The sequence below is a fragment of the Meleagris gallopavo genome, chromosome 1, assembly GCF_905368555.1.
Source record: "Meleagris gallopavo chromosome 1, MGAL_WU_HG_1.1, whole genome shotgun sequence".
NCBI lineage: Eukaryota > Metazoa > Chordata > Aves > Galliformes > Phasianidae > Meleagris > Meleagris gallopavo.
The window spans coordinates 147,518,862-147,590,950 of record NC_139404.1 but is presented as its reverse complement, the minus strand read 5'-3'; the positions used below and the strand labels follow the sequence as shown (position 1 = coordinate 147,590,950).

The 72,089-nt window shown below is 36.7% G+C and overlaps 1 protein-coding gene across 1 annotated transcript; it reads right to left on the bottom strand.

Annotated features, from left to right (window-relative positions):
* Positions 1-14,848: 14,848 nt before the first annotated feature.
* LOC146545686 (uncharacterized) lies at positions 14,849-39,899 on the bottom strand. The gene is made up of 2 exons (XM_085226955.1): positions 39,738-39,899; positions 14,849-15,687 (listed from the first exon to the last, which is right to left on the bottom strand). Exons 1-2 carry the CDS (start codon positions 39,897-39,899, stop codon positions 14,854-14,856), a joined length of 996 nt encoding a protein of 331 aa, XP_085083081.1. The 3' UTR covers positions 14,849-14,853.
* Positions 39,900-72,089: the final 32,190 nt, after the last annotated feature.

Genomic DNA, 72,089 nt, shown 5'->3' with positions numbered 1-72,089 from the left:
TATTTTAACAAACTAAAATGGTATTCTTGGAAACAACAAAATAACATTTCCATTTGATAATACTGGCAATCATATAAATAAGAAATATTTGTAAAAAAATATGTTTTAATGCTGTATAGGCATTCAGAATCTTAGATTAATTGGCAGTGAATCCAATTTAACTTTTAAAATGTCATTTTGCCAAAATTCTTGAGCAGTTTTTACTGATGAATGGACATGAAGCAAAGTTATGAAATGAACATCTCAAGAAACAAGACATTGTTTAGGAACTTGCATGCACTTCATCCTGACTACAATCAATGTATATGTGCTTGAGAAAATAATTAGATTACGTTACCGGAAGATATTTTTCCTTGTAAGTTTAACAAATAATAGAACTGTAAATAAATAGAACAGACAAATGTAGTAGACAATACTAAGCATATTTCAAAGCCCTTTCGGGGGAAAAAAAAAAAAAAAAAGTGAAAAGAGTATACAATAAGAGCAAGTATCTTTCAACAAGGATCGTTAAGCTTCAATCTCATTCACATTAATTGTGAAAAACTTTGTACATTATTTAGTTACTTATTTTTATGGACGATGGAATGGTATTCAACAGCATCTGAAAAATACCTAATTATTCCTTACTGAATGAAAGTTTTCATTATTTACCTATTTTTATATCTGTTGATTTTAAAAAAATATATATCATAATCAATATACTGTATATTGTGCCATACTTTCATTGAAATTTCTTTTGATGATTTGTTTTGAAGTTTCTGTGAAATACATCTATGTTATTTTGCATAGTGCCCTTCAGGATCAGAGGATCCTTAAGATTGATGACTGAGTCTATGGGTCTTCTGAGATTAATGAAATATGAAAAAAAATCTTTATTCTGCTTTGAAAGTTCCCATCAAAAACTTCAGTTTGTCTTTTATTTTTACTTTATTTTGTAGGTGGTTGTTTCAGGGTATGTTTGGATCCGAGAGACAGGATTTCTCTTGAGCAGAAGTAATCAACTATGCACTCAGGGCAGCACAGAGGGTTATCAGCTTTTATTCAACACATACACAGGCATACACCCAGATAACCCTAGTAAGCAGCAAGCAGAAACTCCCTAAGTGCCATATGAACCCTAGTAAGCTAAAATAGAGACTCCCTTAAGCAAGCATGATATTTCTTTCCTACCCTTGAGAGACAGACAAAATACTGAGTAGGAGAAGAAGGAGAAAACATGACAGTGGTGAATTTGATAGGTAGTGTCAGTGGGGTATCTTCTGTTTCAAAGTACATTTCTTCCTCTCGAACCCACTACAGCCTCCCTCCTGCTTCTAGTCTCTTCAGAGTCTGCAGGGTTTGTTCCACTTGCATACCGCATCCACGTGGCCAGGGCATGATGCAGAGCCTAGTGGAACACCTGCCTGCAAGCAATCTCATCTCTCTGCAAAACAAGATAACTGGCAAGGCTGACTCCTTACCAAGGCAAGATTAAAAGCTCTTGCCACAAATACAGCTTTCCTTAAAATTGTCACGTGGCCCATGGTTCTTGTCATGTAGCCATCGAGTTACATTCTCTCCCAGAATCCTTTGTTTCAATGCAGGATAGGTTTTCTGATCAGAATCTTAAAGTCTGACACAGTGATCATTCAGCTCACTATCAGTGAGGATTCTCAGCTTTCTCTTATGTTATGGTAACTCTGCCAAGTCTAACTTAATGACAGCTAATTTGAAACAGTGAAAAAGAATATCTTGTCTGACATATCAGTCATCAACACAGTACCTACTGAATACATAAAGATTTCACTGAAATCTTTATATACAACAGTCTGTAGTGAATTATCTAATGTGGAATGATAACAACTTTCAAGATCTAACATGATCAAAAGCTAGGAAAACTTGAAAACTACATTCCATAAAGACTCTTCATGTTATCTTCTTTTGTTGTTATGTATGTAGTTTATAGTGCTCTAGTACTGAGCCCTCATTTCCTGTCCAAACATCTTTCATTTAGTACTGACTAAGGATACTGTCCAGTCAAAAGTCAGAACAGTTAAACAAGCAAACAAATAAAAAACAACTAAGCACCCTGAATGCCATGAACCGTGTAGAATGGGTTAAAGCAAAATTCATTCTAGAACAATTAATTGAATAGCTAACTGCGATAGCATACTATGAAGATCTACTGTTTGAATGACTCAGCTGAGAAGCAGAGATGTGGACACTCATAGTATTTAACAGGGCTCTTCAAGGAGTAATGCATCCTGTTTTATGATGTTGGTCCACAATGTCAGCAGTGGATACTGGTGTTATGACACTTGAGGGTGAATGAACATTCCCGCTGATGTGGGAAAAGGCAGCTAAAGGGCAATTTGACAGTGGCATGTAACATGGGAATGGTGTATGCAGGAAAGGAGTGTAATTGAATTCCTCTGTGCAGAAAAAAATTGTACTCATTGAAATTCAACAATGCTTGCTGAACATTTATGGAGACCAAACAGTGAATGTTAGCACAGTGTGGTGGTGAGTGGTGTGTTTCAGCAGTCGTGGCAGCAACATGAAAGACAAACCACATTCTGGAAGGCCCTCTAGATTTTTACATGTGTGGCATGTAGACTCTTGCTCATCTCTGATGGAAATGAATAGATAGTGGTGGTGACTATGTAAAAAAACAGTGTTCTGTAGCTGAGAATTTTCTCTATGAAACACTATTACTGTGTTCTTTCCCCAAGGAGGTCGTGGATGCCCCATCTCTGGAGGCATTCAAGGCCAGGCTGGATGTGGCTCTGGGCAGCCTGGACCAGTGGTTGGTGACCCCGCACATAGCAGAGAGATTGAAACTAGATGATCATTGTGGTCCTTTTCAACCCAGGACATTCTATGATTCTATGATTCTATGATTCTTGGTACCTGTTGTAGTTCCCATAGAAATAAATAGGCATTACTTTTGGAGTGACATGCATATGTATGTGCATATGTCTGTCCGAGATTCAATTTGAATCCAAGGGCCCAACTTCTTGTGGTACCCTTCTCTTTTCTACAGCATCATCTCAGCAAATAGTGGTTGGTATCATTTTTGTTACTTTATGAAGTAGAAGGAGTGGAAGAGGATTTACAGGGATATGTATTGTGTACTCTGATGTATCTCAGTTAAATGTTATGGTTATGACTGCTAGACACTTAAAATTTGGGAATAAAATAAACATTCCAAAATCTAGAACACCAAGATTGTATTCCAAATATATATTTTCTTTTTTTTTTTTTTTTAAGTAGAATACTGTGTATCTTATTATAGAAATGAAACTCTGTTCATGATTTATAAGCCCAAATTTCAGAGATTTGAAATTCCCATTTTGAAAGGGAATTGAAAATTAGTTTCATAATTATGCCTAATGTTTGGAATTTTTTCCCTTACTCTTTCCTCATCCTTTTCTGTACTATTTATATAATGTTCATTAATATTGTATTCACAACGTTCCTTAGAATTTTGAACTTTCATTGTACAGTTGATTACTTATTTATTCAATAGTCCCTTTGAAAGAAGCATAAGTCTATTATATATTACATGAACATAAAAAGGTAAAAAGAACTGCCTGGACCTTCCACTTGTTCTACATGTGAAAAATAATTAAATATATTTGGAAATATCAGACGTCTTACCTGTCTTCCTTATTATATCTTGTCTGTAATTATGTGTTTTCTTCTGTGGGAAATTGTGACAAAAGAGAAGCTAACTTTTTCTAATTATCTTTTCAAATACATAGGCATGGTAATCAGTCTGTAGCAAACAAGTCATACTGCAGTAAAAACATGAGTTACATAAGATGTTATTTCAACATGGGAAAAATGTATAATGAAGTAGAGATATCCAGTAGAATAGTGAAATCCTAAGTACAGCAAATTGCATGGAAATTATCAGTGAATGGGGAATAAAGAGAAGAAGATAGAGAAGTCATTGGTATATCACAGTTCTCAGACAAAATTACTGTGCTTGAATTGATGAAAAATTATGGTTAGAATGCAGTCCTGCAAATTATGTCTCAAGTAATCTCCACTATAGGCAGCAGATGAATTAAGAAGGGTGTGATTCATGTATAAAAGAAAGAAATTCTGTTGTGCTAGTGAACAGTTGAGAAAATTAGCATGCATGCTAAAGATGATAGGAATAGGAAAGCAAAATGAGGATTTATCAATGTGCACAGAATATGAAGGAACTGCACTCTTCAAGGCTTGTAGATTTCCCTGTCTTTTTGTTCTGTTTTTGTTTGTTTTTTTTTTTTGTTTGTTTGTTTTTAATTTTTATTATTATTATTGTTCCTACTTCTTCCTCCTTGAAATCTGCTGAACTCTCACAGAATACAGAAAGCACAAAAAGTACTTGGGAGGAAAACCTGACATTGTATTTGTGACTTCCTTTAGAATTACTTTTGCAGATGACATTAATATTTAATTGTCAGAAAGTATTGAGTTGTTTGACTTTCATAAGTATTCAAAGAGACCAGGGAAACAATGACTGAATTCCTACAGAATCTATAACTCTTCCCTGTGCCTCAATATGAAAGAGTATAGAAACACTTTGTTAGAAAATATATAGGGAAGATTATAGAAATAAATACATATGAAGGTGAATGTTGTAGCATTAAGGAGCAGCATGAGTTGCCAGGAAGAACTACGAAGAGGCAAAGCAGGTTGAAGAGGATCAGAAATACAGAATGCAGTTGTTGGTGGCTTCCAGAGTGGACCCATGATATCATGGAGAGCAATCACATAGAATCAGAGAATCACAGAATTGTATGTGTTGGAAGAAACCTCTGGAGGTCATCTAGTCCACACTCCCTAAAGTGTGTGCTAAAGCAGATTCCATATAATAGGTTGCACAGGAAAGCATCCAGGTAGGTTTTGAATATCTCCAGAGAAAGAGATTCCACAATCTTTCTGTGCAGTCTGTTCCAATGCTCCGTTACATTCACTTATTTTTTTCTTTTTCACATTCATGTGGAATTTCCTGTGTTCCAGTTTATACCCATTGTCCCTTGTTCTGTTGCTGGGCTTCACTGAAAAGAGCCTGACCTCATCCTCTTTACTCTTACCCATTAGATATATGTAAGCATTGATAAGATTCCTCCTCAATCTCTTCTCTGGGCTAAATAGTCCCAAATCTGTCAGCTTTTCCTTCTAACTAACATGTTCCATGACTCTAGTCATTTTTGTTTCCCTCTGCTGGACTGTACCTAGAAGTCCCCTGTCTTTCTTGAGCCAGGGTGCTCAGAACTGGATACATACTCCAGATGTGGCCTCAAGAAGGCAAAGTAGAGAGGGAAGATCACTTCTCTCAACTGCTGGTCATGCTCTTTTTAAGGTACTCCAGGATACCATTGGCTTTCTTGGATGCAGGGGCACACTGCTGGCTCATGGTCCACCTGTTGCCCACTAGGACACTTAGGTTCTTCTCCACAGATCTCCTTTTCATCAGACCAGCCCTTAACCTCTGGTGGAAGACTTCAATCTTGCCCTTGTTGAACCTCCAGACAGACCGCATTTCACTGAATGACAACTCAGCCTTCTGATGTGTCAGCCACTCCTCCCAGCTCTTTATCATCAGCAAATTTGAAGATGTTGAACAAATCTGAATCCCTGGGGAACTAGTTACTAGTCTCCAACGGGATTCTGTGTTACTGATCACAACCCTCTGAGCTCTGTCAGTTCTCAGTCCATCTCACTATCCACTCACCTATCCCACATTGCCTAAGTTTACTTATGAAAATGTTATGGAATATAGTATCAAAAGCCTTGCTGAAGTAAAGGCACACAACATCCACTGCCTCTCCCTCACCTGCCCAGTGTCGATGACATCATAGAAGGCCACCTGATAGTTCATATATGATTTCACCTTGGTGAATCTGTGTTGACTACTCTTGATAATTTTCCTTTCTTTCACTCATTTGGAGATGACATCCAGAATAAGTTGCTCCATCACCTTCCAGAGATGGAGGAATTCATTAATTTATCCTTTTTTTAACACATTCATACATTTGGGCTCTACAATATTTGGTGGTAATGATTTTTACACTTTAAATGTACAGTGTATCAAAAGTGATTCCTTTTGTTTATTTAAAGCAGCATTTCTGAACATTGTCTCAGAAGGTTTTATATTATGAGAAAAAAAGTTATACAATGTTATCCTATTGATTTTCTTTATGTTCATATTTGTATGGGCCTGTATTATAATTCTATTTATACAGCTTCTCAAGCTGAGAGCTTGGTTTCTTCAAAATTTCTTACTCCCAATTATGGAAATTAAATGCTAACAGCTAAACATTTTATTTTTTCTATAAGTACTGTTATATTTTTTTTATTATTTTTTATTATTCAATAATTTGTAAATAGCACCATTGAATGTCATCATTTGTTTTGTTACATGGATATTCAAAACCATGGTATCTTTTAGTACTGTACTTTTTTTTTTTTCTTTTGACTAACTTGAATAATTTTATATGAAGTACAACTTTTTTTTTTTTTTTTTCATATTTGAATACTCCACTGAGCAGCTTGAGCTTTTATTTATGTTATTTATTTCCTAGAACTTTCTCTTTTCTTTTGTGAGAATTTGTTTGGAAAATCTGATGCCACTTTGACTGCATAACTGTAATTAGCATACTTCTTGACTCCTTCAAAAAAATTGTTTTCCTGCTCAGACCACACCCTAAAACAATCAATCAAGCAATAAAACAACAAAGCCAGTCAAAATAAACAATCAAAAAACAAAAACAAACAAAAAAACTACGTAGTCCTGATAACAGCCTATATTTCATTGTCTATTAATTTTATGAGAAAAATTTAAGTAAAGATTTTCTATAAGCAGAACAGTGAGTCTACTTGAAGTTTTTTGTTCACCCGAAACAGAAAAATTTAAATCAGTGTTGTCTCTCACTCTTCTGAGATGGAGACTATTTTAAAGAATTGATAAGTACTTACTCAATATTTTCTCATTTTATGTTCTTACTGGATAGCATGAATACCATCTCATTGCAGTGATTTAGACTATTCTTTTTAGCACAAATAAAATCCTTGAGAAATGCCACAAGAGTGGCAGAGCTTTTTCTGTTGGATGGAAAGCTAAAGGAATGGAATTGTGACTTTTAGCACCAAAAAAAGAAGAAAAAAAAAAAAGTAATGAAAGCATTATTCTATTTCCAGTTGCATTGGGAATGGCATTATATTATTTATTTATTTATTTTTCTCAACATGATGGTATTTAAAAATAAGGACACATATGGTTAATAGATCTCTGAACTGAAATCATAGAAACATAAGAAAATGTATTTGGGGTGATACAACTGTAAAATTTTAAAATTGTTCTGATCACAGCAGAAAAGGGAATACTTTATTTGTTCCAGTTATTTATTGCTGATATCAATTAAAATTATTATAATTCATGCATAATAATAATAATAATAATAATAATAATAATAAATAACTACTGCTGTATCTAAGGATATCTCAAATGAAGTTTGAATCCTTGCATAAATCAGTGAACAATGTATTGAACTACTGCAACCTTCAATGGCTTCAAATTACTTCTGTTTTATTCTTTCTAAAACGCATAATATGTGTTATATATTAATTAATCAAGGAGAAGTGTGAATGTCCCATATCCAAAGAAATAGCAGCAATGGAAAGTACATTATTCAATAAATAAACAAAATAGCTAAAATTATTGACTTCACCGATTCATTCTAGCAGTATTAATGTTTAAACTGGATGGGATCCTTACATCAAAGTGACTGAGATACTTGACCAATTGTCCAGCTAGACAAATGTACAGTATAATGGGTGAAAAACTGGCTGATGGGTCAGATTCAAAATGTAAATGGGGTTATATCAAGCTGGTAACCAGTCACTAGAGTGGTTGCACAGTGTTTTAAATCCAGTCATCTTAAAAGTTTTTGTTAAATGATCTGAGAACAAGACTCAAATGGGTGCTAATTAAGTTTGCAAGCTATACTAAATCAGGGGGAGATGTTGCCTTTCTCAAAAGTACAGAAGTCTTGTAAAGAGATTTTGGCAAAACAGAGGGCTGAGAAATCACCAGTCACATGAAGCTTACCTAGAATAAGTGTCGAATTCAGAACCTGGGATGGGTCAATCCTTTATACATGTAAAAACTTAGGGAAAAGAGACTGAAAAGTAAACCCACAGAAAGGGATCTGGGAGTTCTTGTCAGTGTAAATTGACTAACAGTCAATATTGTGCCCTGGCAGTCAAAAGGACTAACGATATTTTGAGCAGGCATCAAGCACAGCAACACTATCCAGTTGAGGGGAAAGATTGTTCCACTCTGCTCCTCACTAACGTGACCTCACCTTCAACTGTGTGCAGTTTCAGGAGCAATAATACAAGAATATAAAACAATATCCAAAGGAAATCTGTGCAGATGGTGAAGAGTTTAAAGGAGAAGATCCTTAGTTCACATCTACTATCATGTATCTGGGAAACCTGAACAGTGCAATAGACTGTTAGATGCTACACTGGAAGCAGGAGGTGTTTCATAGAATCATAGAATGGGCTGGGTTGAAAAAGACCACAATGATAATCAAGTTTCAACCCCCCTGCTATGTGCAGGGTCACCAACCACTGGTCCAGGCTGCCCAGAGCCACATCCAGCCTAATCTTGAATGCCTCCAGGGATGGGACATCCACAACCTCCTTGGGCAACCTGTTTCAGTGCGTCACCATCCTCCTAATATCCAACCTAAACCTCCCCTGTCTCAGTTTAAGACCATTCCCCCTTGTCCTATCACTATCCACCCTCATAAACAGCCATTTCCCTTCCCATTTATATGCTCCCTTCAAGTACTGGAAGGCCACAATGAGGTCTCCCCGGAGTCTTCTCTTCTGCAAGATAAACAATCCCAGTTCCCTCAACCTTTCCTCATAAGAGAGGTGCTCCAGCCCTCTGATCATCTTAGTGGCCCTCCTTTGGATCCATTCCAAGAGCTCCACATCCTTCCTATGCTGGGGCCCTACTAGGCTACTGATGCACTACTCCAGACGGGGCCTTACAAGAGCAGAGTAGAGGGGGACAATCACCTCCCTCTCCTTGTTGGTCTCCCTTTTTTAATGCAGCCCAGAACACACTTGGCCTTCCGGGCTGCAAGCGTACACTCCTGGCTCATGTCCAGCTTCTTGTCTACCAGGACTCCCAAGTCCTTCCCCGCAGGGCTGCTCTCAAGGACATCTTCCCTCAGTTTGTATTAGTACCTAGGATTGTCCTGACAGAAATGCAGCACCCTGCATTTGGCCATATTGAACCTCATTAGATTTTCATGGGCCCACTTCTCCAGCCTGTCCAGGTCCCTCTGGATGGCTTGCTTCCCTTCCTTCTAATGTTTTAACTGCACCACTCTGCTTGGTGTCATACACAAACTTGCTGAGGGTGCACTTGATGCCATCATCGTGTTTGGACATTTAAATGCTGGAATATATATTTGAGAAAAGCTGTCTGGTTAGTTAACACTAGGAGAACTGCCAATATAGCTATCTGTCCAATCAAAACTGTTTTTGTACTGCTCATAAAAAGACATGCTGGGGCAGTCTGGGTTATTCCTGCCTCAGGAAAATTTCCTTTTGCTGAAGGACTTGGGTGAGTAATTTGGAATGATAGGGAAGTCTGGTGTGGTCCTCTAGAGGATTTGATTTTGGGTGAGAATAGACCATTGCGTGTAAGCAATTGTCATATGTTACTCTGTCATCATTGGTATTGGTGCTGTACATAATTTCTGTGGTATTACAGTAAGAATCACAGAGATTAAGAAAGAATTAATTTTGATAGAACTGGGCAAGTACAGTGATGATTGAACCAAATCTAGCCTCAGCACCGAGCGCTACTACAACACATCGCATATCAACTGTCCTAAAGGACAATTAAGACATATGGATCACAAAGTCATGATCTAAATGAAGTCAATGGACATTTCAGAGAGAATGCCTAAAGAGTATGGGAATTATATCTGGGTGTATACATGAAAGAACAGGAAGAGTTTTGGTGATTAATAATGTAATGGAAAATATGGGATCTGAGCATGATATAAATGATACCGAATGGATATGTGATGGAAAGTGGTTGACATAGTTCTGGTTTCAGCTGGGAAAGAGTTAATTTTCTTCATAGTACCTGGAATAATTATGTCATTTGGATTTAGGATGAGAATAAGGTTGATAACACACTGATGTTTTAGTTGTTATTGAGCAGTGTTTATAATAAGACAAGGACTTTTCTAATTCCTGTGCTCTTCTAATGGTAAAGGGTTGGAGATACACAGGAATGAGAGGGAGAACACAGCCAGGACAGCTGACCCAAATAGACTAAAGGATTATTCCATAGTAGATTATATCATGCTGAACAATAAAACTGTGGAGAGTTGTATACTGAGGTAAACATTTCTGTGAGATTTGCTGAGCATTGGTCAGGTAGTATTGAACAATTTTACATGACTTGTTTTTCATTTTCTTGGTTTTGTTTCTTTCCTTTTTATTAAACTGCCTTTCCCTCGACTTACGAGTTCTTAAACTTTTACCTTTTATGATCCTCTTCTCCATTCCATTGTGAGGGAGAACGAGCAAATGGCTACTACGTTTAGCTGCCTGCTAGTGGATGCTGGAGAAGACACAGAAAGAATGATGCAGCCTGGAGAACGGAAACATCTGTAAATGTTTTCCACTTTCACCTATAACTTGCCTTTTCTCTTCTTGGTGAATTTGCATGGTAAAATTTACAATTCATGTAGCATTCTTTTCCCCCATCCTCCTTAAGGAAAGACACTAGTATGTTGTCACGGAGTTAACTAGATCAATTTACACCTGTGACAGGGGGGCAGTAGGCCCCTACCCTCTCTCCCCACCCCACAAAATGGGAAGGAAGGAAGGAAAAAAAACAGCGGCAACAATCTATGGAGGAAAACTTATTTTACTAACTATGATATCGAAATGCAAGATAACACAATATAATACAATCTGATTGAAATTGAGACTAATAAATCAAATAAGATAGGAGAGAGAGAGTTCCCGAGACCGAGTCAAACCTGAAAAGCTTGGAATGGCTAGGAAAGCACCCTCCAGCACTCACTGCCTGGCTGTAAGAGACCGCCCCACCCGGAAGGGCCAGATCCCATGACTTCTGTAATGTATAGGGATAGATGCCTGGAATTGGAGCATTAACACTTTAACTCCCAGTACACTACATGATGTTTTGATGCGGAATACTGAGAACCAAAAACAAAAAAAACATAAAACCATGACATTCCACCCCTTATTCTACATCACTACATCATGCTTAATTTATATACGTATCTATGAATAAACGAAAGATGATTAAAATGCTTTACACACACATGTCTATATACATATACATAGAATTATCGACTGCGCTCCCCCAGCATCAAATTTCCTTGTGGTTCACATTGAACATCCCCGTTTTTTTACATTACCCACCAAGTGGACCCAGGTCCCTGGGCAAAAACAGTACCACAGAGAGGTTTGCCCTTTCCAGAAGCTGGAAGAAGCCAAGCTGCCTTTCCCAACGTGTTCTTTACATGTACGACAGGGACTTTATCTCCCTCTATGGTATGTAGAGAGCTGGATTGGGTAGGACCATCACGATTGATAGATCCTCTGGTATTGACTAACCAGGTGGCTTCTGCCAAATGCTTCTCCCAGTGCTTAAATGTACCGCCTCCCATTGCTTTCAGCATAGTTTTTAACAACCCATTGTATCGTTCAATTTTACCAGAGGCTGGTGCATGGTAGGGAATATGGTAAATCCACTCAATGCCATGATCTTTGGCCCAAGTATTTACAAGAGAATTTTTGAAATGAGTCCCACTATCTGACTCAATTCTTTCTGGGGTGCCATTTCGCCATGTTTCTCAAGACCCAGTATGGTATTTCGGGTGGTAGCATGGGGTACTACATATGTTTCAAGCCACCCAGTGGTTGCCTCCATCATAGTAAGCACATAACATTTACCATTACGAGATCGTGGCAAGGTGATATAATCAACCTGCCATGCCTCCCTATATTTATACTTTTGCCATCAACCTTCCCCCCGGAGTGGTTTCATCCTTTTGGCTTGTTTGATTATGGCATGTTTCACAGTCATGAATAACCTGTGCAATAGCATCCATAGTTAAGTTGCATGATGGGTGGAGGGAACCTTTCCCTTAAACATCCAGTTCAGCACTGGCAGCCGAGGTGCCAGAAGAATCTGCGTTTCAGTACCGATTACTTCAGAAGCAGCCCGAACCCCCTCATACGCGGCTAAGATCTCCTTCTCAGTTGGAGTGTAACCCTCTTACGACCCCCTGTAGGGTTGACTCCAGAATCCCAGGGGTCGGCCTCGGGTCTCTCCTGAGGCTCTCTGCCACAAACTCCAAGTGGGACCTTTTTCTCCAGCAGCAGTGTAAAGGATGTTCTTTATACCCTATCCCGTTCGTACTATCCCTAGGGCCACAGCATGGGCTATTTCCTGTTTAATCTGTTCAAAAGCCTGCTGCTGCTCCGGGCCCCATGTAAACTCATTCCTCATTCGTGACACATGATAAAGGGGACTTACATTGAGGCTATAGTTTGGAACATGCATTCTCCAAAAGCCCACTGCATCCAGAAAAGATTGTGTCTCTCTGTTGTTAGTGGGTGGGGACATAGCACTGATTTTGTCAATCACATCTGTTGGGATGTGACGACGGCCATCTTGCCACTTTATACCTAGGAACTGAATCTCCTGAGCAGGTCCTTCCACTTTGATCCACTTAATAGCAAAACCAGCACACAGAAGAATTTGGATTATTCGCTCTCCTTTCGTGAAGACTTCTGCTGTATCTCCCCACACAACGATATCCTCAATGTACTGCAGGTGCTCAGGAGCACTGCCTTGTTCCAATACAGTTTGGATCAACCCATGGCAAATGGTTGGGCTGTGTTTCCACCCCTGGGGCAAACGGTTCCAAGTATACTGAACGCCCCTCCACGTGAAAGCAAACTGTGGCCTACATTCTTCAGCCAAAGGAATGGAAAAGAAGGCATTAGCAATGTCAGTGGTGGCATACCATTTGGCTGCCTTTGACTCTAGTTTATACTGGAGCTCTAACATGTCCGGCACAGCAGCACTCAGTGGGAGTGTGACTTCATTCAGGCCATGGTAGTCCACCGTCAGTCTCCATTCTCCACTGGCTTTACGCACTGGCCATATGGGGCTATTAAAGGGCGAGTGAGTTTTGCGGAATCACCCCCTGACACTCTAGTTGACGAATCAACTTATGAATGGGAAGCAGGCAATCTGTATTGGTGCGGTACTGCTGTCTGTTCACCATTTTTGTTGCAATCAGTGCCTATTGCTATTTTACTCGTAGCAACCCCACAACAGATGGATCTTCTGACAGGCCAGGCAAAACAAACAGCTGCTTAATGTTGTCTGTGTCCACAGCAGCTATCCCAAAGGCCCATCGATACCCCTTAGGATCCTTGAAATGCCCCCTTCTGAGGTAATCGATACCAAGTATACATGGAGCCCCTAGGCCAGTTACAGTAGGATGTTTTTGCCAGTCCTTACCAGTGAGGTTTATTTTCACCTCCAACACAGTCAATTCTTGTGAGCCTCTAGTCACCCCGGAAATATGGATTGATTCTGTCCCTTCATGGCTCGAGGACATCAGTGTGCACTGTGCACCAGTATCCACCAGTGCCTTATATTTCAGCGGTTCTGATGTGCCAGGTCATCGAATCCATACAGTCCGATATACTCAATTATCCCTTTCCCCCCCCGACTGAGGGCAGGGCCCCTCTATTTATTACCTGTGATAACTGGAGCAACTGCACTGGTTGTTGATCTGCTTTGTAATTCTTTCACCCGTGCTCGTAGTACAGGAGTAGCTTGCTCATGTCATTTCCTCATGTCTTCTCCATGGTCACGTAGGCAATGCCACAAGGCAATTTGCAATGTATTATTCCTCACTGGAGCTGGAAAGCATTTGCCTTTAATAGCTAGGATTTTTGATGGTGCACGTAAGCAGGAAGGTTCATCATCGTTAATTAGTTGGATTCACATTAGTTTGATCAGCTCCTTCATTAGACTCTTTTGATTATCCTGATCTTCATCAAGTGTTTCTGATACTGGCACAGGTTTGTCACGATTAATCAGTAGAGACATTTGCTCCTGCATTTCATTCAGTTGGTCCGTTATTCGTGAGATGGCCACAATGAAAACGTGAGTTGGGGGTAGCTGTTGTTCGTAGTTTTGGAGTGTAAGAATCAATTCAAAAACTAAGGGTATTCTCTCTTGTTCCTGGTATCTGTCATTAGCTGACATAAGTGTAGCGGCGTATCTGTCTGGTGCTGTTGTTATGAGTCTCTGCCATATCTCAGGCGTCGTCCTCACTCTCTCAGGGTCGCGGTCTTGTCGTGGGTGGTTAGGAACAAAGTTAGGGTCAAACAGCATTTCCACCATGGCCATTTCCCTCAAATATTGGATACTCTTTTCAACTGTATCCCATCTTTTCATCACAGGCTTCAAGCCGTCTTTGAAGTGATACCTTTCCTTCACGGCTGTTAACACTCGTTCCCAGAGGGTGGCAGACTCATCCAAACATCGACTAATTCCTCTGTCTATAGCTGGATCACTGGCAATGGCTCCTCGTTGGTGAGCTTCATTACCATCTAGAAACAAACTATTGGCCCCACGGTCCCAACAACGAAGCAACCAGGAAACAACAGTTTCATTCGGGCCCCGTGTGAACTCCTTTCTTGAGCCTTGGATTTCAGTCATCTTCAGAGGCCGACGAGTAGTAATAAAGACTTCCTCTTCATCACTCCTTTTGCTTTTCACGATGGTGGTGGTTCTGAGGAGGGCCCCTCACCTGGATCTTCCTCCTCCTCCTCCTCCGCTTCTTCTCTTTTCCATTCTAGACGCATGGACACTCGTTTCCATTTCTTGCCTTCCACAGGAGCAACTGATATTGTTACTGGTGTCTCCTGTAATTGATCAGATTTGACTTGGAGAATCTCCCTTTTGGCTTGAACCTCAGCTCGGAAACTCTCTCTCTCCAGAATAGTATTATATAGGGCGTGATAAGCACAAGCCAAACTCCAAATAAGTTGTACCTCCTTAGATTTATGTAAGCCGCGCTGTCCCTGACTCAAATACTGACTTAGTTTCTCAGGATCCCACAGGTGTTCAAGAGTAAAATCCCATGACATTGCGGGTCCCCATGCTTCTAAGATCTTTCCTAAACCTCTCCATATTCCCTGCCAGTCAGCACTCTCTGGTTCTGGAGGAGACTCCTTCCCTTTATTATGAGTGCGTTGGAATACAATCCAGGAAAGTAATAGCACGCAAGCCCACATGAGTATTAATTTGAGATTCGAAAACCGTGTGACAAACCAAGAAGAAAGCCTGAAGACTCGTCTGAACATCGTGTTGTTTGTAAAATTAGCCATTCCATCTGAGATGTAAATGTCAAAATTCAAACCATACCACATTGTACATAGGTACCATGCAGGTGTCTCCGTCAGTGCTCTTAGGTAGTTATATATGAACGCAATTCCACAACAAGTAATTATGACATTGATAATTCGCCAATAAGTAGTGAGTAACATGATGGCTTTTAATCCTTTACACAGCGCCTCCACGATGAAGAGTGGGTTCACTGCTGGTGTCTATTAAAAAGGGGTTAATGAATTGAAACTGACAAGAGGAGGGAGGAAAAAGAAAAAAGAAAAAAAAAAGAAAAAAAAAAAAAAGGCACTACCCAGACTAAGCAGTGCTCAAAGTTTACAAATATCCCAGAATACTGGCAGCACGCCTAGTCTTTCAAGGTCAAGTTTTCCAGCACAGAAACCTAAACTACTGATAATGCTCCCTAATGCTGAAAATACTTACATTGTCTCAGTCTAGAATGAGCTGCCTTATTTGGCAGCCAGATATCAGTTACATTAGATACACAGAAAAATACTAACCTTATTCTGAATTTTCCATATGCCACTTATCTTTGACAGTGTCTATTTTTCATGTGACAAGCTATTACAGTGCATGAACCTAAAATCGTCATTTTTTTTTTTTTCTATTTCTAGTAAAAACAAAACAGTACTGAACAGAAGAGAACAGAACAACAAATAAAGACAGATTTCTGAAAACTGTTAATACCCTTCTTGTCAGTTTTTTACTCTATCTCTAACTTTTTTACCTTCTCCTAGGGAAGATGGATGTAATAATACCCCAGGAAATGGTAAAAAATTAAATCATCTGACCAAAATAACAAAGAAATTCAGCAGCAAAACAAGCTTTTGTGTCAATTCTTTCAAGTTGTAAGGCAACGTCCAAATTCCTGAGCTATTTTTAATGTCATAAAACTTAATCATGTATGGATATTAGGACTACATGAAGACTTTTTCACCTGGAAATGTGATTTAATTCGTCACTTTAAAGGAAGCAATTCTTCCCTTTTCAAGGTTATTAATAATGTAAAGGAGAGAAAGCTGATGTCAAAACCACATTCTGTAAAATACATGAACAGAAAATGCAGAATAGGCTGTGATATAAGATTTTACACTATCATATTAACATCACTCTAACTTTCAGACATGTTCATTTGGACTTTGAAACTACCAAAGTCTCTCAATTCTACAAACTCAGAAGTTGATCTGATTATAATTGTCTTCCCATCTTGAATTTGGCAGTGGTTTTAAGAAATATATTTTTCACTATACTCTTATTTTCATATAAATACTTGATGCCAGATAATATGGACAACTTATCTTGTTTCAAATATATGAAAATTGTTTTTCATCAACACATAAGCTTTAATTTTTACACGCCACAGAAAATTGGCTTTACTTCTCCCTGGCTCACAGAATGGTTCATTTATCAGAAGTACTTATATAAGTAAAACTTACTTTAGTTTAACTAGTGGAAAGCATTCTGCAGATTTAAAAGTAAACAATACAGCAGGAGACAGGCAGCAGCAGTCTCTAGATTTCTTATGCATGCAGAGAATGTTACTATTATGAATAATATACATAATAATAGGCTCTGCATCTCATTCAGCTTAAAATTCTAGGGTTCCTGTCTTAAGCAAACACCTAAAACTATTCCTCTATTGATTAGAACCTAACAAAAAAGCTGTAAGATAAGAGGTCTGAAATTTTTTGAGTCACAAAGTCCTGAACCAAAGTTAAATCTGTCAAGGAGACACTCACCTTTGTGAGCCAGGAAAGAGTTAAATGAGCAATTCTGCTTTTTAAATCAGGAGAAATGAGGTGACCCAATGACCACAAAGTAACATCTCTGACAGCTTACTCTCCTAACTCCATTTTTGTTTTGTTTTATTGGGCGTGAGTTTTTTTTGTGTGTGTGTGTGTGTTTGTTTGTTTGTTGTTGTTTTTTTTTGTTTTGTTGTTGTTGTTGTTTCTTCCCCAGCATAGCCCTGCAGAGTCCCTTGGTCTCAAAGACCCAAAAGATTTGCTTCATTGAGAGTACCTTGCCTTGAAATATCTACAGCATTAATTGTGTTTTTCAGGCATAATGTAGTTCTTACTTTCTGCCCTCTCATTTTCATTTTCCAGGGACTATGGAATATAATTTAACATCTGATCAGAAACAAAGCACTCAAGATTCTGGCTTGTCTCTCTGCCTTGAAGTACATCAGCCCTTGCCAAGAGACAAGAACTAGACTTGTGCTCCTCTGGTGTCTACCTTGATGACTAACAATTAAATTATAGACTCTTTCTTGCCCTCCTCATCAAAAGTCAGTGTGACATCATAACATTCTAAGATTCAAGTTGAAGTGTTAGAAAGCAGACAATATCAGTGCTGGATGCAGGAGGGTAATCCTCCCATCATGCATAGCTTCCTCAGTTTATATACATAGCTTGTGTTACATATGCAGAAGTTTTCCAAGGTGTACATCACACATGCAGAAGTTTTTTGGAGATATGTTACATATGCAAAAGTTTCCCAGAAGTATGTTACATATTCAGTGACTGTCTACTTTTTGGAGGTTAGGGACCATGACCTCAGGATGAGCGTGCTCACCCTCATTCATCCTCTGGCACCTGTGACCTCTTTATTCCGTCCATCTCTATGTCACTTATTATTTTTCTGTTTCTCTCAATTTTTTCTCATCTTTCTTTTTCTCCCTATTCTTTTCTCTCTTACTCATTTTCTTTAGTAGCCATTGTTTAAATTTGCCTTAAAATAGATGATAAGGAAATTGTAGCAGTGTCAAAATATTAATTACCCATAACGTTGTTTAATTGTTGTTAGAATGTTATCTAATTTTGCCTAGGAGTATTTGTTTGATTGTTGTTGGAAAGCTCAATAAATTGTCTTGCTTTGTTCCTTTGAGTCACTGTCTAATTCCATCACTTCTTTGACTCAGTGATTGTCCATTTTTATCAGTATTAAGCATTCTTAGAAACATTTATGTAGAACTATGGAACAGAAGTACAATGTGAGCATTGAATTATCCCTCAGTATAGCTATATAAAGAAATACACTTAATATCCTCTGACTTCTAAGTGAAATGCTGAGGCAAACGTGCTAATCTAAGGCACATAATAAAAAATCAGTTATTTTACTTAAGGAAAAACTCCCTTTTCGTAATAACAATTTGGGAGCAGTTTCTGTATTTGTAGAGTAACCAAAGAATAAAAAGGATAATATAATACAGAAGAGGTGACCCAAATGCAAAGAGACCACATTAGTGTACCAGAGCACATAATTGCAGATTGTTCTTTAGAGGCAATGACATTTTACTGTTTATTTTCCTTATAGCATATATATTAAAAAAAAAAAAAAAAAAAGGGGGGGGGGGGAAGGGAAAGAAAACAAAATGGGGAAAAAAAAAAAGAGGAAAAGGAAGAGGGAAAGGAAAGAAGAGAAAAGATAGTTTTGTGTTGTTTTCTGTTGTTTTGTTTGTATTTAGAAAGATTTTACACATATATTTATGTCAGGTTGTATCCCATTTCATAGAAGTGTCAAGGGTTATTGTTTTTACAGGTAAATCACAAATGAGTGTTAGATACGCGCATTTTTTATTGTGTCATAACCTTGAGATAATGACCTCAGGATCTTTAGAGATGTATGTTTGCTCTGTATATACTAAGAGGGGCAAAATACATGTTTAATTCAATTGCTAGTGGTATTAAATAGAGAACTTCTACTTTTTGTTCCTCATTGTAACATTTTTTAATTACTATATTTTAGAACTGATACAATTTAAAACATAAGCAACCATATTGATAAAAAGTATTACTGAAGTAATAGTCAGCCAGCTTCAGCTATCTAAAAAACTATTTCAAATAACAGAAATGAGACAGTTCCTTCATCTCCATTGCTGTCACGGGGTAATCTCTAGATATAAGTCCATGACAGGGGGGCACAGGGATAAAGGAAAAAAAAAAAAGGAACTGGTACTAACGGTTTGCCACATGACCTGCTCTGGGAGAGAGGGAAGGGCAGAGAGCTAGCAGATAGTTTTAGCAGAGAGAAAACACAATGGCAACGATCTGAGGAGGAACAGTAATTTACTAAATTTAATCAAATCAAACAAAATGAGAGAGACAAGAGTACCCAAAGTATGAGTCAAACCACAATAGTGCGAGGAAAGCACATGCTTTTCTCTATAGTGAGCTGAGATGGCTAAGCCAGGGCTAGAAGGAAAGGCAAACCCTGGGGTCCTGCGGAGCTCCACCTCGCTTCCTCTTCCCGCCAGGTCCTCCAGGGCTGCCACTCCTCCCCTCCCATCAGGCTACTCACAATGCCCATAAGGGGCAGTAAATGGGACCAGAACATTAACTCTTTAACTCCCACTGGTCCACATGATGTCCTGATGTGGAATATCAACAACAACAACAACAAAATCACCAAAACACAACAATTGCACTTTCTCAGTTTCTGTATTTTCACTGTTTATCTCATGCTAGATCTAGCATTTCCCATGCCTAAGTGAAAAATCACAGTACAGCAGAAAACAAACCAAAGGGGAAAATTAAGCAAGCAAACTAAAAAAAAAAAAAAAAATAAATAAATAAATAAATAAAAAAAAGTAAGGAAGTAAGGCAGGCAGGAAGGAAGAAAAGAAGGAAAAGATGGTTGCAGAGGAAATAAAAAAAAGATGAGAAATTAATTTTTCTTTTTCAAACAAAATTTGTAGATCAAACTTGCTTACTGTTGTTCTGTAAAGAATTAACTTGGGTTCCAATGCAATATTTTGCTTGTGTGTGTATATATATATATATTTAAGATAATGCATTGAATTGAAGATTGAAGATTTAATTGTTCACTAGATGATCAATGTTGGGAGGAAGGGACCTCTGGAGGTCATCAGGTCCAACTCCCTGGCTCACTCAGGGCCACCTGAAGCTGCTTGCCCAGTACCATGCCCAGACAGCTTTTGGAGATCTCAAGGAGAGTTACACCACAACATTTCTCTGTGACCTATGCTTTTGCTCAGTCATCCACACAGCGAAAAAAAATGTTTAGAATGAAACTAAGTGCTTCAATTTGTGCCCATTGCCCTTGTCCTGGCACTAGACACCACTGAAAAGAGCCTGGCTCCAACTTCTTTAGACCATCTCTTAAGGAATTTATAGACATTTCTTACATCCCCTCTAATCCTTCTCCTCTCCTGCCGGAACAGTCTCAGCATTCTCACACTTTTCTCACAGGAGATGTACACTAGTTCCTTTATCATCTTTGTAGTCTTTGTTTGGACTCTCAGCAGTAAGTCCATGTCTCTTTTATGTTGAGGATACCAGAACTGCACACAGTGCCCCACATGTGACCTCACCACTTTTGAGTAGATGGTAGGATTATCCGCCTTCATCTGCTGGTAATACTTTTGCCTAGTGTTTCCAAGAATATGGTTAGCCTTCTTTGTGTTAAGAGCACATCTCTGGTTCATGTTCAATTTGAAGTTCATCAGGACACCTGGTTCACTTTTGTCAAAGCTGCGTGTCCCCCAGCATGTATTAGTACTTCTATTTCAAGGTCTCCTACACAGCTTTGTATAAATACTTATGTCTCGATAGAATAGGATGACATTGTTTTATGCTGATAATTTTCTTTTTTAATTATAGTCTCAAAAATTGAGAGTGTTTCTCTGTCAACAAGGATTTTGTGGCTATTACATTCATTGAATCAAAGAGACTTGGAATCGTATACAAAAGAAAAATACTTTTCCAAAACATAAATACCTTTCTTAGATTTATTTGCTTTCTTGCTTCTACAGTGCTCATGCTAACTTTGTTATTAAGTTTTGTAGTGCCTTGAATAGCCCTATTTCTACCATGTATGTTGCTGAACATACACTGCTATCATGGTTATCTCTAGACCTATCTGAGTCTATGACATGGGTACCGCAAGCCCACAGATCCACTGTCCCAAAGAAAGAGGGAGAAAGTGTGGAGAAGGAAAAGGGAGCAAAGAGGAAAAGAAAAAAGAAAACAAACAGCAGTAGTGATCTGAGGAGGAATACTAATTTACTAATTACAATAGCAGAAATACAAGTTAATAAAAGTTGAAACTAGTAAACCAAATAAATATGAGAGTTTCATAAAACTGAGGTTCTTACTCTGATCAACCAGGGAGCTAAAAGAAGGAGTTTCATGACTCCAGTCAGTATTTTACATCTTTTACACTGACCGGAGAATGGAACAGAACAGCAAAGTTTTCTGGGAACTGTAGTACATTTCTTCTCTTCTGAGACTCCTAGTGCACTACATCAAATGATTATGTGAAATACTGATAACAAAAAATTATATACAACAACTGCAAAAGGCGTTAAATTCATAGGCAGGGCAACAGGGGGCAATATGGTAGCCCCAGCTCTGGGCATCAGACACCTCCCTGGATATAGGAATTAGCTGAAGCTGGGCAAGGATGTGGGTCTGTGAGTGTGCCCAGCTCTGCAGGTCTGATAGTTGAACATGGCTGAGAGGAGGACAGTGACCTTGTTAAACGTCACTGGGATGAGAATTGACAGCTCCAGGGCTAACACGGTGTCTTGGGATCTGGGCAACACAGAGGAGTGGGATAAGGATATATAGAATGGTACCAGTTGGGATCTGGCATTTTCTTTCCTTCTCTAAATCCTTTAGAATATGCACAACCCTTTAAAATCCAAATGTACTGCTTTACAACCTTTTAAATATTTTTCCAAAATCTCTAACTCTCCAATCTTATGCATCCATTATAGTTCTATCATTGCCAATAAGGAATCCTGCTGTTCTGCATTCTCAGCACTTTCCTGTCACTAGGAAGTCCATTGTCACTTGTTGCTTATGATCTACATTGTATCACCACTCTTCCTAGGAAAGCTGAGATAGTCAAAACATTCCTTCTGTTGTGTAGGAGACAACCTTCATCATTTGGTCTGATATATTTTAAATTTTCTCAGCATTCTCTTTTGGTGATATCATCCAATAACTGAAAAAAATCTGAATTACATTTTAACCTGCAATTTAGAAATCTGTACTATCAGATATAGTGTATATCTTTTCATCTTACTTGTTGCATCCATTACATCTAGTTTTTGAAAACATACCAGTATTGAAGCTCCTCTCTAATGCATGTGTTCAAACAACCTCAAAAATATCTGGTAAATAATGTTCACATGCACTATTTTACAGTGGAAAATACAAAAACTTTGGAGAAAAGAACAATGATAATTTTGCAAATTAATCTGTGCCTTTAAAGTCTAAGTACCAATTTTTTTTTTAACATTTCATCGTTAAAAAAATGTCTTAAATAAAAATATCAGAACTAAAATATCTGTACTTAGGTAGAAGATTTTACTTCAACACATCTTGTTATTACAGTGTCTGAAATGAGATGTAGAAAAGCGAGATTTAATCTTTCAGTATCCAGGACATATTCATGCTTCTTATGTAATTAGGATGGAATGAAGGTTCAAGTTACAATAAAAATTTGAAGTGGCATGTGTTAGTTCAACACAATGGAAATTGAAAGACCCTGCTGACATTAGTGAACTGTGGACAGTCGATTTTAATGTTCGTGTCATTCAGCAGGCAGATTTTCATTACCTGCTATTCCAAAGGATTAATTTGAAAGAGACAGACTACTGGAAATTCATGACGGGATATTCATGTAGGGAAGTTTTTTTTTTTTTTTTTTTTTTTTTTTTAATGTACAACTTCAATCGTATCTGTCCAGTGGCATTGACACATATAAAATGAGGACAAAATCAATTTGAACATAAATGCAAAATGCACAAAACAGAAGAATATAATTAGCAAATGTAGGCTCTAATTGATTGCTAGAAGTGGGATCTATCTGATCAAATGCAGAAGTCTACAGTGCAAATGCTGAGATCTGAGCGAATTCTATGAATTATTTTCAGGAAAAGAAATTGTTAGGACAACAGATGAATATGATTCAAATAATATGTTTCCTTTCAAAAGCTAGAAAGCAATTAGGAATACCAAAATAAGACATAAAATATTAAGCTAGTTATTTAAGATGAATCCTATCATAGAAGTTTAATGCTTTATACTATTTCATATTATAATTATATGCACTCATATATTACTATCTCATACAGTGATGAAATCTGTCATATTAAATATCAATAGTAATATCTATTATTTAATATTTAATTGTATTATTATATATAAAATGTGATGTGATACATTATACATTATACGAATATTAAGAACGTAAGAGCAAGCTTCTATTAAAGTGACTAAAAATTTTTTTCTTTATTACATTTTTTTAAGAGATCGTCATCTCATGAAAGACAGTGTTTTGGGGGAAATGATTTGTTTGTAAGAGTTCTGTGCTATTAGTACATCCAATTTGACTTCCAACTGTTTTTCTAGAAATTACTGTATCTCTGTATGCAGAGACATGTCTATCTGCCACAAGGAGATCTGATGGGTACAGAAGACATCTGGTACTGCTCTGAATGTGTCTGTTCAGGTACTCTATTTTGATACTGATTTCAACTATGTTTTCACATTTTACTATAAGCCATACCTATCTTATCATAGAATAGTAGACATGGAAGATTTGTGTCATGTTATGGTATTTGGATTAGAAATGCTTCAGATTAACAGGATATACTGAGGCAAAATTGTAATATCTATCCATATGCTTCTTTAAAGAAAAACATGACTAGACCAATCAGCCACGGAGAACTGACTTTGATCTAATGTGGTTATTATAAACTCAATCCATTTATCATGTTTATATATGAGTCAAAATTGTTGATGAGATTTTATAAAGCTATCTTTTCACCAGTGAGAATCAATGGAATTTTTCACACAGAGATAATTACTACCGCAATCAGTGAAGGACATAATCTTAAGTCAGACCTAGGGCTAAGGCAGTACGAAACCATTTTTAGAGTCTTGTTTTCTCAATGTCTTTCTCAAGAAACAGGTATGAAATCCTTCTGAAAGATGAGAAGGGTCCCATAAGTGAAAGTAAAAAGGCAAGAAGGTTTCACAGTGACTGAGAATAAGAGGGGGTGAAGGAGAATAGTTAGAGATAGTTTATAAAAGCAAGAATGTATTGTTTGTTAGAAAAATAAGAGATGGCAGACACTGGGTCTGGGATAGTGAGGGGGATGAAGGCCATAAAGATAGAGGTTTGAGAACAGCCCGAAGACATCTGGCAGGAAGGTGATTAGATGTCCACAGGGCAAGAAGAAACCGGTTTGGCAGGATGCCCCCCAGAAAGGTCAGAAGTTTACAGTGAGGAAGATGAGGATTCTTCAGCCTCACAACCCACTATGCACATGGAAGAGGGGAGGGTCTGCATGCTAATAAACTCTTGGGGTATAATGAATATGTATTTGAATTCCGGGAAAACTATTGATTATGTATTAGTTCAGCCTATATCTGTAGCATGCTTTTTCCTGACGGTATGCAAGTTAGTCGTATCTATCCCCCTTGCACCAAGCATATGCGCACCACTGAATAAACCATACCTGCTTTGTAATCTTACTTGGGTTACAGAGTTGGATTCCGCACTTCACTTCAAAATATGATTTTGTTTTGAAATAATTAAATAATAACATAAATAAAAAAGCTAGTAGTCTTCATGATCTGTGCTTGAATTATAGCTCAAGCCTCCTTCTACTATGTCACGTACTTTATACTATCTGATATTTTACTTTAGAAAGGGAATTATGAGCTATTTATTTTAAATTTTATTTATTTTAATTCTCATACAGATTTGCATTTGGAAAGGAACTTATTTTTAGATCCCAAAAGACCTTTCAGCTGCTTCTCCAGAACTTCTTTGTTGGGAAGATCCTTTCTGATAATCTCTCTCTCTTTTTTTTCTCCCACATAATTTATTTCTGGGTATATCTGCAGTTTAAAATATATTTTTATAGAGAGTATAGTTACAAACAGCAATCTAATTCTCTTTTAGTGTTTCTTTTTCTCTATTGAGAAAGAGAAATAATTTTGATTTCTGATTGTAGAATTCCTTTTATTCCTATTAATTTTTATCAGTAAAGGGGCATCCTTCTTGAATCATAAATTATTAAATCTATGTTTTATATTCGATGGAACAGTCCAGTATGACTCTAAACTGAAGCAGCAATAAGGAATCTATTTAAACTACCTTGTTGGAAAAATTCCTTAAGACTTTCTCATGTCTGAATTGATATCTTTGTCACAGTAATGAAGTACTAAAACCACACAATTTTCCATTTTTTCTTCCTAGTAACTTCCTAGCAATAAGCTCAATTATTTTTGTTACAAGTCTGTTTGTAAACAGTTCTGGATCCTGCATTTTTTTATTTAATTCTATTTCTATCACTCCACTGTCCAGGGTTGCATAGTTAGTTATATGTGGTATCTCAATATTCTCTATTGAGAACAATCGATAATGACTTTCAGGTCTGTCTCAGAAGAAAATTTAATTAGTATATATCCAACATGAAGTTAGTATATTTCATGAGAATAAATGCTTAACTACTTCTTTCATGTTATATAATTCCTTTTAGTTTTACCCGTTTCTATCTTTCTATGGGACAGATGTTAATCATTCTGCAAGGGGTCCGTTAATTCACATCTTTTCCATCCTCATGTGACACTAACACATATATTTCACTTTCTTGGAGAAAGAAGTGATCTACCACATTTCCTAAAGCTATAAATAAGTTTTCTTCTCTTTGATACATATCACATTAGTCTAGTATGATTTACCCATTATAAAAACAGTATTTTATAACATAGTCTATTTCTTAGATATCTTGGTGTTTGCTTTTTTTTTTTTTTCCCTTAAAGCCTAATGATAAATACTTGCACTTTATTAAAAAGAGCAAATTATAGTCCTCTTTTAACTTGCTGCTTCTGACAGTAGAATCTGAATTTAAATCCCTGCTGACTACTGCTGATGATTTTCTTCTCCTTCATATGCCTGCAAAGTTTCCAGGGTTAGCTACTCACATTCACTGGGATCGAGGTAAGATCTAGTTCTATGGCTCCTTTTTTATTTTTCCATTTCTTAATATAGGAAAGACATTGACCTTCCTCAAATCTTCAGTTTGTAGTGAAGTTTGCCAGCTCCCTCAGCATTTGGAAGGTGCATCCCATCAGAGCCCATGGGTTTATGTATGTCTAGTTTGCATAAGAATTCCTTGACAAGATCCTCTTCAACCAAAGGTATCTTTTCCGTGATCCAGCCTTTCCCCCTTGTGTCTGGGAGGTGGAATTTCTGAACACTTTTATTTTCTGGAGATGATTGAGACAAAGGTAGTACTCAATACCTCAGCTGATTCTCTGTCATATGTAATCAGATCCTCCTTCAGCAATGGATCCACATCTTCCTCAGTCTTCCTTTTGTTTCTTATGTACTTGCAGAAGTTCTACTTTTAGTCTTCGACATCCCTGGCCACTTTCAGTTTTAGTTTGGCTTAGGCTTTCCTAATTTCATCCCTGCTGCAGACATTATTTCTGTATTACTCTTAGGTAGCACTTCTTTTTTTTTCCTCTTCTTGTTTTCTTTTTTTTTTGTGTTTGAGTTTAGCCATTCTCATTCATAAAGACTTCCTGGCATTTTGCCTGACATCTGTTCATTGGGATAGACTTCACTTGAGCCCAGGACCATGTCCAGGTGGCTTCTAAAGACCTCCAAGGAGAGCATGTATGTGTATATATGTACTTCTGAGTATGAATACTTTTTTATTTTTTTTTTTTTTTACTCTAATAATTTTGGAATCTTCTGGTTAGTACCAGTTTTATTTGACAAATAAAGGAGATTCTATAGATCATTAGAAGTTTCTCATGCTGTAAGATATGAAACACATTTTATATCCAGATGGATATAAAATTCTTCAAACAAATTTAACGATGTGTCACCAGATGAGTATTTAACATCAGAGAATAAACTCCTGAGAAACATGACTGTTTAGACAAAGCACCATTTAGGACTGCAATATGAAGAACTTTGTTTGACTACTGCTAATCCATTATAGGATCTATTCAGAACATTTCCTATTGTCAATCAGTAGGTTAAAATGCATATTAATACAGGATTCATTTAGTTGAATTAATCCGTTTTAATAGAATTACTTTCCCTAAAATAATCAGATCTCCATTTAACCTAAAAATGATTTTTAAATATACATAATCTATAAAGCTATTTATCTCCTGAAATCAAAAGAAAATATTCTAATTATCAAGTTTCTCCTGCTGCATAAATTGTCCATAGAGCTATCTCTTATAAATTCTGTTATACTCAAAGCATCCCTTAGGGAAGCATGACCAGAATTTGAAATTCTCACTTGGAAAGAATCTAAAATGAATCTCCTCTTGTTATTACCAGTGAATTGCCTTTTTTTTTTTTTTCCCTCAAAAATAAAATGAACAAATAAAACACTGCTATATTTAGATTTGTGCAATGCTATTTAGTAGATAGTTAAAGAAATTACAAATTGTAGAATTCTAGGAATATCCTCCTCTGGAAAGCTTCTGCATCATGACAGACAAGTGTCTTAGCCTTTTCAGGTTTCACAGGTAATGACTAATGAAACATATCTTATTTTGTAGGTTTGACTCAAATACTGAAATAAATTATGCAGAAATGTTTGTCTTTCTAGGAAGTCACTAAATTTAATGGAATTTGTCTTATGAAATAAACAAACATCAAACAAAATCTGGTGATCTTTAAATAAGGCTGAATGCTTATATTTTGTGAATATTTATTCATTGTGGCACTCCTTTGTCTTCTATGAAATTAAGATGTTAGAAAACTGTTTATACAATGCAGTGAAATATTCAAATTTCATGAAAAATGCCACAGAAGAAACTAATAATTTTGACATTTCAGACATGTCATGATGTTAAGATTTTTGTTGTTGGCATTCCGTATCATAACAACACTGGTAGTTAAAGAGTTAATGCTGCAGTTCTGGGCATACCGTTCAAAGAAGAGAAAGAACGAACTATGGATCACAGAAGTCATCACTGTTCCCTTTCCATTTTCCATTCAGAGGTAAAGACATAACTGCATGGGAACCACAATACTATCTTTTTCTGCTCATCTCTGAAACATGCTCCCTCGCTGTCTTGCTTTCAGCATTAGAGTAAGGCCTTCAGGCACACTCTTTCTCATTTTGTTTGATTTATTAGCTTCAATTCCATTTATTTTGTATTATATTGTGTTTTCTTGCATTTAATATTATATTTAGTAAATTAGCTTCCTCACTTAACTCACTGCCACTATATTGTTTTTAGGCCCATCTCCTACTTTTACCCTTCTCCCCTTCCCCTCTTCCGGGGCATGGCTCCATGGGTCCTCATGCCCCATTTGGTCACTGAACCAAACTGGGCTGGAACTGTAGACAAGATAGCATTTGTTTTTAAATATATGCTAGAAATAATTTCTCAGCCTTAATTAAGAAATAAATGCTGAATGAATACATATCAAGTGAATGTGATTAATGTACTCTGATGTCATGGTTTTATGGTTTGTTTTTTTTTTTGGTTCTCACTATTCCGCATCAAAACATCACATAGTGTACTGGGAGTTAAAGTGTTAATGCTCCAATTCCAGGCACCTATCCCTATACATTATGGAAGTCATGGGATCTGGCCCTTCCGGGTGGGGCGGTCTCTTACTGCCTGGCAGTGGGTCCTGGAGGGTGCTTTCCTGGCCGTTCCAAGATTTTTGGGTTTGAGTCAGTCTCGGGAACTCTTTCTCTCCTATTTTATTTGATTTATTAGTCTCAATTTCAATCAGATTGTATTATATTGTGTTATCTTGCATTCCAATATCATAGTTAGTAAAATAAGTTTTCCTCCATAGATTGTTGCTGCTGTTTTTTTGTTTTCCTCCCTTCCTTCCCATTTTGTGGGGTGGGGAGGGGAGGGCAGGGGCCTACTGCCCCCCTGTCACGGGCGTAAATTGCTCTAGTTAACTCCGTGACATCTGAATATAGCAGATTGTTTTGGGATAATTGATGTAGAAAGTCATCTAATAATTTTCTTAGACAAATAGTGGGTTGAGGATGTTCTGTCTTATCTCTTCATAGTTTCAATGAAATACGTGTTTGGCTGTTATTATTGAAAAATAATTTTTTGTGAGAAAATAATTCTGAAGAAATTCTTGCTCGCTGAAAAAGAAAATGTCCATTAACTGGACCTCCTAGCCATCACATAAAAACATAAATAATGGGAAAAAAAAAACTTTGGAAAGTGTTACAATTGCAATAGTCTATTATTTGATAGAAACAGTAGTAATTGTAGCAAATGTACGTTAAAACATGGGTCTTGTCTGTGTGAAGAGGGGATACTTATTGTAGGTATTGCCAAATGTAATTGTCAAGTATCATACAATGTCTATCTCTTGAGCTATTTTAGTTTAACTTGGACAAGAACTCCTTCTTCATTCTTAATTCTTGGAATGTTTATGCTTTTTAGATGAACAAAGTGGAATATATCTCAGTGAGACTGAGCTTCTCTAGACTGCATTATTTTGTAGCAAAATTATTTTTTCCATCCCCAAGAAAATGAAAATATTGGATTCCTATATTTACGTGCTTTTACAACATTGCATTATTATGCCTATCACTATATCAGACAAGAAAATAGTATATGATTTCCACAAGCTAAGTCTCATTCTCCCTTTTCTTAATTTTTTACTATCTCTTATCATCCATACCTTTCTGCATGGCAAGAGCCTGATATCCAGTTAGCTAAGAAGACTTGACAGTTATTTTGCTGCTTATTATCTAGTATCTGCTTGTGACTGATCAAGTGCTGAGTATATTGAACTCTTAGAGGAATTAATACATTCAGTTCCTGTTATACTCATCCCAGACTGAGAGCACTATGAAAGTCCGTGAAATTTTACAAAGGAAATAGGAAATTGGCATTTATGACTGTAGTGCTCTTGTAATTTATTTTTAGAATGTGATCACTGATCTATCACTGTCAGGTTGAACACATCTTATTTCAGCTACAGCATGGTCCTGCAAATTTCTCAAGCCATGTATGCTCTTGGAAAGAATAGTTCAAATTTGGTTTGAAATGGTGCAGCTATGTGTGCACTGTAGATATGGGAAGATCTGAATTAAGAAATAACTTGCAATATTCAACATTCAAAAAATAAATTATATAAGAAGTCAAGGCCACCTTATTTAATTTTATCAGGACTGATGTATTAATAAGTTAGTAACTTTATATTAATATGATACACTGCACTGCATATTATACTAATATGACACACATGATGACACCAAAAAAAAAGTTCTGATTCCTTTTATTCCTTACTCTATATTTTTGGAATTGACACTGAATGTTAATTTTTATTAACATTTGTAGGTTTTATATGTGATACAGCACAACTATTCTTAGGCTATTTATTGCAATATTTTTCACTACTTTTATTTTAATTATCTGGCAATACAGATTGCTGAGATAATGTAACACACACACACGCACACAAAAAAAGACTCCAGATGCATTTACAACTTAATCTGTAGTCTATAAGGAAATAATAGAAGAGGATAAATAAACATTCCTCTTGACTAATCAGCTTCTAACAGTTTTGTACAGCAAATCTTTTCCATTACTATCACGCTGAATTAAAAGAAATGGAAATCAGAAATGGCATTGATTATTATATTCTTATTAATATCTCCTTAGTATGGAATGTTACTGTCTTCCCATTAGAGGAAGTAAAATGTCCCCTTTACTTATTTATTTATTTTTTCCTTAGGATTATTAGATTCCAAGTGTATTCACTTAATATATCTAGATTTTTTAATTTTGTTAAGGAATACTGTTTTTCTAAATATTTACTTGTTGCCTAGATTGAATTAAAGAGAACTACATGGCTTATTACAATCTATCAAAAATGAAAGCAGAAAAAAATTATCTGATTAATAATTCTATTAATGAAGAGAATACATCACAATTTAAATATTAATTTAAAATTCTAAAAGTGAACAAAACTAAGTTATCAATTAGCAAAATTTTATATTGTTTTCCTATTCCTAGAAAAATAATAATTTTGGAAGTCAGGAGACAAACTATATCTTCTTTGTGGTGGGTGGGTTAACCCTGAGTGGCTGCTATGTGCTAGCAAGCTGCTCTCTCATTCCACATCCTCAGGATGATGAGATAAAATAAGATGAAAATTCTCACGGGTTGAGATACAAACAGGATGATTACTCAGTACTTACCATCACAGGCAAGATAGAGTGTATCTGAGGAAGATTTACTTAATTTTTACCAATTAAGAAAGAGTAGGATAGTGACAAATGAAAACAAAGCTAAACATGCCTTCTTGTCATCCTCTTTTCTCAGGCTCACTCTTGACTCTTCTACCTCCTTTTCTGTCACCAAAGGTGCAGCAGAAATAGAGTGTAGGACATTATGATCAGTCCATAACACTTTGTCTCTGTTGTCCCTTCATCTTCTTAATTCCTTTGATGTAATGTGGGGCAATTCTACATAAACTGATACAATGTGAATCCTTCCCACAGGCTACAATTCCTCAAGAACATATCTAGGATGTGTTCATTCCATGGGATGCAGTTACTGAAGGAAAAAACAGTTTGCTACAGATGTAAAATTGAAAGTAACCACAAGATTGAAGAAGATTGCATAATGAATGTGGAGTTGCCATGTAACAAACAGAAATTTATGTGAAGAATAATCATATCACTACATGCTAATTTGTATGCTAATGTTAGAGAATCTTCAACGCTTAATTAGAAATTATCAAGACACCTATAAATCCAGTCATTTCAACTGTATCTTTACAACTGTCATATCTTTTATTCATTCATTCAGTAACTTTAAATTATCCATTTTTAGTAACCCATGCTTCCTTAAAGATTGTTGTGACTTTTCTTGGAGTTTTTGCAATGCCGTTTATTCAGATCGAATGACACTGAACGCAAATTTTCACAGATTAGATTACAGAACAGAGGTGTTTGTTGTCAGCTTTTTTTTCCAGTCTGTTACTTTTGGTACCAATTTGTGATTTCAGTAATTTAATGACAAATCAGGAAGACACAAGAGGACAGAATCAGAGTTCTATGTGACAAGTAGAACTTTGCTATTCTTAGTGTGCTATATGAAGCCTAATTATGTAATAGACTACAAGGTTGTTTTCAGGTCTTATTTTCCACTGCTAGAGAATGCTTGTAGAATAATTTTTTACCAACTAAGGCAAACAGAAATAGGAAAAAAAGTAAAAAGATAAAAGTATAAATTAATTGATTTGAATAAGAACTCAAGCAGAGAAGGCATGGCTGGTTAAACAGGCAGGGATAACAGGGGCGGAAAGAATATAGAAATTCTATCTGGATGTTCAGGGATCATATCAGGAAAGCCAAAGTGCATGTGGAACTGAACTTGGCAAGATCACAGAATCACAGAATCACAGAATTGTAGGGGTTGGAAGGGACCTCCAGAGATCATCGAGACCAACCCCCCTGCCAAAGCAGATTCGCACAGGTAGGTGTCCAGGCAAGACTTGAATATCTCCAGAGAAGGAGACTTCACAACTCCCTTGGACAGCCTGTTCCAGTGCTCCATCACCCTCGCCGTGAAGAAGTTCTTGTGCACATTCGTGCGAAACTTCCTATGCTGCAGCTTATGTCCGTTTCCCCTTGTCCTGTCTCCACGTACCACTGAAAAGAGACTGGCCTCACCGCTATGGCCACCACACCTCAGATATTTATAAACCTGGATCAGGTCCCCTCTCAGTCTTCTTTTCTCAAGGCTAAACAGACCCAGGTCACTTAGCCTTTCTTCATAGGGGAGATGCTCCAGGCTCTTCACCATCTTTGTGGCCCTCCGCTGGACTCGCTCCAAGAGATCCCTGTCTTTTTTGTACTGGGGAGCCCAGAACTGGACACGGTACTCCAAGTGAGGCCTTACCAGGACAGAGTAGAGGGGGAGGATCACCTCCCTTGACCTGCTGGACACGCTCTTTTTAATGCACCCCAGAATGCCATTGGCCTTCTTGGCCACGAGGGCACACTGCTGGCTCATGGCCAACCTGTCGTCCACCAGGACGCCCAGGTCCCTCTCTGCAGAGCTCCTCTCCAGCAGTCTCATCCCCTAGCCTGTATTGGTGCATGCAATTATTCCTCCCTAGATGCAAGACTCTACACTTGCTTTTGTTGAACCTCATCCGGTTTCTTACTGCCCAGCTCTCCAGCCTGTCCAGGTCTCGCTGAATGGCAGCACAGCCTTCAGGCGTGTCAGCCAATCCTCCCAACTTCGTATCATCAGCAAACTTGCTGGAGGTGGCCACTATCCCCTCATCAAGGTCATTGATGAAGATGTTGAACAAGACTGGACCCAGCACAGACCCCTGGTGGGGGACACCACTAGTTACAGGTCTCCAGCCAGACTCTGCACCACCAATGATGACCCCCTGCGCTCTGCCAGTCAGCCAGTTCTCAACCCACCTCACTGTCCACTTGTCTATCCCACACTTCCTCAGCTTTGTTATAAGGATGTCGTGGGAGACAGTATCAAAGGCTTTTCTAAAATCAAGGTAGATTACATCTACCGCTCTTCCCCCATCCACCCAGCATGTGACAGCATCTTAGAAGGCCACCAGGTTGGTCAAGCACAACCTCCCCTTGGTGAACCCATGCTGACTACTCCTGGTAACCTCCTTTTCTCCCCGTTGGCTGGAGATGGTATCCAGCACAAGCTGTTCCATCACCTTTCCAGGGACAGAAGTGAGGTTGACAGGCCTATAATTACCCGGGTCTTCCTTCTTGCCCTTTTTGAAGACCGGAGTGACATTGGCTATCCTCCAGTCTTCAGGGACCTCCCCTGTTGTCCAGGACCTCTCAAAAATGATGGAGAGCGGTTCGGCAATGACCTCCGCCAGCTCCCTCAGCACACGTGGATGCACCCCATCAGGTCCCATGGACTTGTGGACCTTAGTACTGCCTAGGCACTCACGCACGTCCTCTTTCCTGACTAAAGAGAAGTCTCCCATTCCCCAGACCCTCTCACTAACCTCTAAGGTGTGGGATTCCTGAGGGAGAGCCTTTTCACTGAAGACGGAAGTAAAGAAGGCATTCAATATCTCTGCCTTCTCAGCATCCCCCATTACCAAAACCTCCCCCTCACTTAGTAAGGGGCCCACATTCTCTCTAGTTTTCCTTTTGCTGTTAACATACTTGAAGAAGCCTTTTTTATTATCCTTTATCATTTTAGCCAGATTCAATTTCAGGCGCGTCGCATCCCTGCAGGCCCTGACTACATTCCTACATTCTTCCCAAGTGGTCAGACCCTTTTTCTACATTTCATGGACCTTCTTCTTTCCTTTGAGCTTGCGCATGAGCTCCTTGCTCATCCACAAAGGTCTCCTGCCACCTTTTCCCGATTTCTTGTTCACAGGGACGCACCGATTCTGAGCTTGGAAGAAGAGCTGTTTAAATGCTGACCAACTCTCAGAGGCCCCCTTACCTTCTAACGCCCACGGGATAGCTCCAAGTAGGTCCCGGAAGAGATTGAAGTTGGCTCTCCTAAAGTCCAGGGTAGCAATCCTACTTCTGGCTTTGCTTCTTCCACTCAGGATCTTGAACTCCACCATCTCATGATCACTACAACCCAAGCTGCCCCCAGTCTTTACTTCCTTAACAAGTCCATCCCTGAATAAGGTCCAGCAACACCCCTCCAAGATATACAAAGAATAACAAGAATGGATTCTACAGGTACACTGATCAGAAGAGATCGATCAAGAAGAGTGTACCTCTTCTGTTAAATGAAAAGGAAGAAATGAAAACAGACTTAGAGAAGGCTGAGGAACTCAGTGAGTTCTATGCCTCAGTCTTCATTGACAGTCAGGCTTCCCAAGTGTGGAATAATTTTGACAGGTGACTTGGAAATTAACATATAGAATTTTTCATTGAAAATTGTAGTACTGTTCAATGGAAATTAACGTACATATTGTTCACAGCCATTCAGAAACAGAGCGCAGCCTCTATGCCACTAAATGGTACGGAGGTTGAAGTGTAGTAGAGACTCTGTGGTCAAGTTCTGAGATCCATAATAGTTCCATAAGCAACCTTAGATGTTGACAACATCAGGATAAATTGAAGTACTGACTCTAAGAACAGAGTCCTGAATTAGCTGGCTGGTGTAATTCTCAAGACATTCTCCATGATATTTGAAAAGCCATGACGGTCAATCAAAGTCCCCAGTGACTGGAGAAAGCAAAACATCACTGCCATTTTTAAGAAAGTGAGAAAGAAAGATCTGGGGAATTACTTGCTGGTGAGCCTCACTTCTGTGCCTGGGGAGATAATGGAACAGATCCTCCTGGAAGAGATATTAAGGCTTATGTGAGACAAGGAGGTGAGTCAGACAGCATGGCTTCACACAGGGCAGGTCATGACAGATGAACCTAACAGCCTTTTATGATGGAGTGACTACACTGGTATATGAAGGGCAGTGATGCTGTCTACATGGATTTATGCAAGGCCTTTTACATGATCCCGTGCCACATCCTCATCTCTAAACTGAAGAGGTATGTATTTGAAGGGTGAACTATTCAGTGGATAAGGAACTGGTTGACTGGTTTCAAGCAGAGGCTTGTAATTAGTGGCTTGACATCCAGATGGAGGCTAGTGACAAGTGGTGTCCCCCAGGGGTCTGCCTTGGGACTGATGGTCTTTAACATTGTCATCATTTACAGATACTGGGGTTAAGTATACCCTCAGCAAGTAAATTTGTGGATGACACCAACAGGAGTGATGCAGCTGACGCAACAGAAAGAAGGCATGCCATCCAGAGGGACCTGGACAAACCGGAGAAGTGAGCCTGTGGGGACTTAATGAAATTCAAAAATTCAAGTGCAAATTGTTGCAGATGGGTTGCAGCAATCCCAGATATGTCTACAGACTGGAAGAAGAACTCATTATAAAGCCCTGAGGAGAAGGAGATGGGGGTGGATGAAAAACTAGACAAGAGCCAGTGGTGTGCACTTTCAGCCCAAAAAGGCAGATGTATCCTGGGCTGCATCTAAAGCAGAGTAGCCAGTATGGTGAGAAAGGTGATTGTGACCCTCTGCTCTGTCCTTGTGAGGCTTCTTTTGAAGAACTGAGTCCAACTATGGGACCCCCAGCACAAGAAAGGTGCAGAGTAGCTGGAGTAAGAATAGAGAAGGGCTTTGAAGATGATCACAGGTCTGGAGAACCTCTCCTATGAAAACAGGCTGAAGGAGCCGATCTTGTTTAACATGGCAAAGAGAAGGCTCCAAAAGGAAAATATTGTGACCTTCCAATAATTAAAAGGAGCTTAGCCAGGAGGGAGATGCTTTTTTTACAGTCTAATATTGATAGAACAATGGAGAATGGTTTTAAACTAAAAGAAAGGAGATTTAGATTAGATCTTAGGAAAAAAATCACTCAGAGTATGGTGAGGCACATGAACATGTTGCCCAGAGAAATTACGGATGCTTCATCAATACGCTCAGTTGTGTGCAGCCCAAGGTAACCTGATTTATTGCCTGATTTCGTGGCTGGCAACCCTTCCCATGGCATTGGGGTTGAAACTAGATGATTTTTTGAGGTGCACTCTAACTAAAGCCATTCTATGATTCTATGGTAATATGACCGTGGGATGGTGTGAAACAAAAGAGGGCTAGAGATACATTCTCAGTCTCAGGTGTAGCCAACAAAGCACCTGACCATACTACTTAGGGCTACCTACTACTGAAGAAAATGTATCTGATAAATAATTAAATAGAAAAAATGCAATAAAGCCAGAGAAAAAGCTGACAATTAACAGGAAGTTTATTTAGGAAGTCCAGCACTAAAATCTTCATTCTAACCTTCTTTGTTTATTGAATATTACCTTAAATATTAACATGCAATTTCTTTAATAGTTCTCTAATATATCTTCTTGAATTTTACATTTATGATTATGGCCTCTAAATAGAATATTATCTTTTATTCCAGCCCATGAAGTAAAATGAATATACATAAGCTGAATTTTCCACATTTTGAAAAACAAAAAAACAAAACCAAAAAGTTCTTAAAGTTCATCATATTTGAGAAATAGAAAGCCATTCATTTCATAACTGAACCTTTAGTAATGCTGTCATAGAGCTCTCTTTTTTCCTTTGGCTCATATAAACTGTTGGGCAGTACTCAGTAGATACCAGAGGGATTTATCTGAACACATGCAGACATTTGTAGATCACTTGAACTTTTAGACATTTGTGTCATTTGCTCCAAAGGTAATGCCTGTTATTTATTTGCCCAGGAACTACAACAGATACAAAGATCACAACAATGCTCTACGATAGAGCAAATTCCCAGCTACAAAAGACTGCATTCCAATGTAGTCACCAGCATCAGCTATGCATTTTTGCCAGCAGTGAACAACAGTCTGCATGCTACACTTGTGAAAATCTGTGCCAGTGAAGGTAACCTGCTATTTAACAGCTGCTATGATGACACAATTGCTAAGAAACTTGTCTGTGCAGTCCATTTTTCATGGAATAGATGGATGACAGAAGGTACTAAATCCTGACTGCATGGTGATATTGGTGAGACAGTCTAGCCAAGACTGACATTTTGCTACACCATCTTCAAACTGATATGATGCCTGATGTAATGTTGTTGCAAGGGTTGTCTTCTCTGGCCTGAAGTTTGTGCCTCCAGATTAGTCAATGTCATCATATGTACTGGTCAGATTTGATGATTTGTCTGAGTTCCAGGTAATCCAGAAAGATCACCCCTTTCCTATCCCAAAACACAATGCATATCACTTTACCTACTGAGGGTTGTGTCTTGAATCTTTCCTTCAACGGAGAATTCACATCTCCTTTCTATGAACTCCCATGTTCACTGTTTCATAGTGGCAATATCATATCTTGTCACTAGTAGTTATGTGATCTATTACACTGTCACCTTCAGCTTTGTGTTGGTTCAAAATGTCTTGATAAAACTCCTTTTAATGCCTCCCAGGGTCCCATTAGCCTCCTTGGCCACTAGGGCACACTGCTGGCTCATGGCCAACCTGTCATCAGCCAAGACTCCCAGGTCCTTCTCCGCAGAGCTACTCTCCAGCAGGACATATCCCAAACTCTACTGATACATACAGATATTCCTTCCCACGTGCAAGATTCTACACATGATTTTATTAAACCTCATCTGGTTTCTTAACGCCTGACTCCAGCTCTGTCCATGTCCTGCTGAATGGCAACATAGCCTTTGGGTGTGTCAACTACTCCTTTCAGCTTTGTATCATCAGCATATAAGCTGAGGGTGGAAACTATCACAGAATCATAGAATGACCTGGGTTAAAAAGAATCACAGTGCTCATCTTGTTTCAACTCCCCTGCTATTTGCAGGGATGCCAACCACTGGACCAGGCTGCCTGGAGCCACATCCAACTCATCAAAGCTGTTGATGAAGATATTGAGCAAGACTGAAACATTAATGAACACACACAACACACATACATACACAAGACAAAATTCAAACCATTTAAGCTAGTTATTAGTAAATTTCACTGAAAATAAAGTTATTTGCTTTCGGAGTAAATAGTTAAATATTTTTTTCTAAGTTTTATTTTTTTATATTTATTTTATGAATTGAAAAAGTAACTAAGCAAATGATTACAATTTTATCAGAAAATAACAAATTCTGTAATTCTTCAAAATAGTTCTGTAGTCCAAAATGGAGAGCTGAAAATCGGACTGTGAATTTGGAAATATCTCACAGATAGAACATGAGAAAAGGATAAAATGAAACCAACTTATTCTGTCAGCCTTCTATTATTTTTCCTTGTAGATCTTATTATTTCTTCATGACTTTTCATGCTACTCAACCAGAAAATAGAATCACCAAGGTTGGAAAAGACCTCCAAGATCATCCAGTCCAACTGCCTACCTACCACCATTATTTGCCCATTAAAACGCATCCCTCAGTGCAACATCTAAACAATTCTTGAGCACCTCCAGGAACAGTGATTCAACCACCATTCTGGACAGTCTGTTCTAGTTCCTGACCACTCCCTTGGAGAAGAAATTTTCCCAATATCCAACTGCAAACGTGCTTGGAGCAACCTGAGGCCATTCACTCTTGTCCTATCATTATGTGGGAGAAGAGACTGACACCATAATGTCACACTCTTCTTTCAGGTACTTGAATAGAGCAATAAGGTCTGCCCTGAGCCTCCTCTTCTCCAGAATAAACAATCCCAGTTCCTTCAGTCACTCCTCATAAAACCTTTACCAGCTTTGTTGCTCTTCTCTGCATATGTCCCAGGGCTTCCATGTCTTTCTCATAGTGAGGGGTCCAAAACTGAACACAGTACTTGGCTTCATCACTGCTTTTGCTGACACAAATCAAGATGACAATGGTCTTCTTGGCCACTGGGGCACACTCCTGGTTCATGTTTAGTCTTCCCCAAGACTGTAATGTTTCCTGGGGTTATTGTGGGCAAACAGCAGGGCCTAGCACTTGGTCTTGTTGAACTTCATCCCGTTGTCCTCAGCCTAATGATCCAGCCTGAATTTGTACGTTTTTAAAGGTACAAGTAAATTTACTTGGAAGTATAAAAGATTTCTTTTCAATTTAAATTTTACATTTACCCTTCAAGACTGTACTTTTCACATGAGAACATGAGCAATTATGTAAGTGCTGTATTAAAAAAAAAAAAAAACTTTATTGAAATGCAAATCACTCTACAGCATAGGAGAAAAAGAGGCTGATGTTACACTAGCTCACTAGAGTGTTGCTTAGTACTGACTTTTAATATTTTCAATTATTTAAATAACTATTTCCTGTGTTGCAGAGATAGTTATCTGGCCTCATTACTTCTCAAACTGCAAAGATTATTCCTTGAGAATATATTAATGACATATAATTACTGCTTCTTTGCCAAATTGTTTTAACTCCTATTTGTTAATGCTCTATTAATGTTTAGAAACTGTTTTCCAAACACAACTGGTTCACATACAACAGGATAATATAGAGTAGTTACTATACAGAGTCTTTCAGCTCTGTCTGTGACTACGTCTCAGGTTTTATTCCAGAGGAGTTATCACTGACACAGGTGGTGGCAACCCTGATGACACACAGCCTTGTACGTCTGAATGCAGCCAAGATGTGTTATCTCAGGACTGAGAATGAAAAGTGCATCATGCAGACTATCTATAATGTAATGCTCCACAGTAAAATGCAGTCATTACTGATATTTTCCTGAAGTATAAATAATATGGATTTGTTTCTCTCTTTTCAGAAGTCTCATCAGACAATCTATTTTATCAGTGTTAATCAATTAGAAATACGAGCCCTTGTTAATCATTATTTTATAATTAAATCTACATAATACTGTTGTCCTACTAAAGGAGGAATTCCAGTATGGGCATGTCCTAATAGAAAAATGTCGCTAAAGCACATGATAGAGATTGACTACTGAAAGTTTTGAAAACAGACACTGATTGTTTAAACGTTTCAGTGACCAATTATTGGCATCTTTTATCAGATCTGCATTCTAACTAATTGTATCTTAAAAGCTGTAGGACCTGCTTGATCAGTAGTCTCATGGATTAAACAAAGAATTGATTTCATTTGGTTGTTCTAAACTTCAATATACTAAGGCTTAAAGGTTGTTTTTTTTTTCTTTTTTTTTTTTTTTTTCAGTTGACCACTCTTCTATCCTATACTATTCTTTTAATTATTAACATATTTCAAGTTCTACATGCTTCCAAATTCACCATAGTTTCAATAACTTCCATAATCTTTCATGTGCCTCCCTGAAGTAATAATAAACAAGATTACAATATAAAATAGTGGAGTCAGCAATCAAAACCCATTTCCAACTATGTTTGAAATTATGCTAAAAGATGGTATTTCTTCTGCCAGGTGTTTAGTTATATACAGGTTGCTCATACAGTTAGGATAATTTTTTTTAATATACTTGAAACCAGCATCTAAAAAATACAGAGTTTAACCCCATTACCAACTGTCTAATTAAATATAACAGACATTTTGGAAATCTAAAATCCTGAAATGTTTTCCTCTTAATATGATGAAAGTCCAGGTAGCCTATCAACTCAATTAAAATCTAAATGAATTGAACTTATCTCTAAATTATGAGACTCCTATGTTTAGTTGCCCAAATGTGATAATGTATTGCAGCTCGGACATCTAAACACAGGTGACCTATTTATTTGTCTAAACACAAGTGTTTAGTGCTTTTTTAGATTCTTTATGTTGTCTGAATTGAGGTGGCATCTTTAGATGGTCTGAGGTATCTTATACGGATTGTCCTGCCAGCAGTAGCTGAAGTTGTCTCAGATGATCTATCATATATTAGAGGTCAACAAACATTAGTGTTTAGGTTTCTGATTTAATCACTTAGGTGTTAATTCTCATAATAGTCATAATAACTACTACTACTAGTAGCTAGTAGTGCAACCCCACAAGATTGTGAACTTTTAATATTATTATGTAATTTTTAGAAATATTTGTCGTGAGTCAGTTGTGCTTAGCTCAAGCTCAGACTACACAGGCAACAAAGGAACACTGTGGAGAAGTGGGTTAACTGCTTCTCATGCTCACCACAAACGGTCTAATCAAAACCTGTGTGTATTACATGTTACATGCCACTTGGATACTAAAGCGCTATTACTAGCGTACATTACTAATAATGATATTTCAACCTACCTGTACTAATACCTGCCTGCAAAGATGTGTTTTCAGTTCCTTCCAACTCATATCATTCTATGTTTCTATGATTCTATGATAATAACTAAAAAATCCCATGTATATGCTGGTTTCAAGTATATTAAAAAAAAATTATCCTAACTATATGAGCAGCCTGTATATAACTAAACAGCTGGCAGAAGAAATACCATCTTTTAGCATAATTTCAAACATAGTTGGAAATGGGTTTTGATTGCTGACTCCTCTATTTTATACTGTAATCTTGTTTAATTGCAGACAAATGCAAGTGTAGATAGGTTGAAAGACCAAGAGGTGCTGGTTGCCAACATAGAATCATAGAATCATCTAATGGTTTGCTTGGAAGGGATCCTTAAGATCACCTAGTTTCAACCTCCCTACTATATGCAGGGACACCTCTCACTAGACCAGGTTGCTCAAAGTCCAGTCCAGCATGGCCTTGAACACCTCCATAGAAGAGACATTCACACATTCTCTGTGTAACCTATTCCAGTGTCTCACCACCCTCACAGCAAATCATTTCTTCCTAATTTATAGTCTAAATGTAGTTAAAGTCATTTCCCCTCATCTTCTTACTACATACCCCTATAAAATGTTCCTCCTCAGCTTTCTGTTAGGTCCCTTTCAGGCACTGGAATAGCCTTCTCTTCTCCAGGCTGAACAGCCCCAACTCCCTCAACCTGCTCATGTACGGGAGGTGCTCAAACCCTCCAGTCATCTTCATTAAGAAAACAATGTCTCTTCTCTTAATGAATTATTAAATTTGGAGTTGTGTTATTTCATAAAATAATATAATCAGTTAACATGTCAACAGTGGAAGAAATATCTGGAATATTTGAGCAGTGCTGATAAATATTGTAATTTCCAACACCTCAAAAAAATTCACAAAAACTATAAAGTAATTCATTATATGTTTTGGTTTGACTTTGATGGATTTGACTTCTCATTTATTTGAGTTAAAATTGCACCTTCAAGGAGAAAATTAACTTATTTGTACTATGTTTCAAATAATAACAAGATTCAAAATAAAAATTTATGGCAAGCTCAAGTTATGGAAATAATTTTATACATTTTGATGCACTGTCTAAACACAGTCTTGTTAACAGCAAAAAGTATGCAGCCTTACTTTCTGCTTTGATAAAGGAATTTGATAATAAATTTCAGCATTACTGAAAAAAGTCTTTTTTTTTTTTTTGTATATTTGCAATTCCATTTTTAATCAACTTAAAGATGTTACCTGCAATTTTTTCAAATGGAATGTACAAAGTTGCAATGAGATATTCAATTCAAAAAAAAAGTTTGATCATGTCTGATTACTAGACTTTTATAAGATTTTTCATAACAGAGAAAAATATCACATCTTATTCACTTCATTGCTTTTTTTTTTTTTTTTTTTTTTGTAGTACTTACACTTATAAACAACTATTTTAAAGGGTGAAGAATAGGAAGAGTAAAATTTCATCAAAAATCTCTGAGAAACACCTTGAGAACTCAGTGAGAATTGCAACCACTTCTATCAAAACAAACATTAGTACATTAGTTTAAAAAAAAAAAAAGATCAAATATCTCACTAAATTTATGTTTTTTTCCCTCTTTTGTTGTTGTTGCTGCTTTAATAAACAATTTAAAAAAATTTTCTTACTCATATACATTGACTATGTTATATATACTTTTATGTGACTCAAGATAATCCCTCTTCGCTCAGTGCAGATTGGATAAGCCAAAAGTTTAGATACCAATGATCTGAAGTGCATCACCTCAGCTTCAGCTGCCTTATTCTAGATCATGTATCATATTATCAGTCCTGTGCAGATGTCTGGATGTTTACAGAAGTTTCAAAAGGCACAAGACCAAACGTGTCATGCAGTCCTATGTCATGCATCCCAAGGTCCTGAAGCAACTAGCTGTGTACAGGTCTGGGGTTCCCAGAAAAAGAAAGACATACATCTACTGAGCATATCCAGAGGAAAGTCACAAAGAGAATCAGAGGACTGTAGCACTTCTCATAAAATGGCTGAGGAAGCTGGGCTTCTTCAGCCTGGAGAAGCAGTCTTTCAGGAGTTCATAAACAGGAGAGAAATTGACTTTTCACTCAGGAAGATAGTGATAGGGCAAGGTGGAATGGTTTTAATTTAAAACAAGGGAGATACAGGTTAGATACAAAAAATAAATTATTTACTCAGAGGTAGTGAGGCATTGGGACAGTTTGCTCAGAGAAGTTGTAGATGCCTCATCCTTGGAAGTGTTCAGTGCTGGATAGAAGGAGCACTGAGTTACAAGACCTAGTCAGACTCATCCCTGCTTATGGTAGGGGACTTGGAACTTGATGGTCTATAAGTTCACTTCCAATCCAAACTATTCTGTGATCCTATGATGCTATGAATACTTTTCCAAATTTTCATCAACTAGGTTGACTATCATGACTGTTTACACAACTATGGCAACATATGAGTTACATCTATGAAAGCTTCTTCCTTTCTTGAGATAACCTGAAGTTTTCCTTGCCATTCTCTTCTTCCCCAAGGAACCTATATCTTGCAAAAAGTACACTAGAGAAGTAAAAATTTCATTACCTACTCTTTAAAAATTAACATTATTTTAGGAATCTCTATTATCACATAAGTCTGAAGAAATTTAGAATGTTGGGCCCTGTGGTAATTTTTTAAAAATTGTATTTTAACTTCTTGAACTTAAATTATAGATAAAGTGTAGTATTTTAATTACTTATTTGTGCAGTCCAAATTCCATTCTTCAGATTCAGATAATTTTGCTACCAAGTAGCCTTGACATTATATTTTATACTTCATATGAAAGGATAAAATAAGACGTTAGCAGACAAAGTACAAACACATCATATAGCAGACAAACATGTCATATTCTGTGTCTTTATCAAATTTTACCTCATGGAGAAACTTTAAAATCTCTTAGACTTCCTTTAGGAGACTTTGAAGCAAAAAAAAATCTAATTAACATAATGGAATTCTATTTGTTTTTTATGCCACTCGGTTAAGAAATTGCCACAAAAAGACACTCACTAACAGATCTGAGATAACATCAAAGCTAACAGTTGTTTTCTCATGTAATTCTGGATTTTAGGGGAGAAAAGTGTAATTCAGTGACAATTTATTTAGATGGAATATTATGTTTGTTAATAATTATTTCTTACAAGAATTATGAAGCAATTATATTTACAGGAGATTTGAAACAGATTCAAGCTTTTTAGTGATACAATAGCAGCTGAACTAATTTGTATTATAACCTTATGAATCAGACAGTTTTCTAGTGCTACAGTGTATTGTGTCGATTTTTTTTCTTGACTGATGATGCTTCACAGACTGTTTAACTAGGATAAGATTTTTTGTCATTTAAGTTAGAATATGACTTCATAAAAAAAAATTTAAAATAAGATTTTAACTTTAAAAAAGTTCGTATACAGAAAAAAAGAAAAAGGAAAAAAAAATAGCTCTTCAACTTTTGAAAACTGTTCAAGACATTTTAATATTCAGGGTGTTGTGTTATGCACTGTAGTTCCATGCTCACCAAATTCCTTTCAAGCACTGCAGTATTTCTCCACAGGTGAAGTTTTAGTTTTCCATGACTCTATAAATCAGTTAACTTATATCACAAATGACACTTTCAGTTTTAAATTCAGTTATGAAATAAATATCTTAGAAACATATAATCAGAAAACATCCTGAGTTGGTTGAATAAACCAAGGGACTTCATCCACTCCTTATATGTCTAGAACCTAAGATGTATCCAATTCAAAGTAATTTTCTGAGAATTGAATCAAAATAGTATGTTAGTTTCTTTTTTCATTACATTCATTTTGTAAAAACATTCAAAGAAGAATTGTAAAAGAAATAAACTGTAGAAAAGAACACTGAAGTATTCAGTATTATGTAATTTTATGTATTATGTATTATTTCCAGGTATTGAGATACTCAAATTTAGAACTAAGTTTTGGATATGAACTATGAGACCTCACTATCTGAAATTACACTAAGACTTAATTCAATTTAACTGTTAATTTTGCTATTAAAAACAAACAAAAATATTCCTTGTGTGACCAATGAATTGTTTCAGCACAATTTCTTCCTGTTACTGAGATAACAACTCCACCAGTATTTTTTAAAATTTTGTTTTTCCCAAATTCTATCCAAAATGCTTTTTGTAGGCATTCTAACAAATCAACTGATCATTGTAAGTAAATCAAAATGTGTATATTGTAGTTATATGATTCTCTTTGCAAATTTATCCCTTAGTGAGAAATCATTTAGTAGCAATTAGACAAAATAAATAAATAAATAAATAAATAAAATAAAATAAAATAAAATAAAATAAAAAATATAACAAAGAAATTACCTCAGTGTTGTCTGTGGGGATAAAAAACACTGGAGACTTCATGTGTAATATTAAATTTTACACAGCTCAAGGCTAAATTATCACTCTTACTAATTTTATTAATATATTCAAATCTGAGACCATAATTAAAAATCAGCCTTAATTAGTTTAATTTCTCCCAAAAGCTCTAGAGTTTCAAGAGAACTCATCAACTTTGGAAACTACGTATTTATAAAACATTGCAAATGAAATTTCTAGTAGTAGCATCTATTTGGTCAAATAAACCCACATATGCTTTCTTTTCAGTATCACAGCAAAAAATAGACTGTAAGATATATTTTTCTACTGCTTCAAGAAGTTATTTTTTAATCATAAACAACAGTTACTTAACTGCTTCTGTTGACTGCACTGTTTAAGTCAGATGTATGTCCTTCCACGTTTATCAGTTTCAAAAGCCTTCCACAAATAGCATTATGACTGATTTTATATAATAGTAAACACAGATATACAAGACTTATAATCAAATCCTTACAATCCTTACTATCAAATAATGATCTTGCCCTGAAATAACAATTAAGTGTCTTAATTTTGGACCAACAACAATCTCCTGGGTTGACAAAATGATTTAGATTGGACATTAGTAAGAATTTCTTCTTGGGGAGGGCAGTCGAATGCTAAAACTGGCTGTTCACGGATGTTCTGGAGTCTTCGTCCCTGGAGATATCTGAGATGTGCCTGGATGTGGAACTAAAGGATGTGATTTAGTGATGGAACTCAGGTAAAGTTGATAGATGGAGCTGCTGATCTTGAAGGCCTTTTCCAACATAAATGATTCTATGATTCTAAGTTTCAATGTTACTGAATGATGTAATCCTTCCTACAAACACATTTATCATTGAATTGTATCATTACCTTTGATCTTTTGCTTTGTTTTTATATATTTTATATATATATATATATATATAATATTGACGTTTTTTATAATATACAAGAAAACAGACACCAAATGTCAATAATCATTAAAATGGAAGATGAAGGATTACTTTAATAGTAATTGACAATAGTAAAAAGTTATAATGACTAACCTGAAAAAGATTGACTCTTTTCTCCTTGTTTCACTGAGTTATCTCTGGATCTGTGTCTGTGGCAGGGGACACTAGGCCCACAGGCCCACTGGTCCGGAAAAGAAGGGAAGAGAAGGAAAAAAAAGTTAATGGCTTATGAGATGGTCCGGCCCACCCTGTGACTGATGAGGCAGGGGACTCGCAGGCCAGTGCCACAGGAGAGTGAAGAGGAGAGGGTGGAAAGATAGTAGGTGGGTCTAAAAAGGAAAAAAAAGAGAAGAGAAATGCTTTTTCATGTTATGAAATTATGGATTACCACTGTCTTAAAAAGGCAAACAACCGTCAATAAAATAGAGTCAAAGTAAATATATACTTGTGGAATGAATCCCAAAGATAACAGGACAAAGAACATGCAAGTAGATATGAGAATTCTATAATGAGATTCACCACAGAGCTAATCTGGGAAGTCTGTCTTCTGGATAAACTCTGGCAGCTTTTTCAAAAAGGCATGTCTCTCTCTCTCGCTTTTTTTTTTTTTTTTTTCCCTGAATTGTTTCCAATCTGGTCATGTAAAATACAATGAAATACTTACATAAAGGTAACCAAAATTAGCCCTCAATTGCATTAACCCAAGTCTTATGCAAATAATTTGGAATTTTGATAAGTAACCAGCTGACTAAATTTCAGAGAGAAGAGCTTTTAGTTAACAAGAAGGAAGCATAACACCTTTTTTTTTTTATTAAAAAAAAAAAAAAATCCTAGAAGAGGACATCTAGGAGATGTAACAGTTTGGGTTGACTCAGCAAGAGTTTCATATTCTACTTTACTATATCAGTTCTGTTTCACCTAGTTTAATCTTCCATACAATGGGAAAAACAAATAAAATAACTTTTTGAAAGTTCACCATGTGGTAATTTGTTTGATCTCTTCATTTGCAATGTTCCTCTGATAGAAAATGTTAATAATGTCATCCTAAGAATAAATTCTGAAGTAAATGGTGACTATGACAAATCATACTCATAAAACAAAAGACAATATATACAAAATAATATTGTATTGGGTATGAGTTGAATGTGAATTTTGTGTCCTGGCAGCCAAAAGGGCTAACATTACCATGGGGCACATCAGGCATAGCACTTCTAACCAGTTGAGTAAAGTGATTGCTCTGTTCTGTTCTGCACTGTGCATCCTTGTCTCAAACACTATGTGCAATTTTGTGCACTCCAGTATTAGAAGGTTGTAAGACTACTAGAGAACATACAAAGGAAAGTTAGAAAGATAATAAAAGTTTTAGAGAGCAATAAAAATGAGGAGTGACCAAGGTCTCTTGATTTGTTCAACCTAGAGAAAACAAAACTGAGAGATCACAGAGGTCTATACCTTCCTCACAGAAAGAAGTAGAGGGGGAGACACTGATTTGAGCAGGAACATGACCCAAGGGAATGGCACAAATTTGTGTCATGAAAGGTTCAGCTTGGATATTTGGAAAACGTTCTTCACTGAATAATATACTGTGTTTTTTTGTTTGTTTTTTTTTTTTTTTAGCTAAGTGCTATAAGTACTGTAGAGTTGGGGAAGTTGGAAAAGGCCGATGACTAAGATAACTGCAGTAGAAAGAAAGAGCCAGTTAGCTTAGATTTAATTAGGCATGCTATGTTAATGCCCATATTAAGAACACAGAAAATAGACAGGTTAGCTGATAATTATAAAATTTAGAAATTGAACTGTTAATAGTTGTACAGTTTTCTGGGAAACTAAAAGTGTTTGAATGTCTCTTAAACTATCAATTAGGAGACTCATCTCTCAGCACTTTATTCAATGACCTTCACATAAGATTGTGTAACAGATACTGCAAATGTAAGTAGAGGGAATTTCTGCAATTATTCATTTTTAAAATGACATCAAATTTCCAATAACCTCAGTACCGTACAAGTACACTGATTAGAAAAGTTCACTTCCACTTCATAAAATCTAGTCTCTTCTAATGATCTGAATATTTTGAAAGTATGTACAGTATGTAGAATCTAACTTATTCTAGTGTGTTCTGAAAATTATAAAATGATAACTAATGCTACTCTATATTTTTCATTAAATAAAAATTATAAGGAAAAAATATTTCATTCTTCCTATTTTGCTGTGTATGTAATTTACAGACATACACAATTTGAGTGCAATTAAGTATTATTTGAATACATATTTGTTATATAGCATAGTTATTGTAATCAAAATATTTCTTCGGTAAAAGGGCAATTTCATACTTTTTTCTTCCTGTGGTTTTCTACTTGCTTTTTAATAATTCTTACAGAAACAATATAACGAATTTTTAGGCTAAATATTTGTAGCATACACGTAAATTTATGCTGATATAAACTAATATTATTGCTTGAATTTAGTGATTTCATCTTTCTGAAATATTCTGCAAAATACAATAGTAAAAAATATGTCTGAAGTATATACTTATCATGGTGCAAGAAAAATAAGAAGAAATAAAGTGAAAATAATAAATGAGCTATTGTGGAAGGTTTTTTTTGTTTGTTTGTTTTTTTTGTAATGATATAATGATATTGCATACCATGATTTCAAGTACAGCTGATATCACATGACAATTACTGTTTGCAGTAAGTCGCTAGAAAATTTTCATGTGTAACTTAATCTGAAAAGATCACACAGAACCACATAGAATCACAAGCTTGGAAAGGACGTACAAGATTATCTAGTCCAACCATCCTCCTATCACCATTACTATCCACTAAGCTACTAAACTACATATTGTAGCACCTCATCCAGATGCCTCTTGAACACTACTAGGGATGGTGACTCCACCACCTCTCTGCAATGGCCTGTCCACTCTCTGAGAGAAAAAGCTTTTCCTTATATCTAATCTAAATCTCCCCCAGTGCAAATTGTGGTCAATTCTCTTGGTCCTACTTGTCGCCTGGGAGAAGAGGCCGACACCCTTTTCATCACAACCTTCCTTCAGGAAGTTATAGAGTGCAATAAGGTCTTCCCTGAGCCTCTTCTTCTCCAGACTAAACAATCCCAGCTCCCTCATCTGCTCATAAGACTTGTGCTCCGGACCTGTCAACAGTTTACCAGCTGGTTGGGCCCAGTTCCATGACTAACGGGGTGGAGGGATTTCACAAAATCCACGCCTCCAGAAAAGGGAAACAGGGGACCCCAAAATAATTAAAAACAGCAGCAGCGGTTTGAAGAGAAACAAACTAATTTACTAAACATAGAATCGGAATGCAAGATAATGAACTATAATACAATATAATTAGAATTAAATTTAATAAATTAAATACAATGAGAGAGAGTGTCTGAAAGGTGGAAAGGCCTCACCATAACACTGAGGTGAGATGCAGTCCAACTGAGCAGCAAGGAGGACAGCCTGATGAAGAAGAGCACATCAGGTCACCTTGCCAGGGGTTATATCTCCTCTCTGACCGCAAAGCCCCCTGGGGTATGTAATTCTTCTTCTCTTCCGGACAGGTGCCTGGCACTTAAGCATTAACACTTTAACTCTTAGTGTGCTACATGATGTTATGATGTGGAATACCAAAAATCATAAAACTGTGACAAGGCCCCTCCCCAGTTTTGTTGACCTTTACTGGACATATTCCAGGGCCTCAATGTCTTCCTTGTAGTGAGGGGCCCAAAAGCGAACACAATACTCAAGGTGCAGCCTCACCAGTGCTGAATACAGGGGGGTGATTACCTTCCTGCTCCTCCTGGCTACTCTATTTCTAATGCAGGCCAGGATGGAATTGGCCCTCTTGGCCACCTGGGCACACTGTTGGCTCATGTTCAGCCGAGCATCAACCAACACACCCAGGGACCTTTCCTCTTCACAGTCATGTAGCCACTTTGACCAAAGTCTGCAGCACTGCATGGAGTTATTGTGGTCTAAGTGCAGGACCTGACATTTGGCCTTGTGGAACCTCATCCCATTAGCCTCTGCCCAGCAATCCAGCCAATCCAGATCCCTCTGAAAGGCCTCCCTCCTCTCAGGTAAATCAATACTACCTCCCAACTTGTTGTCATCTCAAACTTACTGAGGGTACGCTCAATTCCCTTACCTAGGTCATCAGTAAAGATATTAAACAATATGGTCCCTCAGTACTGATCTCTGGGCTACTCCACTTGTAATGGGTCACCAGCTGAACTTAACTTCATTAACTACTTGCTGCGCACAGCCCTCTAGCCAGTTCTTTACCCAGAGAATTGTATACATTTTCAGGCCACGGGCAGCTAGTTTCCCCAGGCGAATATTGTGGGAGACAGGGTCAAAGTCTTTGCTGAAGACTATGCAGACTGCATCAACAGCCTTTCCCTCATCTACCAGTCTGGTCACACAGTCATAGAAGGAGATGAGGTTGGACAAGCACAACCTGCCTTTCATGAACCTCAGCTGTACTCGAATGGAATAAAAGGGACATTTCATAATAAAAACAGACTTTTACCTAAGAATTGCTAATTCTATGTCTAAATTAACACCTAATGTAGACTGGTATAAATGGACTGATAAAACAAAATAGCTCTAATGAATGTCGAACATGTAAACTACAAGTATTTAAGAGTGTGGGAGAATTTTGCTTTGAATTACTTCCAGTGAGATCCCAAGGATCAAATGACAATAAGTGCAGTCGTGCCCTCCTAGTTTGCACTTTCCAGTTTCACTGAAAAGAAACTGCTAACGCTATCCTCCTAAAATAAAGCTATGAGCCTGATTAGGCAGAATTTCACCCTTAATTCCTAGTGAAAATTCTTATTTTGAATTCTAATTATTTCAGAAGACATCACGTCCCTAGGTTAAGAATAATGCCACTATCCTGATACTATAAACAGTTAACTTTCAAGTTTTAAGTTTTTAATCCTTTTGTGTATCTAATAGTATGATTAGAGATTTTCTTTAAAAATCTAACTTACTTCTTATGTTGTTTTTTTTTGGTATTACATATTAATATCAGTATTTAGGCTTTGACATTCCCATATCATCTCTATCTTGAGTTTTAATGATAAACTATTAGGCACTTGATGTAACACGGAGATCCAATTATTAAGGACAAATGCCTATTACTTTTAACTATTAAACTTACAAGAATAGTAACAAATGATATATTTTGGCAATATTTTCTCAGCTCAATCCCAGCTCCCTCATCTGCTCATAAGACTCCTAATCTTTTTTAAATTTCTTTTTTCTTTTTTTATTTTTTTAAAAACTAGCAATCAAATATACAAATTAATCATTTTGGTACAAATGTCAATTTTTATCCCTCAATAGTGTGAAAACTATAGCATTTTACACCGTTCTGTAATGTTGAAGAAATTCTTGCCTTCTAATCTAAAGCATAGTTTTTCTTTTAAAATAATGTAATATTTTAAAGGATATGCAAGTTTAGGGATAAGTCCGAGTTCACTTTGGGCTACAGAATAATTATACTATTATAATTATATTATAATATACAATATATTATAATATTATAATTATACTACTGCCACAGGTTGTGCTGCACTTGAATGATCATTACTGTGACATTAGGCACAGCTACTAGCTAACGTCATTGTCATTTTCTAAGACTTCACTAGAACTGAATACTTAAAGGACTTTCCCAAAGTATTTGAGATGAATAATCCAATATTTTGGTCTTGCAATATTCTGTTTCAAAGTATTTCGAATAATTATTTAGCCACAAAGATGATTAGGGGACTGAAGCACTTCTCCTCTCGGGAAAAGTTGAGAGAATTAGGACTCTCTCTTTCCATATAAATCACTATGAGCTAATCACTCAACTTGATGGGAGATGAAAATAAAATCAAGACAATCTCTTTTCAGTAGCACCCAGTGACAGGTCAAGAGGTAATGATCACAAACTAGCAGATAATAAATTCCACTGGCACAGGTTGCCAAGAGAGATTTTGGAATCTCCATCCTTGGAGATCTTTAAAATCTGCCAGGGAATATTCTGGGCAATATGCTCTAGGTGTCCCTGCTTGAACAGGAAGTTGGACCAGATGATCTGCAGAGGTCCCTTTCGACCTCAACCATTCCATGATTCTGTGAAAAAAATATATAATTTAATTTCAGTAAAGTATAACAAATCAGAATGTAATTTACATATCTGTATTTCATTGAGCACACAGGTAGAATACTGATTTTGAAGATCCTACATATTTATATTAGTGTCTTGCATGTTACCAAGTTTGTTTCCTTTCATTCTGCCCTGGAAATTTATGCAGGTAAAAATATAAACATACGTATATTCACAGAATCACAGAAAGATTGAGGCTGGTAGTGAGCTCTTGAGACTTTTGTCCTACTGCTCCTGTTCAAACACGAAAAACTAGAGCAAGTTGTCCTTGGTCTTGTCCAGTGGCTTGTGAGTTTCTCTGAGAATGAAGATTCCATAATCTCTCTAAACAACCAGTCTCAGTGCTCCGTCACTTGCACAATTAAAAAAAAAAAAAAAAAAAGAAAGAAATATTTTCTTGTATTCAGATTGAATTTCTGCTGTTGTTGCTGTTGTTATTTTGAAGTTGTTTCCCAATCTCTTATGTCTGAGAAGCATCTGTCTCCTCTGTTTCAATCCCTCCCATTGGGGGGATTTTTTTTTCTTGTCAGTCTTTTTTTCTTGAGGCTGAACAAACTCAGTTCCTTCTGCCTCTTCAGCCATATGAAAGATATTGCAGCCCTCATCCATTTCTGCAACTCAGTGTGGGACTTGGTCAAGGAAATCTATGTTTTTCTTTTACTGGGGAGTTCAGAACTATACACAGCACTCTAGATGAGTATTACCAGTGTTGATTAGAGGAGAAAAAACACTTTATCTACTGGTAATATTTTTCCTAATGCACCTCTGAAGGCCATTGACCCTTGCTGAAAGAGCACATTGCTGGCTTAAGTTCAGCTTCTTGTCCACCAGGTGCACCTTATCCATCAAGATAATTACCTTAGAATAGAAGGCTAAAAACAGGGTCAAGTATGATTTTCCCTTCATTTTTAAATCCCTGTTTACTATGTCACCTTCTCATCCTTATTGTGTTTAGAAATGATTTCCAGGAAGGTTTTTCATCTTCCCAAGGGCTGAGGTTATACTGAGGAGTCTGTAGAAATACTAGGGCCTGGATGTTTTAGGTTTTTTTTGCCTCTTGCACACATAGGAAAATATTTACTCCTTTCCAGTCTTCAGGTACCTATCTCAGGCACCTATCTCAGTTCAAAGATAATTGAGAGGGACCTCACAATAACATCAGCCAGCTCCTTTAGAATTTCTGTGTGTACCCCATCAGATTCTGTCATTGTTAAATCTGGGACAAAGTTAGTTTTCTTCATAGAGTCTCATATGATTCTGTGTTTTGGATTATTGATGAAAATATTGGTGGTTTTAGGTTTTGCAGAGAAATTCTTATGCAGAGACTAGGTATTTTTTGCTTTTTAAGGTGTCCTGCCAGTGAGGAGGCTGGGAATTGCACACGGCTCTAGGAGGGAACACAGCCAGGATACTGATTCAAATAGACAAAAAGGATTTTCCATACAATATGACTTCATGTTTAGTAATAAAAGCTGAGAGAAAGGAGTACATTCACCGTGACGACATTTGTTTTCTCAAGAAATCCTTACACTTGACAAGACCTGCCTTCCTGGAAATGGCTGAACACCTGCCTGACAGTTGGACATAGTGATTGGATTCCTTGTTTTGTCTTGTTTTCACAGAGAGCTTTTGCTTTACCTAGCTACTCTTTATCTCAGCACGAGTTCTTGCTCTTTTAACTTATGATTCTCTCCCCCATCCCGCCTGGGGAGAGTGACCAAGAGAGTGTGTGATGCTTAGCTCCCTACAAGTGTTAAACCACAAGAACTCCAATAGGCTTACATACTTTACCTCTGATTTCAGAGGCCTAAAATTTCTGAAGACCAATCTATCAAGTATTGAGTGAGGCAAAGAACAAACTGAGTACATTTGCGCAGTGCTTGTTCTGTAGCCTTCACCCACTGCATTTGCAGACATTAATAACAAACCTTTATTTTTATGAGAAAAAAAAGAATGATTTAATATTTTTGTAATAAGATGTTATATTTATCCTATGTATTTTTTAAAAACATTCTATCCATTCTCCAGTTTCAATCAAACTTGCTTTGAAATGCATGATTAGAACATATGTTTTTACATATAAAACATCATTAATTACTTTTCCAAGAATGTTTCTTCTTCTCTGTCTTATAAAAATAATCTGATTTATATTTTCTGGAATTGTACTAGAGGGTGGTACTCTTCACATGGACTACTTTCTCCCTGAAGATCCTGACCTACTCTACTGATTTGACTACAGCAAGTTTTCATCAAACGCTGGGACATTGATTAGATATAATTAAAGTTAAATAACTAGACAATTCTAAATGATTTATAATTTATTTTTTTTTATTATTTTTTCTCTTCCATTTTCTGTTGGTTTTGTTTTTCAGATATATTATTCCTATATTAATCTTTACTGCCAATGTTTCCATGATCTGATACAAAAATACAATTTTTGTATTAAATAATAAAAATATTAAATATAATATTTCGTGAGAATGAGTCTCATAATTAATAAAACTAGTTGTTATTAAAACTAGTTTTTATTGAATATCTTTCCTAAGCATTCATTCTTTTCTATAACTGGACCTTGAATTCTGTAAAAATTTCTATTTGCTTCAATTTTCAATTGGTCTTTTCAAGTTTGTATTATACTGAGATCACATTAAGCTAGAAAATTCATGGTTGTCTTTTCTTTTTATATAATATGTATTTATACATATATATTGTTTTCTACTCTTCAGTCATACCTCTTCAGTCAGCAAATAATGTAAATTATGCCCAGTTAACAACATAGATTTAAGCTAAGACAACAAACTTAAGCTAACACTATAGTATGAGGGAATAATTTAGCTATAGAGATAGGAGAATGCATTGAAAATAAGCAGGCTGGTAAACACTGGTTGTGAAAGCAGCAAATATGTCATTCACCTTTAAACTTGTGATCATGTCAGAATCAGAAATAGAAGGCTATTAGGCACTGAATGATTTTGAGGTGGATATAAGCAATGTGGATCCTCTGCCCAGTCCAGTAACCACTGGTTCCCTAGTCATCACCTGGGGAGAGAACTCCAAGGACCAAGGTCCATGCCCAGGACTGCATAAAGCATGGATGGAGTTTCTAACATGACCTGATGAACTTCTGGGCTGCATTGCATATCCTGAGAAACAAGAAAATCATGCAATTTTGGCCAACTGCATATGTGCACAATTAAGATGTTTTAGTATCCAAGTTCATTTAGACTCCACATTTTCATTTAACTTTAACCATTACACCATGACATTGCCAGTTTGATACTTTGGTAAATCTCCTTGTCATTGTCTCACTCCAATTTATAGGAGGGAGAGGAGTTCTTTGATATCTATATACCCGGTGTGAAACAACTGTTCAAATGTTGGCCCAACCACTTTATTACAAATCTTAATTAGGGAGATGAGGAAGGGGAGGATGACAACTATTATGGATTAGGGTGATGAGGAAGGGAAGTAGGGCGATGGAAAAGATAGGAAATAGAAGCAACGAGTCTTTATAGGAAACAAGAGGGACTACCATGGATCCAGTGTGGTTTATAGTTCAGTCACTGATCTTCAATAGTGGTGGGTCATCAGGCATTGATGTTCTGTTGATGACAATGGTGACCACGGCAATGATGGCAAATGATTTCAAATGGCAGTACAAACTTATTTATAAGTCCAGAGTGAGAGTCAGCTCCTTTTGAAGTGATAGCTTCTGGCTCTGGGATCTCAGCAGAAACTCTTTTTGTTCCCATCTCCCTGGCCTTGCCAGCAGATAAGAGGGCGTATGGAGGCACCAACTGGTATCTTGCCTTCACAGTTTTCTGTGAAGGATGGTATCTTCCCTCAATCTTTCATAGCAAACAAGAGTTATTTGGTCACAGAACTGATCTTCTACCAGTAAACAGTTCGGAGCACTCCCTTCTGAAGGCAAACAGCTCTAAAGAAATGCTTTCAAATGTAAAATTGTCCAGACAGTGATGTTGATTGCCACAGCAATACCCACTTCTCATCTCTTATCACAACAAATACCTCAGGAAGTAAGCTTTGAGCCAGAAAACAAAGGATTCATACAGTTATCCAGCTTCTTTCATTAACACATTAACTTATTTATTTACTTATTGGTTTACGGAATCAAACTCTATAACCCAGAGTTAGGTTATAAAGCAGGTATGTTTTTATTCAACATTTGGCACCAAGCTGGGTGCAAGGGGAATAGCTCCTCCGAACTTGCACACCGTAGGTCAAAAGCTTGGTACAGATATAGGCCGAACTAATCAGTGTTTTTTCCCGGAATTCATATACATATTCATTACATTTCCGAGAATTCATTAGCATATGGTCCCATCCCTCCCTCTTGCACGTGCACCGTGGGCAGTGGGGGTCTTCTTCTGGTGGTCATGAGATGAAGGCTCATTGTCTTCAACCGAAGTAATCCGATCCCGACCTGTTCCTTGTGTGATGTTCTCTTCAAATTTACAATAGAGTTTCAAGATGTTCTTTTCTTATCTGGCCTCACATCCTGATTACCTGCATTTATATACAATAGTTAACCCTTATCTTGTCTTCTCTTTACTCACATTCCTATACAATGATTCTCATCCTGCTTGCTACATTCTTTTGTCTTGTTACAGCCGGCCCGTGTTTACCCTTTATCCCCTAATTCACTATCAGATTTCATTTTACTTCTATCTGAATGAAGTACAGATGTTCCAGCAACTGTACTGTAAAAGTGTGTAAGACTTTCTATTAAAACTTCAGTTCTGAAGAGTTTTTTTTTTTCCTAAACTTTTTTGCTCTTCTTATTTGAAAAATAATGTTGAAATCAATTTTAATAACATTTGGAAATACTGAAATTGCATTCGCTCTTAATCTCTCTTCAACCTCGTCTCTTCAATTTTTTTTTTTTTTTCCAGTGCACCATTTCATTTCCACACTGTACTGTTAAGTGTCTAATTTAAAACATCAATCTAGAATCTCTCTGATAGGTGTGAAGCAACAGCTGCATCTAGCTTTACTCTGTATTTTCTTTCTTTTATTATCAGTAAAAGAGTACATTATGGTGCAGTCACTTCACCTTGGCTGTTCCTTCCAAAGGATGACAGAGCCCAGAGATTTTGTACTCTGGCAAACATTACTGAAGTCCCATTAGAATGGGAGAGGTCAGAACCCTCCAGAATTGTCTACTTAGTACTGATGTAGAATTTTGTCATTTTGTGCAAAGACAGGTGCATTAAACTTTTACCTGCAGCTTCCTGCATCACCAAGTTACTACAACAGTAACCCACAAACCTAGCCATGTTAATGAAATAAATTTTGGACACTAGATTTTGCTAAATTGAACTTGATACTAATTATCCACATTCTTAAGATTTCTATACAGAGTAAAACACAGAGTAAAGTTCTTTCCACTGGTAAAAAGTTCCCAGTGGTGTTAACTTCTTATTTTGGCTGATTCTTTTTTCTTGCCTTGTACAATTCCCACAGGAGAATAATGATTTCAACGGAGATCCTCAGATTCTTTTTTATAGTTCTGCCTAGTCTTGCAGTGTTCATGTTTTGCGATGAGTTGGCACAAATCACTATCCAAAATAGCCTCTTTGAAATGCAGGGACTTTGTTATATAAAATTGCAACAGCTGACGTTGTGAGGTAGCATTAAATACTCTTAGTTCAAAGTCTAAAATACGTCTTTCTACACCATGAAAGATTCCCAGTACTCAGACAATCTATTGAGAATAATTAAATAAAATATAAATAAAATAAAATGGCCAGGGTTGGCAGGGATCTCAAGGATCATCAAGCTCCAACATCCCCGCCACATGCAGGGTCACCAACCTCCACATTTAATACTAGACCAGGACGCCGAGGGCCCCATCTAATCTGGCCTTGAACACCTCCAGGGATGGATGGGACATCCACAGCCTCCCTGGGCAGCCTGTTTCAGCATCTCACCACTCTCTCTGTAAAGAACTTCTCCCTGACATCCAACCTAAATCTTCCCTCCCTCAACTTCAAACCATTTCCCCTTGTCCTGCAGTTATCAACCTTTTCAAAGAGTTGATTCCCCTCCTCTTTGTAGGCTCCTTTTAGGTACCAAAAGGCTGCAATCAGGTCACCCTGCAGCCTTCTTTTCTCCAGGCTAAACAAGCCCAGCCCCCTCAGCCTGTCTTTGTAGGGGAGGTGCTCCAGTCCCCTGATCATCTTCATGGCTCTCCTCTGCACCCCTCTCCAACACTCCCTGTCTTTCTTGTACTGGGGGCTCCACACCTGGACACAGTACTCCAGATGGGGCCTCACAAGAGCAGAGTAGAGGAGGACAATCACTTCCCTGTCCCAGCTGGCCATCCCTCTTCTGATGGAGCCCAGGATACCATTTGCTTTCCAAGCTGAATAACTACATTTTGAATAACTGTTCAGAATATATAACTACCATCACAGGCAACTGGCATACTTTTACTGCTTTCGTTTTAAAATATTCACAATAAAAGATAAAAAAAAAGAGTAGCAATAAAAGAGAATAAATATATTATATTTATTAGACTGTCTTTCTTGATTTCTGTCTCTTTTTTAATGTGCTGGCAGGAACTCTGGTTACAATGTTATGCCTTGTCATATTTTATAAGCTAGTGGTTTCTAATTCTGTAATCTCTTCATTAAAGCTGTCATTGTTACTATAGTATTTATATTTCAGGACTTTTTTTCTTTCTTTCTTTCTTTCTTTATTTTTTTCTCCCTAGACTAAGGGATGTATTACCATATTGTTTTCAAGACTGATTAAAAAGAAATCAATTTCATACACAATTTTTATTTAATAACGCATACACAAACCTAGCTTTTGAAACATAAATCCTGCTGCCCTTTAATTTAGTGCTAAGTCTGGAGTAATACAGTTAATATCTCTGCTTTTAACTGATGTCAACTAAATTAATTTAAGGTCACATCTTTCATGATTATACTTTCATCAGTTCCATAGTTGTCAGTCAGCAATAACCACAGTGTATTACTGTGATCTCTTCATATATATTTTTAATCTGCATGACTCTATTAGTTTTGAAGGTGATTAATTACAACACTTTTCTTCAGCAACACTGGCCATGTAGTAACATTCTGTTCCAAATTTATTTCTGTTTTACAAGAACTCCAAATTTGGATGAGTCTAACTGGAAAAAAAGATGTTTAGATTTTGAAATGGGGATTCTACCAATAGTAACACTGAAATACCATTAGTTGGTTACCTTAATTCTAGACCCTTCAATTACATGTGTGAAATAAATAAGTTACACAACAGTTTCTGAAAATACTGTTAAATAAGTCTGCATAAAATATTTAACTGATTTTAAAATCAAACAATCTTCTAAGTTGGAAGGGACCCTTAAAGATCAACTAGTCCAACTCCTCTGCAATGAACAGGGACATCTATAGCTAGATCAGGTTTCTCAGATCCCAGTCCAGCCTGATCTTGAATTTCTCCTAAATAAAAATGTGAGAATGATTGTATTGCTGATTATTAAAGGATTTTTTTTTTTCTTCCTCTTTCTCCTCCCCTGTCGTGAAATCCTAATCAGGAAAAAGAAAGTAGGCACATTATTAATGGAAGAACTTCCTCATATATACAAAATGTTTGTCTTTTGAGACTGCATATATAAGTAATCAAGAAAAGTTATTTAGTCAATGAATAATAAGGGAAATACCTTATATTTCTGTATTATTTCTACAGTTCCTGATGTTCCTTTTGGCTATAACTTTTAGAAAATGGCATTACTGATTCCCAAGAATGTCCACTTCAAATTAAATATGTTTTATTGCAAGAAATAGTGCTCTAGAAAATTACTGGAATAAGCTACTCATACTTTAAAACACACTGCTGCAGGAAGTGGTTGTCAGTCATTGTTAGCATTCTTTTCCACCAAAATGGTGTGAAATATTCGTACAGTAGCTTGCTTAATTGTGTAACAATAAGAAAATTCTTTGATCATGCTTCAGAACTGTAACATTCTCATTCAGACAGAATGGTGTGTCTCTCATTAACATCTACTGAAAGATACATGGTGAATTTTATGGTTGTTTGTGACTACATGCTGGTACTAAGTGTGCCACTGAAGCCTATTTCTCAATTCCACCAAAGAAATCCAGTTTTCTGTACAAAATAATTAAATGGGCTAGAATACTTATTAATTAATATTTCCATAGTTAATTTAAAATTGAAGGGTATTTTTTTTCTAAGGTTTGTTATTTGAATTGTTTTATGTGAATTCTTAGTATTTACCATTAATCTATCTCTTTGTAAAATCAAAACAAAACAGAAAACAAAACAAAGCAAAACAACCAAACAAAAAAAACAAGCTGAGTTCAAAGCAAAGAAATACTGATGCACTTTTTCTCAAACACGAAAATGGAGGAAAGGCCAAACAAAAGGAGATTCTTAAAGGTTTTTTTTTTTTTTTTTTTTTTTTTTTTAAATACACAGATATTTACTGCGTGGATGAGTGCTTGAATTGTAGCAAGGATACAGATTTAAATACTTTTTAAATACTTTTAAAACTGTTCTGGTAAATCATTTCTTGGTTTGATGAATTTCCTTTCCTATTGTAATTTTGAAACGTTTAAAATGTTTTAATTTTATAGTAAGTTAATGTATTGACCTAATACACTTGTTTCAGTGATAGATTTTCTTTTTCTTTCTTTCTTTTTTTTTTTTTTTTAATGAGAATAAGATTTCTTTTATTATGTGATTAAATGTAGCAGGTAATGCAGTACACTATCTTTCAAACTAACAACAAATAGATTTCTCTTGCCTTCTGAATAATACATATCTTCTAAGGCAGAAGCTTAAATGGTGTCAAAGTTCTTCTATTTTCTCTTTATGTATGGTGATGATTTTATTAGGTAGCCTGTGATTGCAAATGAATAACACTATAGCAATTTACATAACTGAATAAACATTTACTTTTGCAGTTTTGGATCAAAATGCTTAAATTCTATTAAATGGAGGAGAGTGATCCATCACTTTGAATGCAGTTGAAACGACATAATATCTGTATATGGATAGTATGGCGTATTATGCAATATTAGTTTGAAATATGCTTGCTTATATTTTATAAGAGCTACAGAATGATTGATTATTTGGAAAAGATGTTTCAGAATGAACTTAATCCAATTATTTTACTGAAGAAAATAATTTGAGGAGATTTATTGATAAGCATTTTAAGGAACAGCAAGATTCTATGGCCATTTAAACATATTCAGACGAGAAATAATATGTAGTTATTTAATTGTGAAATTAAATATATATTAGGAAAAAAAAAAAAATCCTACCTGTCCCCATGGACTTGTGATAGTTCAGGTGGAGTAGCAGATCTCTAACTGTATCATGAGGATTTTGTTCTGTTTCCGATCCCGGACTTCTGGATGAGGAGGCTGAGTACCTGGTCCTTGCTACTTCATCCTGAAAACATTTTGCATTAAGAAACATGTCTAGCTCAGTGCTCAAAATGAAGAAATAACTCTCAGTCTTTTGATTAACTATATCTGCTATAATAGTGATAAGCTGACGTAGGTGCACTTACACAAAGCAAACAATTGAATTAACTGAGTGAAGATAAAACTTCATCTGAAGAGATTGTCTCCCTTGAAGTGTTACCCATATTATCTGAATGTCAAAGGAAAATATCCTTTCTCTATACGTGCTGGGAAACCTGTTGTATCTCAGAAATAGCTCACATCTTCGCAAAACTTTAAGGGCAGACTCTTTTCTTTCTCCGGAGTAACTGTCTTCCTGGAACAGCAGATAAAATGTAGCAGTCAAACACCTGTCCTCCTGTATCATCCCTAAAACTTTTTGTCAGTTGAGCGGTGGAGTTTAGACATACTTATGTATCATAGAATCATAGAATATTTTGAGTTGGAAGACACTTTTAACAGTTGTCTAGTTCAACTCCCCCTGCAATGAGCAGGGATGTCTATAGCTAGATCAAGTTGTTCAGAGCCCTGTCCAGCCTGACCTTTAATGCCTTCAGGAATGGGACATCCATCAACTCCCTGAGCAGTGTGTTAGAGTGCTTCATTAGCCTTATAATGAAAAATGTGTTATAAATCTTCCCTCTTTTAGTTTGAAAACATTTCCTCTTGTTCTAATACAATGGACATTGTTACAAGTCTGTCCCCTTATTTCTTACAGCCACCTCTTTAGGTACTGAAAGGCCACTACGAGGTCTCCCTGAAGCCTTCTCCTTTCCATGCTGAATAGTCTTGAATCTCTCAGCCTGTCCTCATATGATGTTCCATCCCTTGGATCAATTCTGTGGCTCTCCACTGTACACTTTCTGACAGGTCTCTCCAATACTGAAGAATCCATATCTCGATGCAGTACTCCAGGTGATATCTAACCAGGGCGTAGTAGAGGGGCAGGACTATCTCCCTCAACCTGCTGTCCATGCTTTTTTTTGATGCAGTCCAGGATACAGCTGGCTTCCTAAGGCACAAGAGCACGTGTTAAGTCCAGCTTACTCCCGAATCTTTTTTTTTTTTTTTTCAAAACTGTGCTCCGTCCTTCTCATCTCTGTGCTTGTATCAATACTGCTGTTTACCATGACCTAGACGTAATACCTTGCTCTTGGATTTTTTTAACACATTGAGGTTCTCCTGCACCCACTGCTTGAGAATGTCTAGGTCTCTCTGCGTGCTATCCTATCTTTCAGGTATGTAGACAGCACCTAACAGCTTAGTGTCACCCACAGTTTGCTGAGGGTGCACTCAATCCCACTGTTGATGTCATTAAATAATATATTAAACAGCTTCTATCTATCTAATCTATATATAATTTAAAGAGTATAATACTAAGGCAAACTAGCCTTTTGTGAGTAAGAATCAAAGATAAAATAGTTATACATTTTTAAGTGTTCTGAGTAATTTGAAGCAAATATAATGCTTTCATAGCATTTTTATATACTATTATATTAGTGATCGCAAGGAGATAGACAACAGATGAATCTTTCTGTAATACCTCAGAATTAAAAAAAAAAAAAAACACTGGCTTTCTCTGTCCTACTGATTTTTCAAAGTATAAATATTGACATAACTAATTAATTAACTATGATATGCCTGTGGCAGGGAGGTTGGAGATTCATGATCCTTGAGGTCCCTTCTAACCTGGCCATTCTGTGATTCTGTGATATGTTTTACTGTACTTCTATACATTTATGTTTGTATCCTTAGTAAGTCTGGAAAAATGATTGTACATAAAAATTTTCTGGTCAGAAAAAAAGAAGGTATTTGTACAGTAAAATGTCAATTACCTAAATCCAAGTAGACTTGATAATCTGTACCTGGGTTGGATAATATTAATTTTTGCTTGAAATATTTTCTTTGCAATATCTTCAGGGTATGATAGATGTTCTCTGTTGTCTTTTATAAACAAGGCTTTTCTATTTTCTACTGCAAAATAAGCATTACAAAATATTTGATTTTACGGAAATATTTTTGACCAACTCATACTAACCTACACATAAGCAGTTGTCAGTTCTTCACCCTTATGTCGCTGATAACTTTGAAATGTTGAAAGCATCTCTGCTCTACTGATCTGTCATTTTTTAAGAGATTTAATTAAACACAGATTTGAAAAACTTCTGGCATTTCCTGTTGTTTGAAGAACGCCTTTCAAAAAAAAAAAAAAAAAAAAAAAAAAATCCCTTTTCCAGAGGCGCAGATCCACAGATCCCTCCGCCCTGCTAGTCATGGAACTGGGCCGAACCAGCCCATAAACCGTTGATATCATAATACTGGAGATGTTCTAGTTTTAGAAATGCTGTTGATGAGGGAACACAGAAATAGCTGGTCCCTCACTTCTGACTCTGCCCCTTTTCATACAAGAGGCTATATTATAGTTTCAACAATGCAATGCATGTTTTTTGTGAGAGCTATTTTCAGCTGAGGTGTTATAGATATGGAAAGTAACCATTTATGTGAAATGTGAAATGGGATTTAATACAGATTTCAGCATCTCTATTAACACTGAAAAAGGAAAGAATTTCACAAGGAAATAAGTAGATCTTAACAGCTTACCCAGGAAGTGTTTATAACTTCTCTTGTTCCTCTCATAGAATCATAGAATGATTTGAGTTGGAAAGAACCTTAAAGATCATCTAGATCCATCTCTCTGCCATGAACAGGTTTTCCAACTAGTCGGTCAGGCTCACAAGGGCTCAGCCCAAGGGCCTTGCACACCCCCAGGAATGGATCATCCAGAACTTCTCTGGGCATCTTGTTCCAGCATCTCAACACATTATAAGTAAAGATTTTCTGCCTAACGTACATTCTAAATCTCTTTAATCTCTTTTAGATTAAAATTGTTCTCTCCAGTCCACATGCTTATCACACCTTGTAAAAGTCCATCTCTTCTCAGGCACTGAAAGGCTGCAATGAGATTTCCCTGGAGCCTTCTCTTCTCCAAGCTAAATAAGCCCAGCTCCTTCAAACTCTCCCTGTAAAAGATGCTCCAGCCCTCTGATTATCTTGCTTGAAGTTCATGAATCCAGATGGGATCCACTCTAGTGTGGTAAGGGAGCTCATGGACATGATTGCCAAGACACTGTCCACCATCTATCAATGGTCTTGGTCAACTGGAGAGGTTCTGGATCACTAGAGACTTGTTAACGTGATGCCCACCTATAAGAAGGGTCATAAGGAAGATCCAGAGAACTACAAGCCTATCAGCCTGACCTTGGTGCCAGGGAAGGTTATGGAACAGATCATCTTGAATGTAATCACATGGCACTTGTGGGACAAACAGAGGATCAGGCCTAGCCAGTATGGGTTCACGAAAGGCAAGGTTCTTCCTTAGTAACCTCATATCCTTTTCTTCAAAATTATACCTTATTTGTCTCATTACTGGGGCAGTATACACATTTTGAACATTCTGAAATTATTATCAAGGTTGAAATACAGGAAGAGTAAAATTTCATGAAAAATTTCTGATGAACACATTGAGACCTCACTAAGAATTGCAGCCACTGCCATCAAAACCAGCTGGTGTGTTAGTTTCACAAAAGCAAGGTCAAACATTCCACCAGTTTCATGTTTTTGTTCCTCTCTCTATTTCTTAAAATGTTTTAAGAAAAATATTTAAAATTAAAGTGTTCTGTAACTTAATGATATTGTACACTTTTTGAGAGCTGCTCTGAAAGTAATGGCTCCAATTTTATTATGTTTCCTCATAATTTCTGAAGTGATATGGCAGTAGAACTTGAACCCTCCCAAGAGCATTCCATTACAGTTAATTGCTGTGTGACAGATGGCAGAAGAGGGGCAGTCTGACAAAATGGCATCTGACATGAAAATGCTTATGAAGCAATGGTGTATATTTTAATCCTCCACATGGATAAAATTGCACCCATTGACTTTCAGTGATGCTTACTGAATGTCAATGGAGACCAAACTTTGAATGAGAGCACAGTGTGGCAAGGGGAGGTATGTTTCAGATGTGGTGACAGTGGGTCACCTCCAATGGTACAGATTTTTGTAAGTGCAGCATGCAGGCTCTTATTCATTGCAAATAAAAATGTGTGACGGTGACTATGTTGAAAATAGTATTTTAGAATAAATCTCAGCTACTTCAAACAGTGTTATTGAACTTTTTAAGTCAGTTACAGTTTCCATAGAAATAAATACGAGGCATTACTTTTGGAGAGATCTATGTATAGACAGCCCAAGATAATTTCTGTTCACGAAATGTGGCCCAGGCAAGCCAATACATTGGACATCCATGCTCAAAAGGCAGGTGGTAGTTGACTCTTACAGGACCAAAACATACAATTACTATTGGGAAGCTCTACTGTCTAGCAGTTTACTGTTATGATCAAATTTCTGAAAGAAAAAAAATAAATTCTCAGTTGTGATCCATATTTCATGGCTTGCTATGCATTTTCCCAGTTTGTGTCCACAAAAGGAAGCTTCAAAACAAAGAGCCATAGTACTTTATCCTCTTTCAGTTCATACAACTTGCTTCCTTTTTTCTGTATTGTGGTCAAGAAGGAATAATAGCCTTGCTGCAAGCATGAAAAAATTCATTTTCTGTGAAGTATGTACATAAAATGGAAGCTTCATGATTGAAGAGAACTGCTATCTTGTTGGGAAAGCAGAAATATAAATTGGTTGTATATTCCTCCACTAGTTAGATATCCTCCATGTTGGTCTCGGCATATAGACTTTGTAAGCGCCTTTTTCTTCTGTTTCTTATCTGTCTGCAGGAAAGAATCCTTTTTGTCATGAGGCAGTGGAACATTTACTGCCCTCCTCCATGGGACAGCAGAAGACAGTGTGGTTGTGCTGGGTGGAAAGCACACCCCAAAACCACATATGGGGCCATGATGAAGGAGGTTGAACTGGCTGCAGGCCCCAACTCTTCCCATTGGCAGGGTGGATATCAGTGAGTGACCATGCTCTTTCTTTCCTCTGATGAAGGAACTTCTTCCAATTTATCTTGTAGAATGGTCCTATTTTTGTCCAGACTTGAGTATGCATCATTCATTGGAGATTTCAGATAGAAGGCAAGTTGTGGCTAGTTTGCAAGAGCAATACTGCAAGGAGAACTTCTGATTTTTGGTAGCATTATATAACGCCTAGGATGAATGAAACGTAGCTCAGTACGAAGTTCTGCCACTTGTCATTAGTCTTAAGTAACTTTCGCTTGTTCATAATTTGTAATGCGAAGTGTATTTTAGTAACGGAGAGTATATAAAATGGCTCAAAAATACAACTGCGTAATTTGCATTAATATAATCATTATGAAGAGATTTTAGCTTTTAGCTACAAAAGGTGCAATTGACATTTGAATCCTATTTTAGACACAAACAGAGCATAGACACTTCAAGTGAGTGTCCTAAATAACCCGTTTCACTACTTTGGCACAAAATGTGTAATTGGAGAAATTCTGACTTGTAAAACTGCATATGAATGTTCCCTGGAATGTGGAAAAAAAAAATTGTTTTCTCATTTAGTAATATTAGTGAACTGTGAGCTAATATTGAAAAGAACAATTTTTCTATATCTCCTATTTTCTACCACACAACCACAACTAAAGGAATCTTTCTGTCTCTGTTTTACCTAGGTCATGTGTTTGTCTATTCTACTGGGGGGGGAAAAAAAAAAGTTCATATAATAACTGAATATTTATACGTAGAATGACTTAAAATTTATATTATAGGATGACTTACAGCCTTTCAGAACAGAAGTCATTAGTGTAAATTTAGATGTCTCTAATGTATATGCTTATATTCACGCTAGTTCCCTTAGGCTTCCATTGTTCTGAGTGAGAAGAGGTAGCCTCTTTTAAAATAAGATTCACTTCATTCAAAAATTAGGTCAGATGTTTTGCTCTTCAGCAGTGCCTATTTCCCTTCATTAATTATAAAGGGAGCCAAGGTGATTAATTCAGATAAAGACATTTAGGCCATTGGTATCAGATGGCTGGTTCAATTACCTAAACACAGGTGTCTAGGCAGATTTAAGATGGCCTAGGTTATCCAAGGGTATTTGCACAAGTTTAGAAAGTATAACACAGGGCTCAAGAGAGAAGCAAGTCATTCCAAAGTGGGAGCTATAAGCTAGGAAGGGTTCATTAATATATCCCATATTAATTGCTTAAGAAGCTTCACCAGTTTTGCTCCAGCCCTGGAAGCAAACAATGTCAGGTTAGATGGTGCTTTTATCAACCTGGACTAGTGGAAGGTGTCATGAAGGAAGCAAGAGAGTTGGAATTAGGTGATCTTTCAGGTCTCTTTCAATACAAACCATTGAATGATCGTGTGATTCTTAGTCCCATGGGTGACTTTTTCCAGTTGGACATTTTGAGTTTGGGGAGTAATTATATAAACCTTTTAAACTGTGTGGTCTGGAAATTGATTCTGAAAAGCCATTATGCCTAACTGTAATTTAGATCAATATACTTTAGCAACTGTGCAGTGCTAAAGGCTATGAAATTAACTGTTTACTATGTACACAATTACAGAAGTTTAAAGTCCCAATCCCAGGATATTACTTATATTTAAACTCCTAAATTGATATGATGACAAGCAGGAAGCAAATCTAACACTTGAATTGTAATAAAATAGATCTTACTCAAGTGTTTGAATTGTAATCACTATATCTTCCACATATGTATCTTTTACAAGTCTGAAATTAATTGAAATAAATATGTTCTAAAATAGCTCTCAAAAATTCTAGATAGTTTTTAATTATGTATCCTATTGCTTAGAATAATAGATTTGATTCCACTTCTGAATTAGACTCTCCATAGAAAGGTCACAAAAATACAGTTGAGTTATAAATTCTGCAAATCATCTTTATTAACCAGTGATACTAAATAATTAACAAAGGACAATTAGGGGTGATGAAAAGAAAGTAGGTGACTTGAGTGAGCACTGGAAACTATATCAAGAATTCTTTAATTAGCTAAAATATACTTAACTAATCAGGCTGTCCTTGCACAGTGTAAGTCTCCTTTCCACAGCATTCTGCCTTCTCTTAAGTCCTTGTTCTAGTTCCTTGTTTGGCTTTGTGAATTTATTATCTCCTTTTTCACATTGTTTCTCCTTATTTTACATCCATTTTCTTTTTGCTTGCTTTACCACTAGGAACTCCCATATCTCTCCATTTCAGCTTTCTCTTAGTTTACCTTTGCACTATCTTGCTTTTTACTCTTATTCTCAAATTTTCAAAATCAATTTTTACTCCAGCTTCACAAGTGGGTGTTCTACTGATTTTTCTCCTTTGCTTCTTTCTACTCCGACACATCCTCCTTTTTTTTCCAGATGCCTTTCCCAATATTCCTGTAATCTTGCTAGGTTAATTTAAATTATTCTTTGGTAACACTTGGTATTATAAATAAATAGCTCTTATAAATAAGTAAATAAATGGATAGATAACTGTTCTGAGTGACAGAGCAAATCCTTAAAAAAACAAAGTACCTAAGAATATGGGTTTATATAATAGCTTTGCTGTCAACCCACACTTCTCTATGTTATGTTTACTGTATTTTGAAGAAAACAGGAAGCTAAAAATACAGTGATTCTTCATATTTTATAAAACATTTTCCTTGTTTTTACTAATATAATATTTATTGTTTCTCCCTTTTTCTTACATATACCCGTGAATGAATGAGTATATCAACTTAGCTGAAACCATTTGTAGGTAGAAATTCTTTCAGAAGAAAAATTTAAAACTAAGGAAATAGTGTGTGCTTTAATGTGAGCGATATCTTCCTTGTTGACAGCGTTCTTTAAAGTTTCTGAAATATTTTTACCTGTACTAAACTGATAGTTTCAGAAGGGTACTGAAGACTGGGAAAATGGTACAGTACTAAATAAATCTTCCTTTAGAAGGTAAAAATACAGTGAAAATGACAGTTCAAGGAAAAAAAATAAAACCTACTTGAATTTCAGTGAGATTCATAATGCAAAATGAATAATTAGAACTGCTTGCTCTCAGTCAAATTATGTTCACAGCTACTGTAACATCAATTTGAGTTAGTACTCAAATTCAGTAGATTTGATACATTAACAAACATGAATCTAACAAAGTATAAGATGTTATTTCTTTGGATGAATATTGCATTTCTATTTACCATTACGTGTTTCTCACCTAACCTGTCTTGAATTTGGAATAAAAATAAAAAGTCTCAGGAGTTCAGATACTGTCTGTTGCAGACTTCGTGTTCAGTTTCGGATTCCTCAAATCACAGGCATAGGTTACCTATACACGTACCCTGAAGCTTTCAGGAATTAAGATTAAAAAACAAACAAAGAAACAAAGAAACAAAGAAACAAAAACCCTAAAAAATAAAAATATTCAAGTCCAAAATTTTTAGTCCTGAAAAATAAAGCTGTAGGATAGACCAAAGGATCAATGTGTTTTCCATGGAAGATTTTGAGAATAAATATTTCTCTGTAAAATACTTCCTGTAAGAACATACTGAAAAAGGAGAGGACAAATAAGCACTGACTCATTATTCAGTCTCAGCCACAGAGTGTACCCTAAATATTGGGGAAATCTATCACAACACTTACCAGGAATAACATCCAAGCTTAGCTGTTCCTCAAGGACACTTCATTAGTAGTAGTATGTGGAAGCATAATTTTTCTCAATTTAAATTTAGCTGCCTACAGTACCAATGTCTAAGTCTGAGAAAGCCACCTAAAAGTTCATTTTAAATCAGTAGAGAGAAGTAAATGCTTTCTGGAATATGATATACATTTTTAGATCTCTACCTTAGGAAGAAGTGAACAGCACTCTAAAGCTAGGTGTATGCATTTGACTAGATATTTTAGATATTTAGATATTCCCACATAGGAATACTTGATGAATTTATTTTTAGTGAATATATCTAAGTATTTATTATCATTA

Bases quoted from the DNA above. Each gene is read 5' to 3' on its own strand.
- LOC146545686 (XM_085226955.1), bottom strand. From the start codon at position 39,899: ATGAACCAGGAGTGTGCCCCAGTGGCCAAGAAGACCATTGTCATCTTG. The intron at 15,688-39,737 runs GTAAAGGTTTTA...CCTTTTTAATAG, and splicing joins AGAGAAGAGCAACAAAGCTG to ACACCAGCAGTGAACCCACT.